Here is a 72,089-nt window from a genome sequence, read left to right as displayed (position 1 = left end):
ATTTTGAACTAACACGAGATTAACAACAGTAATCGTGGTGACGTGGCATCATTAACGTGGGATTACTGTAGCCTAATTATCCGGGCGTCACAGGGGATCATCTAGTAACCTAGCCATGTTGTGTGTCCCAGTGTGATGATTCTGGCCATCATTCTTGAAAGCATCTCGTGATGCCATTTAGTTAGTAGGCATTCTATTTCTGGGTTCTTGAACCCAAGATTCACTCTACTTAATTCGTGTAGCTAGTGTTTGCTCGCTCCTTTAGGATATTAATAACCTTTGTGATAGTCTTCGAGGTCCGTGGTATATTGTTCTTCCAAATACCATGAACCATTCTTGGCAGGAGTTCGTTTGAACCAAAAGATCACGACCAGGGTGCCCTTGAGGAGTACTCCATTCATATTGTGACTCTGCCAGTCCTTCCTCCTCTGCATGGGTTATCCGGAAGAAATATGTTGAATTTGTTCGACATACTAATCCATGCATCCACAACTTAGAAAAACATTTGTTCCTTTGGGTTGTCCCTCTTTAGTTATTTTCTGGCCCTCGTCTATCAATTGATAGTCAGGAGTAATTGTGCATTTGTGTTACCAATGCCTATTATTCTTGTGGTCCGTCAAGCCATTCTATTCCGGAATGACTAGGAGAAACAAACTCCAGTACCTTATCCATTTCTTGGATTGGTCAAAGTAGTTGTATTCCGCAGATCAAAATGCCAATCCAGCTTTTGTTCTGCTCTACCTCGGAGTATTACCCCCTTTATGTCAGAATTGTCATGAGAATTGCACCATCTCTCACGAATTCTTAACGCAGTGATACTTCTCGCCATCATTGCTCATTCCTCGGTTCCGTGTCATCACGACCGGAATGCCGATAGGTGAACTATGATGTGTGAAATCTATACTCCTAGCAACTCCGTTGCTTGGTAGTTAAAGGACAATAATTTCATCCTTAGCGTGTTGGTTACTGAATCACATCCTAAGGTTGATTGTGCTACCCAGTCCTTATTCCCGGTGCACTTTTCGATCAATGAGTTAGGATAGTGTCAGTCCTTGCTTATTCGGTCATATCGTCTTGCTCTGAAAAGCAAGATCGTTCTCGAGCTTAGTAACATATCGGTGGTTCGTGATGTTCCGAATATCTTCTCGGATGTATTACCAGATTATCACCTGACCGCTATGTTGAGTTCGTGATCATGTTGGTTTACCTCCAAACCACCCATTCTCCAAGAATCTGTGTTGGATACCCCTGAGCTAGTTGGTCAAGCTAAACAACAACTTGGAGAGTTGGAAGATAAAAACTTGTCTAACTTAGTTCATTTCCAAAGGGATATCTTGTGTTGTGTGTTGTAGAAAGATGATTTCTTCATCGATTGGTCCTCGTGATCAATTAATGGACCTATCATCTTAACCAAACTTTGATTTGAGTATGGGCTATCATCAAATCAAATCAGAACCAACGATGTTCGTAATGTTGTCTTACTCGTGGTTGATTCCTCGAGCATACACCATTACATCTTTTGGTCTGACCAATGCTATCACCGTGTTCACTTAATTGTGGAATTCCATCTATATGGAAGCCTAGATGGTTTGTTGTTGAGCCCATCGACAACATCCTTATCTCCTCCATGATTTGGTTGAACATCTAAGTTAGCGTTGGAAACTTTTGAAAGCATCTTCCTCGTGTTAGCTCATGAAGTTTATGTTTTGATGGAAGAAGTGGCTTCCTCTAGTTCACGTGCATATGATGCAAGTTGCTGCCGTGAACTTGAGAAAGTTTGTTTCGCTTCCTCTGGAATCATCCCAAGTCAGTCATGCATACGTGCGAAGTATTCTTTGGTCTGGAGACTTGCAACCTTCATTCTATATGAATCCCTAGCACACCAAGCCACTGATTGATTTGTTCAAGGAAAAGAAGTTCTTAAGTGCTATTCCTTAAGGACCCAAAGGTACATGCGCATGACTTCTCTCTCCGCAATGATGGTTCCTAATCAGAACTCGGTAGTGTTTTATTCTAAGACTACTATGTGGTCATGCTTGTCTGGGACAGCGTGTTCACATGTTGTAGCAGAACCAGCTCATGTTTTGGAGCTTGCTATCGTAGTTCATCCCCTGAGAATCTCGCAACGTCATCTCGTCGATTTGTGTTGCAAACCTTCATTTTTCTTCCTAGACTCGATGAGTCTGGAATATCCTGCCACCAACCAGATCTGAATCTCGGGCAGATGTGATGGTTGGAACGTTTCCCAAGAGCTATAATATTGGTCTCTCGGTAACCGGTAGAGTGGATGTCGTGGCCAACACACCCAACCGGAAGACCTATTATTATAGTATCTTGATTGAGGAAGTTGGCCACCTCTCCATAAGGATTTCGTAAGATTCTACTTCCGTAGATATTCCTTATGGATTCTTGTGCTCCCAAAGTCTGACCTTTTACTTGATGTTCTACGTACCAAACCATTTTAATAAATGGGTTGCACTAGCACATCAAGGAGAACATTAGAAGCGGAGTGCCAAATGTCTCTTGGTCGATTGTTCAGATTTCGTCCCCTTGGCCTCGCTAAGGTGAAATCCTAGAAGGTGTTATCTTCCTTTGCATCTGCATCATCCATCACTATTCATCATGGTAGTATGTTGTGTTGCCAGGATCCTCGACACGGATATTGGTAAAACCTTGATGAATATGGAAATGCTCAAGTTCTTGAAGCACGCGCAAGCAAATCATCCCTTGCATTGTCTTCAACAAGGTAGTTCACATCATCCATTCTAGTCCGAGTATGCCATTCCTTCGAACTCCGCCAAACAATTGCTGTGATTTGCCTTAAGCTGGTATAAAGAGTTTCAATGATCTCTATATCAAAAGTAATTCTTTTTGCCACTTAAGGTAATAATTCTACGAGTCACCTTCCCCAAGGTGCCCCGTTATCGAATCATGGCAATTTTCCTCGCTACTTTGAAACCCTCGTCAAATTGTTTCTTCCGTCCCTCCTGATGCATGTTTTGCCTCTCAGCTCTAGAGATGTTTCTATGTCCCATTCCGTGAGTTGATCTTGTGATCATTAAGATGATCCTAAGTTGCTCGAACCTCAGGAAGATTGATTCTTCTAAAAATTCTCCCTTTCTACACGTTGTCATGTTGGATGTAGTTCTCAAAGCAAGACGTTGAGATCAAGGGGATGCAATGAATCAACATCCTCGAGAAAGACATCTGGATCGTGAAGATTGTGTTAGCTTGTGTCCCTCTGTCTTCTTACCTCACGACTTGAATCTCGGGACGAGATTCTTGTTTAGTGGGGGTGAGTTGTCACATCCCTAGCTTCTGACATTGCACTAGGCTAACTTCATGTGTGCATCATGTTTAAACTTTGAAAGAAACTTGAAATGGGGATTGCCTAAACCCTAGCATTAAAGGAATTCACTAGGTTCAACCAAAATATTTCTAGTAAATCCAAATGGCTTTAAAAAATGTTCATCATTCTTGGAAAATGCTGGAAACAGTAACCAGAGGTGATGCACATTTTTCCATGACATATTTGGGCTCTGGATTAAATCATACTCTATTTGCATTTGGGCATTTAAATGCTATTAAATATTTGAAATACTCAAATAATCATAAACTAAAATGTTTACTGTAGGATATATTCCCAACAGTGATCATAAGTAGTTTCATGATTTTTGGAAGTGTCTAAGTATTTTTAATAAAGCCCAAAAGACTACAGAATATTAGAAAACAGAAACAAATAAAAAAAGAGAGAAAGGAAACCTACCCGGCCTCACCTGTCGCAGCCCAGCTGGCCAGCCCACCTGGCCGGCCCAGCCCAGCGCCGCTGCCAGTCGTCTCCCACCTCTCGCCAGTAGGACGAGAGGCGTGTGGCCGCCGTGCGCGCCCACGCGCCCCGGCCACCTCCTACTTGCCGCTTCTCCCTGGACGTCCCCGGAGACGCCACGCGCTCCCCTCGACCCCTCCCGCTCTCCCCCATGCTCATTCCCTCCCCTGGACCTCTCTCTCTCACCCACCCGAACGGGTTCGTCGCCGCCGCTCGCCACCACCGCGGCCATCGCCTCCCCCTCGCCTCTCCGACATGCCCAGGAGCTCCGCCACCGTCGCCTACGTCTCTCTGTCGACTCACGCGACGCCAAACGCCCCGAAGCACCGCCCCCGACCTCGTCTTCGTCGTTCGGCCGCCGAGATCGCCGGCGACCTCCCGTCTTCATCAGCTCCTCCCCGACCTCGCCGACCCGCTCGTCGTGACCGTGGTGAGCAGCTGGCCGTTTCCCCCCTCTCCGTTCTCTTCCTCGCATGCCGTAGCGACCGCACCAAGCTCGACCGCACCCGCCGCCGCTTGCGCTCGCCGCCGATGCGGCCCCGGCAACCAAACAGCCCGGGCGTCGTGTCCAACATGCTCGCCGCCTCGCGTAGTTGCTGTAGGTGCCATGAACGCGCTGCCACGGCCACTGCAGCCCCGTAGCCACAAACACCCGAACGCCAGCGCCGCCCCGAGCTCGTTTCCGGCGAGCTCCGTCCGTCCCCGCTGCTGTCGCATTCCGCTCTGGATGCGGGCGAGCCCCAGCTCCCCGCGCGTGCCCTCCTCTGCTCGATTGGGCGCCGGAGAAGCAATCCCGAGCCCTTCCGCCGTGTCTGCTGCCGCCGGCGGCTAAACGCCGGTGGTTTAGCCCCGGTTCGCCAGGGATTTGACCCCCCTTGGGTCATTGACATGTGGGCCCCGGCCCCACTGACATTTTGGTTAGGTTTAACTTAAGGCTAATTAACTATATTAATTAGCTGAGTCGATGACATATGGGTCCCACTGTCAGGTTTGACTCTGGTTAGGCGCTGTTGACCAGCTGACGTCACAGTGACGCAGTGCTGACGCAATAACTCATTTCTGGATTTATTTTTTATATAGGAAATTCCAGAAAATGTAGCAAACTTCTAAAAATCATAGAAAATAATCTATAACTCAGATTGAAAAGAATTATATATGAAAAATGATCAAAAAATCCAATCTATCCATCTGTACTGGTTTCATGCATGTCTAAACAACTTAACCTTGTTGTTTAGTTCAAAACATGATAAGGCACTATTTAAATTCATAATTTGAGTTTGGGATTGAACCTTTGGTTCAAAATGACCCAAACCCATCTGTTTGTAGTTGCATTAGCCAAAACACATTCATACTGCCATGTCTTAGCATGCATCATAATTGTTGCATTGCATTGATTGTGTTTCCTTCTCTGTTGCCGGTAATTGTCCCCTCTCGATAGCCGTGATTCTGACGATGAGTTCGATGACACCGATGAAGAACTATAATATCTTCAGAAGTGCCAGGCAAGCAAAAACCCCTTGTTCATTCCGATACAATCCCACTCTCTCGCTCCTGCTCTCTTTTACTGCATTAGGACAACAACGATTCATCTGTTACTTGCTGCGGTAGCTGAACCCCTTTATCCTCTGCATGACCTGTCATTGCCACAGTAAATAGATGAAACCCACTAGCATGAGTAGGAGTTGTTTGAGCCCTGATGTGCCTACTCATTTATGATTGTTTGTCATGCCTGCTAAGCTTAGAGTTGTGTCAGGTCTGATTCATCGGGGATGGATTGGAGTTGTGTGAACATGTCCTACTGTGTGTGAGCTAAGTGTGTGAACACGATTTGTAAAGGTAGCGGTGAGAGGCCATGTAGGAGTACATGGTGGGTTGTCTCATTGAAGCCGTCCTCAGGAACTGAGTTCTATGTTTGTGATCCATGATACAGTTACTACCACGCATTGGGCCCGAAACCAATGGACCCTCTCGGCTTCTTAATCACCCTTGTCCTCTGTCCAGGAGTTGCACGTAGTTTCTGGTGTTTGTAGTAAGCTAGAGGCCGTGGACAGCGCTGACCCGAGGGGTGGGCTGTGATGCGGTAGGCTCGTGGCCCGGTGTACCGGGTCGCCCGTTTGGTGTCTCGGGAACCCTGCACACATCGTTCGGGGCCGTATGTGGAAACCTCGGCCGGACTCCCTGCGGATGGAACCTGAATAGGCGATAAATCTGGACTAGAGACTTGAGTGCTTAGGTAGGCTGTGGCCGACACCCTCGCTGGGCTTCCGCTTGAAGGTTGCCGAGTACATGCTGTGTAAACAGCGGTAAGTGGTGAGAGCGTGTGTGACGAAGTACACCCCTGCAGGGTTAATATGATCTATTCGAATAGCCGTGTCCACGGTAAAGGACTTCTGGGTTGCCTATAACAGTTCATAGACAAGTGAAAGTGGATACTCTAAAATGCGCAAGATAAGCGTGAGTGCTATGGATGGCGTTCTCGTAGGGAGACGGGAGTGGATCCATAGTGGAGTATTGATATGGTGAATATGTGGACTCGTGTGCGCCACCTCAAAAGAGTTACTTGCAGTCGTAGTTAGGATAGCCACCGAGTCAAAGCTGGCTTGCTGCAGTTAAACTCCACCACCCCCTTTGTTGATACCGATGCATATGTAGATAGTTCTGATGTAAGTCTTGCTGGGTACATTTGTACTCATGTTTGCTTATTTTATGTTTTGCAGAGAGACTTCAGTCTCGCTAGTAGTTCCACGTGGACTTCGACGTTTAGCTTGTTACCTCAGCTACGATCTTGTGCCCTCGGCAGGATCTAGTAGATAGTCAGGCTTCTCAGCCTTTTTCAGTCTGAATGCTGGGTCGAGAGACCCATGTTTGTAATATCTGGCTCTTCGGAGAGAGTTATGTTGTGATGCCATGTTGTATTTACACATATCGAGCATATTGCGTGTATGATTGAAATGCTTGGTATGTGTGGGATCCGACAACCTAGTTTTTTATCCTTGGTAGCCTCTCTTATGGGGAAATGTAGTCTTGTGCTTCCATGAGCCATAGTAGTCCGCTACAGCCCGGTTCACCGGAGTCCTGCTAGCCCAGCACTACTGCTCCGGACACCTGACTGGCCGGCATGTGATTCACTTCGTTCATGTGTCTGTCCCTTCGGGGAAATGTCACGCGGTGACATCCGGAGTCCTGCCTAGCCTGCTACAGCCCGGGTTCCCGGAGTCCTGTTAGCCCAGTGCTACAGCCCGGATTCACACGTTGTTGACCGACATGCTCGATGTTGATTCATGTATGCCTGTCCCCGTAAGTTAGTGCCGCTTTGGGTTCACGACTAGCCATGTCGGCCCGGGTTCTCTGTCATATGGGTGCTAGCGACACTATCATATACGTGAGCCAAAAGGCGCAAACGGTCCCGGACCATGGTAAGGCGACACCCGTGGGAATACCGTGCGTGAGGCCGCAAAGTGATATGAGGTGTTACAGGCTAGATCGGTGTGACTTAGAATCGGGGTCCTGACATTCCCTATGCCTCGGCCATAGGTTCTATAAAGTATGCCATGCTGTGTACCAGATCTATTGTATACCCTACACTGATTTTGGCAAGGGGGTACAATAGTGATCTAGGAGTAGATCACTGGACAGCGGTCAAAATTATCCTTACTGGAATAAGGATATGTTTCTCGATTATGGAAGTGACAAAAGGTTCGTCGTAAAGGGTTACGTCAATGCAAGTTTTGACACTAATCTAGATGACTCTAAGTCTCGGTCTAGATACATATTGAAAGAGGGAGCAATTAGCTAGAGTAGCTCCGTGCAGAGCATTGTAGACATAGAAATTGGCAAAATACTTACGGATCTGAATGTGACAGGCCCGTTGACTAAAATTATCTCACAAGCAAAACATGATCACACCTTAGTACTCTTTGGGTGTTAATCACATAAGTGATGTGAACTAGATTACTGACTCTAGTAAACCCTTTGGGTGTTGGTCACATGACGATGTGAACTATGGGTCTTAATCACATGGTGATGTGAACTATTGATGTTAAATCACATGGCGATGTGAACTAGATTATTGACTCTAGTGCAAGTGGGAGACTGAAGGAAATATGCCCTAGAGGCAATAATAAAGTTATTATTTATTTCCTTATATCATGATAAATGTTTATTATTCATGCTAGAATTGTATTAACTTGATACATGTGTGAATACATAGACAAACAGAGTGTCACTAGTATGCCTCTACTTGACTAGCTCGTTGATCAAAGATGGTTATGTTTCCTAGCCATAGACATGAGTTGTCATTTGATTAACGGGATCACATCATTAGGAGAATGATGTGATTGACTTGACCCATTCCGTTAGCTTAGCACTCGATCGTTTAGTATGTTGCTATTGCTTTCTTCATGACTTATACATGTTCCTATGACTATGAGATTATGCAACTCCCGTTTACCGGAGGAACACTTTGTGTGCTACCAAACGTCACAACGTAACTGGGTGATTATAAAGGTGCTCTACAGGTGTCTCCGATGGTGTTTGTTGAGTTGGCATAGATCGAGATTAGGATTTGTCACTCCGATTGTCGGAGATGTATCTCTGGGCCCACTCAGTAATACACATCACTATAAGCCTTGCAAGCATTGTAACTAATGAGTTAGTTGTGGAATGATGTATTACGGAATGAGTAAAGAGACTTGCTGGTAACAAGATTGAACTAGGTATCGAGATACCGACGATCGAATCTCGGGCAAGTAACATATCGATGACAAAGGGAACAATTTATTTTGTTATGCGGTTTGACCGATAAAGATCTTCGTAGAATATGTGGGAGCCAATATGAGCATCCAGGTTCCGCTATTGGTTATTGACCGGAGACGTGTCTCGGTCATGTCTACATAGTTCTCGAACCCGTACGGTCCGCACGCTTAAAGTTAGATGACGGTTATATTATGAGTTTATGTGTTTTGATGTACCGAAGGAGTTCGGAGTCCCGGATGAGATCAGGGACTTGACGAGGAGTCTCAAAATGGTCGAGACGTAAAGATCGATATATTTGATGACTATATTCGGACATCGGAAAGGTTCCGAGTGATTCGGGTATTTTTCGGAGTACCGGAGAGTTACGGGGATTCGTATTGGGCCTTAATGGGCCATACGGGAAAGGAGAGAAAGGCCCCAAAGGGTGGCCGCACCCCTCCCCATGGACTAGTCCGAATTGGACTAGGGAGGGGGGGCGCCCCCTTCCTTCTTTCTCCTTCTCCCTTCCCTTTTCCTACTCCAACAAGGAAAGGAGGAGTCCTACTCCCGGTGGGAGTAGGACTCCCGCCTTGGCGCGCCCTCCTCCTAGGCCGGCCGCCTTCCCCCTTGCTCCTTTATATACGGGGGCAGGGGGGCACCCCATAGACACAACAATTGATCATTGATCTCTTAGCCGTGTGCGGTGCCCCCTCCACCATAGTACACCTCGATAATATCGTAGCGGTGCTTAGGCGAAGCCCTGCGTCGGTAGAACATCATCATCGTCACCACGCCGTCGTGTTGACGAAACTCTCCCTCAACACTCGGCTGGATCGGAGTTCGAGGGACGTCATCGAGCTGAACGTGTGCTGAACTCGGAGGTGCCGTGCGTTCGGTACTTGATCGGTCGGATCGTGAAGACGTACGACTACATCAACCGCGTTGTGTTAACGCTTCCGCTTTCGGTCTACGAGGGTACGTGGACAACACTCTCCCCTCTCGTTGCTATGCATCACCATGATCTTGCGTGTGCGTAGGAAATTTTTTGAAATTACTACGTTCCCCAACATGTCACTGCACAAAACACGGAATGTTAGAAAAAAAAGAACGATCGAAATCTAAGAAATCATATGTTACCGGGCGGTGAGGGGATGACTTACTCGGAAAAGTAAGGCACGAGGAAGTTATCCTTATCTGGGTTCGCCAGAATGACGCCTTCGAGGTATGAACTCGCGACTTGCCAGTCCCTAGCGATGCCCAAGATCTTGGCACGCATGTAGAAGGGGTTGACTATCACGATGTCCGGGGTCTTGTCTCTAATGATCCGCATCTCCATACTGAGCCAAAATAGCCGAATGAAGGTGTAGTGCAGCGGATAAAGGTTAAACATAGCGAAGATGTCATCAAACCGCAGGACGATCATACGCCCGATGGTACTATCGACAAAGCCCTTGCCCTCTGACACCTTGGCCACGAAAACCGGGTATGCCACATCATTCTCGGAGAGACACCGCTTCTCCATAGAAAGAACACAGTCATGCAGACTCCGCATAGCACCGGTTGCAGCATTGAGCAGATTAGTCGGTAGCATCCGCCTACCCACCACATGCACCCTCCTCGAGATATCCTTAGGTATTGGTGGCCCGTCCTGAGCACGGATCGTACTCGGTGCCGGCTGGCTCGCACCCTTGTTATTTTTTATTTTCCGTCCCTTCTGCTTCTTCTGCTGTAAAGGGATCAAGTTCTGCTCAGAGACCACCTTCTTGAGTGTGTTGGGGCTAATAATATTTCGCACCTCGGCTATTTGAGTCTCGGTGAAGGCGGCAGCTGGAGGCGTCTCCTGAGAACTGAACGCCAGACGACGCCTGTTGCAATTGGGTTTCTCCGCGGTACCAGCTAGATCGTGATCATCTTTTGCAGGCTTGGATTCTTGAGAAGGAGGCCCCAAGAATTCGTCACCGTACCCATGTTCGTTGATGTACTTATCGATGTTGGAAAATGTACCGTCGCGTCATCCGGATCCTGTGCCATATGCATGTCCGGATCAGGTGACGGAGGTAGCGTTGTGGCGGTCTTGCCATGGCTTGGCGCCGGCACGACTAGCGGTATTGTCTGTGGGGTGGTGTCCCCCGCCCCCAAACGAATATGGCTCTTCGGCCAAAGCATGGACCAGTTTAAGCAGGCGCTGAGGGTCATCACATCATCTTCGTCGGCCCCAGGGGGTCGATACAGAGGTAACAAGTCGTCGCAGCCCCGCAGCACCCGAACCAGTTGAACCCTACACACGGTGGGTGGCATCGGATTACCGTGGAACACGCGGTTGTGCGGTTCAACAACTTTGGCCTTGGCGACATCGATCAACTCGCCGTCCATGAAGTGCAGGAGAGTGCATGGAACATTGGCGGCGCCCTGCGAAGACATGTAGGGCGTCAGGGATGTCCAGTCAAAGGCAAGGACATGAAGTCATCGGCCGAGGCTTAGTTACCGTGATGGCGTCGAGCTCGGCTAATGTCGAGGCACCGCCAACGGCGGGCGTGCAAGTGACAGAGGGGCCGCTTGTTGCCGAGGTGCCGGCCGGTGTATTCTTCCCACACCCAGGTGCATTAAGCTCCAATGCCGGCGCCGACGCCGGAGACACCAATGTTGCCTCCGCCGGAGACACCAATGCGGCGCGTTGTGCGAGTTGCTGCCCGTGAAGCTGGGAATCGGGGGCGCCCCTATTGGCCGCCTGCAATCCACCCCCGCAGCCCCTCAAGGAAGGAAGGCATAATGGTGGTGATCATCGCACCCACTTGGTCTCGCACTTGCTCTTGGACTATCACCGGAATCTATGCCACTTGTGCCTTGAGTTCTTTAACCTCGCGCTCCTGGCTTTCCGAGCTGGTCTTTCTCTCCTTTCGCCCAGCCTTATAGTATTCTGACCATTTCGTGGACAAGCCTTTGCCGGCCACACGACCAGCTGACGGCGGCTTACTGATATTATCCTTGTGTTTCATTACGTTCAACACCCTATTTAAAGTGGTGTCCCAAGGGGCAGACGGGGAGCTCTGAGACCCCGCGCTACTGCTTTCAGTTTCCTGCGGAAGGAACGTGAACCATTTAGAAATTTGGCTTCATTAATTAGAATGCAACCATATGGAGCTAATTACGCGGGGGTGTATTCCTTACCAGAACAAGCTCAAGCGCCTTCACCTTCGGATCCGTGGTAAGCTACTTTGTTATCGGGTCCACCTTGTACGGGCCCTGACATAGTTCCTGGTCTGCTTTTCATGGTAATATTCAAAGAGGGGCGGTAGGCCTTGCTCGGCACGCTCCGCGTCCTCCTTGTCCCATTTAGGTTCCGCCACTCTGTAACCGCCGGGAGCGAGTTTGTGGACCCCTAAGTTCAAGTCTCGCATATCTTTCCCCCACTGACTTGATTCCGCAGATGCATTGCTCTTGCACTTGATCTTGAACTCCAGGTAGTCAGCTTCCCTGATCGAAGGATTTGTCTCCTTGATCTTCTCATAACTATCACCACTTAGAATCCTTCTCTTCACTGTGGCTCTCCAAGTAGCCAGGGTCGTGCTCATCTTCATGAGGGCGGCACTGGTCACTTTATTCCCTGAGAGGCATGTGTTTGCGAAGTCACCGGGGAACTTGTATCGTTCGTGCAGCTTCATGAAGAGGAGGTTGCGCAAATTCCCTCGGTCACGATAACTTAGGTTCTCGGTGTTGATCGAGACGGTGCTCCGGAGAATGCACCCGAGTTTTCCCGCGTACCCACTGACTAATTCTTTGGGTGCCGTTGGATGCCCACTGGAGGACACTTCAGTAAATTCCTCCTTGACGGTGCCGAGCACGTTCGGGCGTCGGTCCTTCCGTTGCCTCTTCGGTTGGCTGCCATTTGTGCGTTCCCTGCCATCATCAGTGGTGGCATCCCTGGCGGCACCATCAGTGGTGTCATCCCCGACGCCACTAGGGGTTGTGTAGTCGGGATCGGTGTCTTCCACAGCGTCCTCATAGCGGTGAGGTTCTTCCTCCATCTCCTGGGACAGCTCCCAAAATGGCTTGCCCGAACCGCCGGCCTCATCATTGTCGGCCATGTTTGCTCTAAATAGGAAAAAAGGCTACTAGAGTTATTGGATGAGATCAGGGTAGTATCTATTCTTCTATCCTATATATTTTCACATTACAGGTTATAAACACCCCTTTACCCAAAAGATTGTTCCAAGTGCACTATTGCTATCCTACTAAGTGCACTATTGTAGGTTATATATTTTCTATCCAACTAAGTGCACTATTGCTCTTGCTGCAGGAAGAAAAATAGTTTGCATTTCAACTTAAGGGAAAACTATAAAATCCACTTAGAAATATTTGCTTTGTAGAAATAACATTGTCTATAAATGTTGATTAATTTTTGTTTCGGTTGAGAATCGGGCACCTTCTAGGTCAAGAAAATTGGGCATGACCTTTGCTAATTTTCTTAACCTAGGAGTGCCCCATTCTCAACCGACACGGAAATTAATCAACATTTCAGGAGAAAGGGTTAACTATTTGTCCCTGCACAAAATATTGAACTGAAGGAGCCTCAGTTCAGTTGTGGCGCCCCTGAAATTTTCGGGAACTTGCAGCAGATAGACATTTTACTTTGCATCAATCATACAGATAGCATACCTAATACAACGAACATTATGCAAACCACAGCATTATGGCATCAATGCCCTATGGCATCTCCGAAGTCTGACATGCGTTGTAGATTTCATGATTCATCACACCATTATGCAAACCACAGAAGCAGCATTGAGAAACCAGATACAGCCGAGATTCTCGCAAACACAGACACCATCATTCACTAATAATTCCCTCAAGTAAATAATATTTATATGTTGACCATGAAGCAAAGCAAAGTAAATCATGGTCATATGTTGATCATGATGGAAAGAAAATCAAAATTAGGAGTACTTACATCCAGTTAATCCAGAGCTTGCTGTAGATGTACTTGTTGTAGCTTGTTATAGGAGTAGTGTGACGCCGCCGATTCAATCGTACACTAATCATACACGCAAACATGCACGATCAAGATCAGGTACTCACAGGAAGATATCACAACACAACTCTAAAAATAAAATAAGTCATACAAGCATCATAATACAGGTCAGGGGCCTCGAGGGCTCGAATACAAGTGCTCGATCATAGACGAGTCAGCGGAAGCAACAATATCTGAGTACAGACATAAGTTAATCAAGTTGCCATAAGATGGCTAGCACAAACTGGATACAGATCGAAAGAGGCGCAGGCCTCCTGCCTGGGATCCTCCCTAAACTACTCCTGGTCATCGGCGGCGGCCTGCACATAGTAGGAGGCACCCTCTACGTAGTAGGGGTCGTCGTAGACGGTGGCGTCTGGCTCCTGGGCTCCAATATCTGGTTGCGATAACCAGAAGTATGGAAAGGGGGAAAAGAAGGAGAAAGCAACCGTGAGTACTCATCCAAAGTACTCGCAAGCAAGGATCTACACTACATATGCATGGGTATCTGTGTAAAGAGGCAATATCGGTGGACTGAACTGCAGAATGCCAGAATAAGAGGGGGATAGCTAGTCCTGTCGAAGACTAAGCTTCTGGCAGCCTCCATCTTGCAGCATGTAGAAGAGAATAGATGGTAAGTTCACCAAGTAGCATCGCATAGCATAATCCTACCCGGCGATCCTCTCCTCGTCGCCCTGTGTGAGAGCGATCACCGGGTTATATCTGGCACTTGGAAGGGTGTGTTTTATTAAGTATCCGGTTCTAGTTGTCATAAGGTCAGGGTACAACTCCGGGTCATCCTTTTACCGAGGGACACGGCTATTCGAATAGATAAACTTCCCTGCAGGGGTGCACCACATTACCCAACACGCTCGATCCCATTTGGCCGGACACACTTTTCTGGGTCATGCCCGGCCGCGGAAGATCAACACGTCGCAGCCCCACCTAGGCACAACAGAGAGGTCAGTACGTCGGTCTAAATTCTATGGCTCAGGGGTCTAGGCCCATCGCAAATTGCACACCTGCACGTTGCGAGGGCGGCCGGAGGCAGACCTAGCCCCCTTAATACAAGCGCAGGCTTATGGTCCAATCTGGCGCGCGCCGCTTAGTCGCTGACGTCACGAAGGCTTCGGCCGATACCACGACGTCGAGTGCCCATAACTATTCCCGCGTAGTTGGTTAGTGCGTATAGGCTAGTGGCCAGACTCAGATCAATACCAAGATCTCGTTTAGTGTGTTAATTGATGTAACCGCGGACGCCGACCAAGGCCAGGCCCACCTCTCTCCTAGGTGGTCTCAACCTGCCCTGTCGCTCTGCCACAAAGTAACAGTCGGGGGCCGTCGGGAACCCAGGCCCACCTCTACCGGGATGGAGCCACCTGCCCTTCAGCCCCCATCTCCGAACAGTATCATAAGTAATGTAACAGTATAAAGTATATAGCATATGCACGTGATCACCTCCCGAAGTGATCACGGCCCAGTAGTATAGCATGGCAGACGGACAAGGGTGTAGGGCCACTGATGGAACACTAGCATCCTACACTAAGCATTAGGATAGCAGGTAAAGGTATCAACAATTGTAGCAACAATGACAGGCTATGCAGCAGAATAGGATTAACCGAAAGCAGTAACATGCTATACTACTCTAATGCAAGCAGTAGAGAGAAGGAATAGGCGATATCTGGTGATCAAGGGGGGGCTTTCCTGGAAGCTCAGCCGAGAAGGAGGGGTCATCAACACCGTAGTCGAACTGGGGGTCGCCAGTTACCGTGGACAGTAGCAAGTCAATGCATAGCTAGACACACGCACGCACTAGAGTGGATGGCGGCTCAGTATGCAGTAGTAGAAAGCAGCGGCAGCAGGCAACAGTAGTGGCAAAGCAGGCACGCGGCCTCGCGTGCACGCGCAAGGCGCGGCCAAGGCCTGGCCGGCGCGCGGGCTGGGCGCGGTCGTGGCCAGCAGCAGCATAAGCGCACAACAAGCAGCACTAGCGGCAGAAGCAGAGCAGTAGTGATGTAGCACCAACAGCACAAGAGCAGTAGCAGTAGTGAGCAGCACAAGCAACAGAGCAGAAAAGTAGCCGCGATGACAAGCAGCAGGCAGTGTGCTAGCGGGCGTCGTGCGGTCGCCGCGAGGGGGCGCTGTAGGGAGCGGGGCGAGGGCACGGACGGGCAGAGCGGCCGCGGTCCGGGCACGAGCGCCGCGTGCGAAGGCATGGCCGGGGCGCACGGGGGCCACGGGGAAGTAGCAGCGGTGACGGGGCAGTAGCAGGTGGACGGCAGTAGCAGCAAATAGCGCAGCGGCAACAGAAGGTAGCAGCAGCAGCGTGAGAGCAGTAGAGAAGCTGCGGACAGAGAGAAGTGGCAGCAAACACGCACGTACGCGTGCGCGGGAGCTCAAACGAGCTCGGGGACGGGGAAGCAGGGGGAATGGGGAAGGAGCTCACAGTGAGTCTGTAGGTGTGCATAGCGGGCTCGGGGAGGCTCGGAGGCGACGAGTTCCGGCAATGGCGTCGGCGGTGCAGAGAAGGGGAACGACTCGATCCGGTTGAAGCAGAGGCACTCGGCTCGCGTTCTTCAGCGTAGAGGAAGTAGCGGAGGCGGGAGGAGCATTTGGCGCAATCCTAGGCGACGGGGACGGCAGTGGCCACGGGATCGACGAGGGCCATGGCGATGACGGCGTTGGGCACATCCAGAACGGGACGAGGGAGCGAGGGGAGGGGCAAATGGAGGCTAGGGTTTGCAGGGGGGTCAGCGACAATGACTTTATAGGCGGGGGCAGGGGCGGATGGCCGCCACGCACGATCATCGCCGGCGGATGGCCGCCACGGCGCCTCTGCCTTCTGTAGCGAGAGGTGGGAGGCAAGTGGGGGGTTAGCCTGGGCCGTTTTGCTAGATGGGCCAAGGGGCCCAGTAGATTAGGTTCCTTTTCTCTTTTACTAGTAACTTTCCATTTACCTTTTTGTTTATTTATTTATCTATTGTTTTGTACTTTCTTTTTGCATCAAAATACTTTTCTTTAAATTTAAAACCTTGCCATATAATTTCTAAGGATTAATTTGCACTACCAGAAAAAGTTTGGGTTCAAAATAATTTATTAAGTTTGAGTTTATATTTAAATGGGATAAAAAGGTGTTGTTGGTCCACTGTTTTAATATTGAGGGGCAATTTTAAATTTTGAAAAATGTTAATTATTTCATGACAAATTGTTAGTGAATATTTGCAACCCACCGCACATTTTTGTTTTACTATTTGAAGAAATAATAATTTTACTTTATTTTAAATTTGAATTTGAATCGGGTTTGAATCAACACGAGATTATCAACACTAATCGTGGTGACGTGGCATCATTAGTCGAGGGTTACTGTACCTTAATTATCCGAGCGTCACAATTCTCCGCCACTACAAGAAATCTCGTCCCGAGATTTAAGAGGCGAAGTAAGGTGGAAGTTCTGGTTACGAAATTCTAACGGATCTTCTCAGTCTTGGTTGCTCTTCTCGAAGAGGTTGATCCATTACGTGAGGTCTTCATTTTGCTTCTTCGGGTCATCATGATGACTTCGTCTTCCTTTCTTCGGGAACTCCATCGTACATACGAAGGTCAAGGGGTAACTTTGGAAGAACGGACCGCTACAATGTTGCTTATCTGGTAGATAACATCAGGAAAGGTGGCGGAAAGTAACTCTCGAATTGATACTTAAGAAATTATCAAGAGCAAAGTAAGAAGGTGCAAAATGGAAGTTTCAAGCGCATAGGCAATTGTTTGTTGCCTGAAACGAAGTGTCAAAGGGGTTTAGAGCAATGGGAATAAGCATTGCGTCTGATACCAGAATAGATCACTAGGCAGGTGGCCCGTCAATTACATACGAAGTCAAGCGCGAGGAATGACTTTGACAAAAGGGTGTACAGGAGAGTCAGGTTTCGATCATGTGGAACTGTGGGTTATGGGCCCACCGTGTGGGTTAAAAGTAGAAAAGTGGTGACATCTTGCAAGGTTATGATAGTAAGGCAGGTCCGAGGATACCTGCCAGTTATGATGGCAACATTGCTGGTACCAAGGGTGAGGGATGAAGAGAACCATTTTCCTACTCGTTGAAACGAGGGGGACTAATAGGCAAAGTTCTCGTCCATCGATGGTTACCACAATGCTGTCAACAATAGTAACAGGGTCTTACTGACAAGGTTGTACACCGAGGTGTTTACATAAGCAGGGAAATATTACTACTTATATCATATAGATCATCAGAAAGGTTAAACAAAACAATGGAAAGGAAAAGGTGATTATCATGTTAATCAGACCAATGGAAAGGAAAGGTGTTTATACTCAAGTATTAGAGTATATCCTTCCAAAGGACAAGTAGAGAATGGTATCCACAACAAGATAACAAGTAGAAACCATTTGGGTAGAGGAGCAACGAAAATCATGATGTTACCCATACAATGGTGTTTGGAAAATTGGTCAAGAAACATTTAGCATTATGCTTCCAATGTTATTGTTGAAGATCGGAGTACCACGGACATGCTCCGAGATAGCATTGACATGGTCTTCAAGCAAAGGTCAGACTTTGATACCCAAAGGATTCATCAAGAACAACTTATAGAATAAGTCTTACAATTTCCTCATGGAAGAATGGTTAACCTTGCTAAAAATAAAGAATTATAACAATAGGTCCTCTGGCTAGGTGTGCTAGGCATGACATCACCTTACCGAGTCATGTAAAGATGTTATAACTCCTCGAAATATGTCCCAACCATCATATCTAACCGAGATTCAGATCTGATTGGTGTCAGGATACCTCAGACTCGTGATGCCTGAGAAGGAAGGGGTGCAACACAAATTGACGAGATGACATTGTGAGATTCTCGGGAAATGAACTATAGAAGCAAGTTCGAAAACAAACGTTCATCATTAACCAAGGAGAAAATGAGGATGTGGCTGATGGAGTCCGCTACAATTTATCGAGATTAAGAAAAGATGGATTTCCATAATTATATGAACAAGGAGGTAACACTTGTCAGATCAGTGATGTATGCTCTAGGAAAACATACACAATTAAACATTGGTTGGAAGGTCCACCCGAAATATGGGCTTATGTAGCATGATCAAAGTTAGAATGGTGATTAGATAACCAATGGTCTAAGAACGAAATGTCGACCATTAACTTCAAAGCAATAGGGTTGCTAGAAGTACATAATCCAAGCAGCACGGTTCATGTGTTGGTACCCCGGTTAGAATCAACACGGGGACCAAGAAAAAATGGGGAGGGTGAGAAGTATCACAATACCACAAATTCCTTAAGAGGTGGAGGAGTCCTCACAACATCCTTGACATAAAAGACAATAATACTTCAAGGTAGAACATAATACAAACTTGATAGCAAGTTTCATCCATAGCATGAAAGTTTGTGATGACAGGAATGTAAGGATGTTGTCGATGGTAAGTCAAACTACGAAGGGACGAGGATGGTACTTATCATCATGAATTCGATTGATATCCTAGGAGGAGTCAAAATATTGACGATGATCACGACAAATTTTGTTGAGAGGCTCCACGAAGAAGCAATCGGACAACAACTGCATCAAGCAAAAGGACTGATGCAGAGAAAGATGACTGGAACCACGAATACGACACCAACTCAGAATCAAGCTTGATGTTCGAGGTGAAACGATAAGACGAGGAATTCGATGTAAGCTTAGGTAATCGTCGAAAGTTGTGCTCCGGGAATAAGGACCAGGTAGCACAGTTAAAATCAGCACGATAATGATATAGCCGATCAGGCTAGGAATGACATGATCGAGTACAAACTCGGAAGTAAGAAGATTACTAAGAGTTGTTTAATAGCGATGCGGACTCGATTTATTTATCGGTGTCCTTGACTGTTTAATAACTCAGAGTCTGTGAAAGAACTGGAATCAGTGAGAATGTAGTTCTTGATGGAGAACTCATAAGAAGTTATGCAGTTCCATGATAATCTCGAGATACCAGGGGGTAATACTCGATGACAGATCAAAGTAGAGGTTGGACTGGGGTATTGCTCTGCAGAAGACAAGTGCTTAAACTTGCACGAGAAATGGTATTTAAGGGAGAACATGGTCGGAACCACGATTGAGAAAGGCCAGATCCCAGATAGAAGATGAACTTATACCAAAGGAATAATCAATTTAAGAGAAGCTTTAATGATAAGATCTATATCGTGTCCATGGGCATGAACACAAGGTTCAAGGTCGACTGCCACTTCTCCAATGCATGACCATTCATTCACTACTCTATTGAAACTGATTTGAGTGTGAAAACCTACCTAGTGAATTACCAGAGGAGTATGACTCGTGAAAACTTTCGGGTTCACACGGTTTAGAGAAGGCATAGGTTCAACCCATCGGGGTATCTTAGAAACATATATCATAAGCTTCTAGAGTAAAACTCACCAGCTCGAAAGCAGAGCATGGTTGGCCAAACTGGAGAATAGGATTTACTAATGGCATTATGTATCAGTGAAAGAACTTCCAAAGTGATTCAATATGAAGGATGCTGTCGGATAAAATCCAACAAAGGATCCGGTGGTCCTCAAGGGATCTGATGTGAGCATCGGTACTCAACCAGAGGAAGAAAGAATGCAAGGAGATCAGATTATAGAAACAACTAACTAATTCAAAGCTCAAATGCAAAGGAAATATGATTTTCATATCAAGGGATCAGAAGCAAACACTCTGATCAAGGATGGATAAGTTGAGTAGGATTGGGGGTACAATCGATGGCAATTTGATTGGTCGAGATCCAGCTCATGTTTAAAATGACGTCTGAGCCGGAAGGATGAATTCTAGGATCTGATTGAGGATTCTGAGCATTCACAACTTATTGAATCAATGGACTCAAAATGATCATGACAAAGGATGCCAATAAGATTACTATACTTATGGGATTAACCATAATGCAAGCGAGCAAGAATTTCAAGAACAATAGGCTGTTGAGGATTTTCTAAAGATCGAATAGGATTTCAAAGACTTCTATGAAACACATGAGCAACTAGGGAGAAACAAATCCTGGATAAGTGTGAGGATTAATTTGTAGGTGTATTCAGGCGACAAGGAACTGCAAGGCAATAGGCACAAGGGATTCTCGGAACAATGACAAGTAATTCGGGGTATCTTGTAATAACAAGACCAACTGGGGATGAGTTTAAGAATGGCATGTGCATGTAGTTATCCATAAGGGTTGACAGTGGAAGGGGAATTGCAGACGCGATGAACACAAGTTCTCGTGATAACATCGGAAAGTATCTTTGGAATCTCCTGGTGCACGGAGCAATCATCTGGAGTGAGGGGTTCTCCGGGAGGAAGCAGTAACAAGAACCTAGAGTTATAATTAGTAAAATCATTTAACCCGAATAGAAGAGAGATCAGAACCCCAGAGTATAGGTCGAGGAATAAAAAGATCCTAATGCAACCCAATGGCGACGTGGGCCCGTAAGCCACACAGCCATGTTAGTAAAAGTTTTCAATGACTAGACTCGACTTCGGCCAAGGAGTGTGGAAGGGGGATTCCTACAGGCCGTCTTTGTGTTATATAACTTCGTTAGTCCTTAGCCGTTTTTCGTGTGGGCATCCTTTCTGCCTTTGGCTCTTGCCAGTCGGACAGTCGGTTCTTCGAGCTGCGACTTTCAACAAGAGAGGGCTCGGGTGCCGGCACACTACTTGTCTGACTTCAGGTAGAACTTTTAATATAACTTAAGGCGGCCAGTCCCCGGGCCAACTGGTCGAACCCGGTGCCAGACAGAAAATCAAATGTAATAATACATTCATGAGTATGACGCTCGTCATTCATAGATAAAGGAGGGCAGTCCCCGAGTGCTCCTTGGGGGGCCCGTTGCTTCGTACTTAATACAAAAAGGTAGCATGATAGATACTGCTTTGAACTGTAAAATCTTCTCAGGAGGTTCGCGTTCCATGGTCGCTCCGACTCCTTGCCGGAATCATCCCTCTTGCGTGCTCTTGGTTTTTGTGCGTCGATCAGGTAGTAGGAGTCGTTGCCTAGTGCCTTGCTGATGACGAAAGGGCCTTCCCAAGGGGCCGAGAGCTTGTGTTGGCCGGCTGTTCGCTGGATCAGCCGAAGCACAAGGTCGCCCTCTTGGAAAGATCCTGGCTTGACCTTTCGGTTGTGGTAACGGCGCAAACCCTGCTGGTAGATGGCGGACCGGCTGAGTGCTAACAGCTGGCCTTCTTCCAGCAGGTCGACGCCGTCTTCTCGCGCTTCCTTGGCCTCCGCCTCCGTGTACATGGTGACCCGAGGTGAGTCGAACTCGATGTCAGTTGGGATGATAGCCTCGGCACCATATACAAGGAAGAACGGAGTGAAGCCGGTTGACTTGTTTGGGGTAGCACGCAGACTCCAGAGGACAGCCGGCAGCTCATCGAGCCAGCAGCCGGCCGATCACTCCAGTGGTACGACCAGTCGAGGCTTGATGCCGGAGAGGATGAGTCCATTTGCTCGCTCGACCTGGCCGTTTAACTGCGGGTGGGCAACGGACGCTAAGTCCAGTCGGATACCCTGCGTCGCGCAGAAACGTGCCAGTGCTCCTTTGGCGAAATTTGTGCCGTTGTCGGTGATGATGCTGTGCGGCATGCCGTACCGAGTAGTGATGTCGGCAATGAATGTCACGGCAGTCGGCCCGTTCAGCTTCTTGATCAGCTTCACTTTGATCCACTTGGTAAATTTGTCCACGGCGACAAGCAGATGTGTCAAGCCGCCGTGGGCTGTCTTGAATGGGCCGACCATGTCCAGCCCCCAGACGGCAAAGGGCCAGGTTAGGGGGATGGTCTTGAGTGCAGAAGCCGGCAGGTGTTGCTTGGAACTGAAGACTTGGCATCCTTTGCAGCTTTTGACTATCTCTTTGGCATCTTCCAAAGCAGTCGGCCAAAAGAAACCATGGCGGAAGGCTTTGGCCACAAGTTATCTTGAGGCTGTGTGGTGGCCGCATTCGCCTTGGTGGATATCCTTGAGGATTGCCACACCTTTCTCTGCCTCGACGCAGCGCTGGAAGACTCCAGTGACGCTGCGCTTGACAAGTTCTCTGTTTATTATTGCATATGCTCCGGCTCGGCGTTGCACTAGTCTTGCCGAGATCTCATCAGTCGGCAGCTCTCTGTTGACTAGGAAGTTGAGGATGGGCTGGGCCCATGATGGAGCTGTGACTTCTTCTACTGTTAGTACGGCCACTGTGACTCGGGTGGGTGGGTTGGGTGGTGGGGAGTTGGAGTCGGCCACCGCTTCTTGTGTCGCTGCAGTCCCCGGGCCGACTGCTGCAGTCCCCGGACCGGGTTCTGAAGTTCCCGAGCCGGGTGCGACTACGGCAGTCCCCGGGTCGCTTGTCGAAGTCCTCGAGCCGCCTGCTGGGTTCCTCCAGTCGGATCCGGCTGCATCAGGGACGAACGGTACAAAGATAGAGTCCGACTCTGGAGACGGCTTGATAGATGGTTTGAGGAGGCGCTGGAGAGAGACACCGGTTGGTATAGCCTGTCGGGTGGAGCCGATCCATGCCAGGGCGTCTGCTTGATCATTGTCGGCCCGTGGTACGTGAATGAACTCGCACCCTTCAAAGTACCCACTGATCTGCTGGACGAGGAATCGATAGCTCGCCATGTTTGCATCCTTGGCGTCCCAATCGCCAGATGACTGCTGGACCAACAAGTCTGAGTCGCCATAACATAGGATCCGGCGTATGCCGAGCTCTTTGGCTAGCCGGAGCCCGTGTATGAGCGCCTCGTATTCAGCCACGTTGTTGGAGGCGGCAAAGTGGATTTGCAGCGTCTATCTGAGCTTGTTGCCTTTGGGAGAGGTGAGGACGATGCCGGCTCCCAAGCCGGTGCGCATCTTGGACCCGTCGAAGTGCATCCGCCAATGAGTAGAGTCGGGAGCCGGCGGTAGGTACTGGGTCTCGGCCCAGTCGATGAGGAAGTCGGCCAATGCTTGGGACTTGATGGCGGTGCAGGGCTGGTAGAAGTTGTGTAAGGTGTGAGCGCAATGGCCCATTTAGCCACCCGGCCGGATGCATCCCGGCTGCCTATGATCTCGGCAAGCGGGGCGGTGCACACGACCGTGATGGGATGCTCTTGAAAGTAGGGCTTCAGCTTCTTGGCGGCGAAGTACACTCCATAGCACATCTTCTGGTAGTGCGGGTAGTTTTTCTTTGAGCTGGATAGTACTTCGCTTGGATAATATACCGGCCTCTGGACTAGCTGGGCTCGGCCTTCTTCTGGGCGCTGAACCTCGATGACTGTACTGACCACTCGGCTAGTTGCGGCAATGTAGAGGAGCATGGGCTCCTTCTCAGTCGGCGCCGCCAGGATAGGTGGAGTGGTCAGCATCTTCTTCAACTCATGGAAGGCTTGGTCTGCTTGGTCATTCCACTCGAAATGAGTGGATTTCTTCATGAGTCGGTACAGGGGGAGAGCCTTCTCTCCTAGCCGGCTGATAAAGCGGTTTAGGGAGGCCAGGCACCCGGTGAACTTCTGAACGTCTCGCAACTTGGTGGGAGTCTCCATTCTCTCAATGGCCTTGATCTTCACAGGGTTGCACTCAATGCCGCGTTCGAAGACCAGAAAACCTAGAAGCTGGCCGGCGGGTACTCCAAACACGCATTTCTCAGGGTTGAGCTTGATCTGGAATCGGCGCAAGTTGGCAAATGTTTCTTTGAGGTCCTCCAGCAGGGTGCCACGCTTTTCTGTCTTCACCACAATATCGTCTACGTAGACGTGGGCATTTCTGCTGAGTTGCTTGAGGAGGCATTTCTGCATGCAACGCTGAAAAGTGGCACCGGCATTCCTCAAGCCGAATGTCATAGTCAGGTAACAGAAAGCTCCGAATGGTGTGATGAAGGCGGTCTTCAGGCGGTCTGCTGGGTCCAACTTAATCTGGTGGTATCCTGAGTAGGCATCCAAGAAACACAACAGCTCGCATCCGGCTGTGGAGTCTATCACTTGATCAATCCGTGGCAAAGCAAACGGATCTTTGGGGCAGGCCTTGTTGAGGCTAGTGTAGTCTATACACATACGCCATTTGTTGTTCTTCTTCAACACCAAGACTGGGTTGGCAAGCCACTCTGGGAAAAACACTTCCATAATAAAGCCGGCGGCAAGGAGCCGGGATATCTCTTCTCCTACGATTCTTCTCTCCTCTTCTGACAGTCGGCGGAGAGGCTGCTTGACCGGCTTCGCGTCGGCTCGGACGTATAACTTGTGCTCGGCGAAATCCTTCGGAACACCCGGCATGTCCTTTGGGGACCATGCAAAGATGTCTCGATTCTCATGGAGGAAGTCGACGAGCTCGCCTTCCTATTTATTGTCCAGGTTTGCACCAATGACTGCAAACCTCTCCGGGTTCTCCGGGTCCAGAGGTATCTTCTTCGTCTCGTTGGCTGGCTGGAAGGAGCCCTACGCATCATAATCCTTGGGGTTGGGGGACAAAGCCGGCTGCTTGCTGGCCATGGCCACAACTCGCTCCAGCATCTTCTTCTCTTCTGCCACTATGAGGGACTCGGCCAGCCGGCTGCTGGCTGTAGCGCACTCGATGGACTTCTTGTAGTCGCCGGCTACAGTGATGATCCCCTTCGAGCTCGGCATCTTCATCTTCAGGTAGGCGTAGTGGGGCACAGCCATGAACTTGGCCAGAGCAGGTCGGCCAAGCAAGGCGTGGTAAGGGCTTTCCAGGTCCACTACCTCGAACCAGATTGCTTCTCGGCGAAAGTGATCCTTGTCTTCGAAGAGAACATCCATCTTGATCTTGCCGATCGGGGAACAGGACAGGCTGGGTATGATGCCATGGAACACGGTCCGGCTTGGCATGAGCTGCTTCGCCTTGAGGTTTAACTTCTCCATTGTATTGCGGTACAGTATGTTGATACTGCTTCCGCCATCAATCAGAATGCGGGAGAATCGGGCAGCTCGCCTCTCCGTTGCGAGGGTGACATCCAACACCAATGCGTAGGAGCCAGGGGACGGCATCACCTCTGGGTGATCGGCCCGGCTCCAGTTGATAGGCCTTTCGGACCAATGCGTGAACTCGGGGTTGCTGGAGGCGACTGCGTTGACCTCTTGGTGCTGTCGGCGCCGGCTGCGCTTGTCTTCAAGCTGGCTCGTGAAGACGACGTAGGCGGTGTGCTCATCAGGGAACTCATCTTGAATGGCTTCGACTGCTGGTAACAGCCGGCTGCTGGGGGGCTGGAGGCGGCGGGCCGGGAGGTGGAGGCGGCACCAGCCCCTCGCCCTTGGAGATCCGTGTGAGCCAGTGGCACTTCCGAGTCATATGGTTGGACGGCTTCGCGCCACTGTGGAACTTGCAGGGGGCATCGAGAGTCTACTCGTAGGAGAAGGCCGACTGCCAAGCCGTCCTGCCACCCTTCTTCTTGGGAGCGGGCCGTTCTTCGGGCTGCTCATCTTCGACTGTGGCCACCTGCCGACTAGTGGAAGGTGGCATAGGGGCCTTGCGCTTGTGGTCGTTCAGGTAGGGGCGCCGATTGGAGTCGCCAGCCGGCGTCTTGGGAGCCGGAGCGAGCACCTTCCCAGAGGCGTCCACTCGGAGCTCGGTCTTCATCGAGGAGTCGGCCATGGCGTACTTGTCCGCAATGATCAGCAGCTCATCGAGGGTAGCCGGCTCGTCGCAGAGGAGTCGGTGCTTGAGGAGGGTGCCCTCTCGGCACCCGGCGGTGAAGTATTCAATGGCTTGAACCTCGTGCACCCCCTCGCAGGAGTTGCGGAGCTCGGCCCACCGCGTGAGGTAGTCGCGGGTTGACTCGTTGGGCCCTTGGACGCATAGGGAGAGCTGGCGGGGCTTGGGAGGCCACTTGTACGTGCTGGTGAAGTTGCGGACGAAGACTTCCGCGAAGTCCAGCCAGCTGTTGACGCTGTAGGGCTTGAGGCTGTTGAGCCAGGTGCGTGTCGTGCCTTGCAGCATGAGAGGGACGTACTTCACGGCTACGCGCCTGTTGCCGTTCGCTATGCTGACAGCGGTAGAGTAGTCGATGAGCCAATCTTCCGGCTTCACAGAGCCGTTGTACTTGGGCGTGTCTCTGGGGAGCGAGAACCCTTTGGGGAAGGGCTCGTCGTGGATGCGGGGGCCGAAGCATGGCGGGCCGACATCGTCTTCTTCTTCTAGCGCCAGGGATCGAGCTAGGCGGTCGATCCGGTGGCGGGCGTGACAGGCGGCCGGGTGGGATATCTCTCCCCTCGAGGCGGGGGAGGAGGCGGATTTCCTTGGCGCTCCACTGCTCGAGGGCGGCCTTCCGCGTCGCGCTCGATGGTGATCCGAGTCCGGCTGCAGCTAGCAGCCGGCTCCTTGTCTTTCCTTGCGCGGGCGCCGCTCGCAGTCGGCGACCGGGATGTCGTGGCATGCTCTCGGCGTGGGGGAGGACTCTCAGCGCGGGCGCCGGCTTCATGCCGTTCTGCGGCCGCGTCGATCAGCTGCTGGATGCGCCTTGTCATGTAGGGGAGCTCATCAGCCCCCAGCCCATTTAGCTCTTCAGCGGCCGCCTGAGCGGCTCACAGATTCTCGAGCGGTGTGGCGTAGACGGGGCGGTCTGCCCCCAGCATGCTGGCGATGGCCGCGCCGTGCTTCTTGACAAGGCCGGCTCGGCTCGGCCCGCCATGAGGCGGCGTACCGAAGGCGGCGCGGTCGACTTCGCGCTGGTGAGCCTCGGTGAGGCGTCTCATGGAGGCTATCTTCTGACCCTCCGCGATGAGGGCAAGGCGGCATGCCTCCAGGGTCTCGGCGTCGGCGTCGGCCGGGATGGGGACGGTCAAGTCATGCATCGCCGCTTGTAGGGCATCGTGGGCGTCCTCGCCCAAGTCGGTGACGTGGCTGATGACCAGCACCTTAGTGACAGCGCTGCTGCCGCTGTCAGCTCGAGGGAGAGGGTCGTTGAAGACTACCACGTCGGAGGGGTAGGCGTCGAGCGACGCCGTGTCGGAGTCGACAAGCATCGGGTCGGTGGAGCGGACCGACTCCAAGTCTACAGCAAGCTCGCTGGAGACGTGAAGTTGGTCGAGGAGGCTGACGAGGCGACTCTCCAGGTAGCCCGTGCCCGCGTCGGACGCGGGCTCGTCGGAGATGCGAGTCTCGCCAAGATGATCGGCGAGGCAGCTCGCTGCGCAGGCGTCGTCAACGCCTTGCAGCGCGTCGGGGCAAGCGCCATCGGGTGCGGCAGGCTGGCTGCGCTCGCGGGGGAGGAAAAGGGTTCCCATCCAGAACAGGTCTCCGGACGACGGTGCACCTGGCCCCACGGTGGGCGCCAAATGTTGGGTGGTAGGTGCGACATATGCCAACGGATGGCTTATCATTGTGGGAGCCAGTAAGACATCGCCGGTGGCTGGAAACGGGATGAGGCGAAGACATGCACGCCGGCGAATCTTACCCAGGTTCGGGGCTCTCCGTGGAGATAACACCCCTAGTCCTGCTCTGCGGGGTCTCTGCATGATCACTAGATCAATACAGGTGGCTACAAGTGCTCCTCGAGCTGTCTGGCTAGAGGAAGAAGGGCAAGGCTAGCTATCCCTTTCTCTCTAGGTGGTGTGTGTAACTCTATGAGATCAACCCTTTGCATGGGTGTCCCGGGGGGTTTATATAGGCCTACCCCCAGGGGTACAATGGTAACCTGGCTGGGCGCGGGTCCCAGCCGTCAGTGTCTATGCTCGCCGGCTTCTCCGCCGGTCATTGGGGCCCGCCGACTGGTGGGTCCCGCCGGATGCCGGCTTCTTGGCCGGCACGCCGGCCCCACCGCTTGGGGGCTTTGTCGGCGCCTGGTTACTGTTGCCTCGCCTCTGATGACGAGGGCTTTGTCGAGGTAAGCGTGGCTACAGTGTCACCGCCTTGCGAGCTCTCACTATAGCCTTACCTCGTCTTGTCTCCTTAATGGGGCGCATCCTTCAAGGGAGGTAGGTAGCCAGCTATTGGGAGCCGGCCACATCCCTGGCCGACTAGAGGAGGCCGTGCCGTCTTCAGATGTCTCTCTGGCAAAAGGGGCCCACCGCCCACGGGCCGTACTGGCACCTGTCGTGGGCGACATCGAGGCCAACATGGCTACAGTGCCACGCAGGTCGGGGGATGGCTGGCCCGTACGGCGCCCTGTGGCCATACCTGTCCCGGGATTCGGGGGTAGTGAGCTGTACTGCGGCCACGCCCCATCCTATCACCGTTATGTGGGTACAGTCTTTATGGGTGCAGCCTTGGCCGGCTTCTGGGAGCCGACTTTCTTCATGGTCGGCTTCCGGGAGTCGGCTTTCTTCGTGGCCGGCTTCTGGGAGTCGGTCCTCTTGGGACCGGCTGGGGGAAGGCGGCCCTATACTTTGCATGCTTGAAGGATTGAGGGGCCTGGTAATTTTCCGAAGAGCCAGGGGGAGTCGGTTAGGCTACCCGTGGCCATTTACTCCAACAAGAAGACTCGGCGAAGGATCCTTCAAACCAAACCGCGCTGGCAAGCTTGTTTATTACAACGCTGCCGCACTCTGCCTGCTCCCCCTCTATCGCCCGCGGTCTCACATCAAAAGTCTTGAGCCACAAAGCAAAGTGCGGAGGGGTCCGGAGGAAGGCTTCACACGTGACGATGAATGCCGAGATGAGAAGAATAGAGTCCGGGGCCAGATCATGAAAATCTAGCCCATAGTAGAACATAAGCCCCGGACGAAGGGGTTAAGCGCGAACCCTAACCCATGGAGGAAATGGGATACAAATACTACCCTCTCACCGGATTTGGGTGTGGGGATAATCTGCCCCTCGGCAGGAAGCCGATGAAGGATTTCTGGGGTCATGTACCTTGCTACACGGAGCTTCGCAATATCCTCCTCCGTGACGGAAGAAGCCACCCACCGGCCTGAACGGCTGGACCCGGACATGATTGGGGTTGGTGGTGATTAGGACTCGAGGGCTAGAACTCGAGGGCTAGAACTCGAGGTGGCTGGGGTTGAGGAAGAAGCAAGCACGGAAGAAAAAGACAAGTCTGGGTCCCTATATAAAGGCCCAGAATATCGAGCGTCCCCTCCTGGGTCTCGAAACTTACCTATCCTCAAAGAGTTGTACCCAGGGGACGGTTGGGTTACCCATACCAACATTACTGAAAATCACGTGAATAAGGGGACACGATCTCTGCTTTGACAAGACGTGCCAATAAAACCACTTCCCGAGACGTGGGGCGACAGGCTAGCCAACGGTTGAAAATAATAACCGGGCAGGCGTGATGCAGTGTCATAAACAGTTATCGATAGATTGGACTCGTGAAGTATTGTATTTTCTGCAATTATATACACAGGTCCGGATACGATCATCACATCCGAAGACTATATTGGAGTTCGGAAGAAGGGGAACCCGCCTTGTAATGCCGAGGACGAACTGCGCACCGGACTCCTCGTCATTGAAGCCAGGTTCAGGGGCTACTGAGGGAGTCCTGGACTAAGGGGTCCTCGGGCGTCCGGCCTGTTACTCATTGGGCCAGACTGATGGGCTGTAAAGACACGAAGACTGAAGACTATACCCATGTCCGGATTGGACTCTCCTTGGCGTGGAAGGCAAGCTTGGCGACCAATTATGAAGATTCCTTCTTATGTAACCGACTCCATGTAACCCTAGATCTCTCCGGTGTCTATATAAACCGGAGAGCATAGTCCGGATAGGACAGATTCATTACCATATACTCATAGGCTAGACTTCTAGGGTTTAGCCATTACGATCTCGTGGTAGATCAACTCTTGTAACACTCATATTCATCAAGATCAATCAAGCAGGAAGTAGGGTATTACCTCCATAGAGACGGCCCGAACCTGGGTAAACATCGTGTCCCCCGTCTCCTGTTACCATCGATCCTAGACGCACAGTTCGGGACCCCCTACCCGAGATCCGCCGGTTTTGACACCGACAGCGGCAGCGGGCAACAGTAGTGGCAAAGCAGGCACGCGGCCTCGCGTGCATGCGCAAGGCACGGCCAAGGCCCGGCCGGCGCGCGGGCTAGGCGCGGTCGTGGCCAGCAGCAGCATAAGCGCACAACAAGCAGCACTAGCGGCAGAAGCAGAGCAGTAGTGATGTAGCAGCAACAGCACAAGAGCGGTAGCAGTAGTGAGCAGCACAAGCAACAGAGCAGAAAAGTAGTTGCGACGACAAGCAGCAGGCAGTGTGCAAGCGGGCGTCGTGCGGTCGCCGCGAGGGCGCGCTGTAGGGAGCGGGGCGAGGGCGCGGCCGGGCAGAGCGACCGCGGTCCGGGCACGAGCCCCGCGCGCGAAGGCATGGCCGGGGCGCACGAGGGCTGCGGGGCAGTAGCAGCGGTGGCGGGGCAGTAGCAGGCGTACGACAGTAGCAGCAAACAGCGCAGCAGCAACAGAAGGTAGCAGCAGCAGCGAGCAGCAGAGAAGCTGCGGACAGAGAGAAGTGGCAGCAAACACGCACGTACGCGTGCGCGGGAGCTCGGACGAGCTCGGGGACGGCGGCTACGGCAACAAATCAAGGGGGGAAGCAGGGGGAATGGGGAAGGAGCTCACAGTGAGTCTATAGGTGTGCATAGCGGGCTCGGGGGAGGCTCGGAGGCGACGAGTTCCGGCAATGGCGTCGGCGGTGCAGAGAAGGGGAACGACTCGATCCGGTCGAAGCAGAGGCACTCGGCTCGCGTTCTTCAGCGTAGAGGAAGCAGCGGAGGCGGGAGGAGCTTCTGGCGCAGTCCTAGGCAACGGGGAGGGCAGTGGCCACGGGATCGACGAGGGCCATGGCGATGACGGCGTTGGGCACGTCCAGAACGGGACGAGGGAGCACGAGGGAGCGAGGGGAGGGGCGAATGGAGGCTAGGGTTTGTAGGGGGGTCAACGACAACGACTTTATAGGCGGGGGCAAGGGGCGGATGGCCGCCACGCACGGTCATCGTCGGCGGATGGCCGCCACGGTACCTCTGCCTCCTGTAGCGAGAGGTGGGAGGCAAGTGGGGGGTTAGCCTGGGCCGTTTTGCTAGATGGGCCAAGGGGCCCAGTAGATTAGGTTCCTTTTCTCTTTTACTAGTAACTTTCCATTTACCTTTTTGTTTATTTATTTAGCTATTGTTTTGTACTTTCTTTTTGCATCAAAATACTTTTCTTTAAATTTAAAACCTTGCCATATAATTTCTATGGATTATTTTGCACTACCTGAAAAAGTTTGGATTCAAAATAATTTATTAAGTTTGAGTTTATATTTAAATGGGATAAAAAGGTGTTGTTGGTCCACTGTTTTAATATTGAGGGGCAATTTTATATTTTGAAAAATGTTAATTATTTCATGACAAATTGTTAGTGAATATTTGCAACCCACCGCACATTTTTGTTTTACTATTTGAAGAAATAATAATTTTACTTTATTTTAAATTTGAATTTGAATCGGGTTTGAATCAACACGAGATTATCAACACTAATCGTGGTGACGTGGCATCATTAGTCGAGGGTTACTGTAGCTTAATTATCCGGGCATCACAAGTAGCCTGGTGTAGGACGAGGAGTTGCAAATTGACTTGCTGTACATGCAAATATCCAATCAAAAATTCAGTTAACAGTACAAGGACAAGGAGTAACTTACAGTACTCATGACTACTCCATTTTGTTACAAGATGTACTCCATTTAACAGAGTAGGAGTAATATTCAGTTACTTTACAAGATGTACTCCATTTAACAAAAAACAGTAAAATTTACAAATCCTACAGCTGATAATGGTTTGTTAAATTGAATTTCTGTCAATGTTACTAATTTTTCTGTATTTCTGAATATCGAGCATGCAAGCACATAACAAGCAAAATTTACTGAAATTACAACTACTGAAACTCCAGTGAGAAGAGTACTCATGGCATTAACTGAAATTAACCTTCTCATTGTAATACTCCTTCTCATTGTACTCCTGGAGTAATTTAACTAAAATACTCCAGTGAGAAGAGTACCAACTCCATGTACTCCTAGCAGTTCAGAACTGCAACTACTCCTACCACAAACAAAATTCAGTAAATTTCAGTGCATCTACTACAAACAAAATTCAGTGAATTAAGCATGCAGAGATACCTGTCACAGCTTGATTCACATTGATGGATTCAGTTGCTTGATTCACTCCCTATTTCTTGGCCTACTGAAGAAAGAAAGCAAGCAACCAAATTCAGAGTTTACCATGGCTCGCAGGCCAAGGAGAGCAAAGGAGGGGCATCATCACGAACGTTGCGCATGATGGTAATAGACCTGGAGATCTAGAGGGGCGAGGGGGGAGCTTACACTTGCGGCCGTAGCGGATCCGGCATGGAGGAGGCACGCGAGGCTGGTGTGGTGGTAGCGCGCGACGTGGGCGAGCGCGGCGGAGGCGACCGCGGGCGTGAGGAGCGGGAGCGGTCGGAGCTGGAAGAGCGGGGCGGGGCGGGAGCGGAGGGAGCAGCGCCAGAAGGTGTCGGAGGAGCCCTGCTTGGCGAGGAAGTTGTTGGTGGCGGCGGCGAGCTCCTGGAAGGAGTAGAGGACGGGCTGGTCCGGGAGGGAGGCGCGCGCCGCGGCGAGGCTGGAGCGGCTGGACCTCGAGGATGTGGAGGAGGCCAAGGCGGTGTTTGTCGTTGTTGTTGTTGTTGAAGTGGTGGTGTGGCGGGGTCCCGAGGAGGTGGAGGTCGTGGCCGCGGAGGAGGAGGAGGCGGAGGTGGATGTCGTGCCGGTGCCGGTGCCGGTGGTGGTGGAAGGGGATCGGCGGCGGTGGCGAGAGGCGAGGGGCGAGATGCAGATTGGGGAGAAGGACGACCGGCTGGGTCATCTTGGATATTTTAGTGGGGGAGGGTTAGCAATAGCGCACCTTTTAGGGGTGCGCCATAAAAATTGGTATATCAATGACGCACCATTTAGGGGTGCGCCGTAAACACCGTGATAGCAATGGCGCACCTTCTCCTGGTGCGCCATTACTAACTTTTTTTATTTATTTGGATTTTTAGTTGCATGTAATAATTTAAGGATTGAGATAAAAGAAAAGGAAAATGCAAATGGAGTGATAAAACCATTGTGCAAAGATTTAGAATTAGATGACATGGTTGAAATCAAGTGATACAGGTAATAATTTAGTTGCATGTAATAATTGAGCTTGCCACTGACACACACACGCGGCCGACACGTCGTGATTCGATCTTAGCTATATTTTCACAATCTTCTTGCCCTTCTTTCTTGCGGTTGAATAATTTAGCCCCGGAACCCCTTGAGTTCTTCTCTTGAACGGACGTCTTTAGGTAGGGTGGTCCTGCTTCTTCTTGTGGTGTATGGTACTTCATCGTCATCGTCATCTTCCATCTTCGGGTCGCCGTACTTGTCGAAGTCTTGTTCATTGGCGACTCCATCCATTCCGATGATGTTCCTTTTGCCTCTCCTCATGACAACACGACTGGGCTTTGACTGGTCGGTAATGAAGAAGCATTGGTCCACTTGGGAAGCCAGTACCCATGGCTCATTTTCCGCGGTGACGTTTGCGCCTGCGGTCTTGTATTTGGCTTCGGGTATAACCATGGTGGTGAAATACCGGTCTTCTTTTAGGACGCTCTTGGCCCATCTGACACGGAACATCGGGACCTTCTCTCCAGCGTAGCTCAGCTCCCAGATCTCCTCGATCCTTCCATAGTATCTGTCCTTGTCGTTACCGGTGTAGGATTCCATCGTTACCCCGAAGTTCTGATAATCGCTCTTCATGTCCTTTTCCTCGGTGTAGGATGTGTAGCCGTTGATATCGTACGCCTTATAGGTCATCAGGTTGTGCTCGGCGCCCTGTGACAAGGCGAATATGAGTTTTTCTTCCACGGAAGAATCCTCATGTAAAGGGTATGACAGAAGCTTCTCCTTGAACCAAAGCGTGAAACATGAGTTGTGCTCTTTGATTATATCTCCGTCCGTCCTCTGCTGGCCTTGGTCATTGTACGTCTTCTCAATAAAGGTTTTGTGCTCTACCACCCAAGGATCGACCACGTCTATGTGTTGTAGCGCGACTAGGTTTGCTCTTTCAAAGTCGGCGAGTCGACCCTTGAAGTCGACATGCATTTCGCGGCGACTCTCGCGGTGACCCCATCCAGCGAGCCTGCCGAGGTGCCTGTTGACGGGCAGACCAACGGGGTTCTCGATGCCTAGATAATTCGTGCAGAACGAGATGGACTCTTCGGTCATAAAGCCCTTGGCTATGCTTCCATCTGGACGTGCCCTGTTGCGAACGTATCCTTTGGTGACACCATTCATCCTTTCGAACGGCATCATGCTGTGCAGGAACGTCGGCCCGAGTTGGATGATATCCTCCACGATATGGACCAGCAGATGCACCATAACGTCGAAGAATGCGGGCGGGAAGTACATCTCAAGCTCGCATATTATCACCACGATCTCTTCCTGTAGCCTTCTGAGTTGCCTCACGCCAACCGACTTCCGACAGATGACGTCGAAAAAGTTGCATAGGCCAAATAGCGTTTCACAGACGTGCGCGTCCATGATCCCACGGATTGCAACTGGAAGTATCTGCGTCATTAGCACGTGAGTCGTGAGACTTCATCCCGCTGAACTTTTGCTTCGCTGAGTCTAGGTATCTGCTTATCTTCCCCGCGTAACCGCCAGGAAATTTTACTCCTACGAGGCAGGTGAAAAACTGCTCGATCTCCTTCTGACTTTGAGTGAAGCATGCGGGAGGGCAGTCATATTCGATCTTCTTGGCCTTTTTGCCTTTGCGACGACTTTCCGTGTCCTTCACCTCATCATCATCATCATTAGGGTGTTTTGCGTGAAGCTCCTCCCAGATGCCCATTGATTGCAAGTCTGCCCTTGCTTTCGGCCCATATTTGGTCCTCTCTGGCATGTTGAGCAAGGTACCAAGCAGACTCTCGCACACGTTCTTCGTGATATGCATGACATCAAGGCTGTGAGGCACACGGAGGATCTTCCAGTACGGCAAGTCCCAGAAAACAGACCTCGTTTTCCATACCTTCAGCAGCGGCTGTGGCGCCTTTCGCTTCTTTCCCGGCGGTGGGCACTCTTTCCAATTTTTCAACAGCTCGTCTATTTCCTCGCCGCTCCTCGTACGTGGGGGTCTTCGGGGTTCGGTTTCACCATCGAACAGATCCTTGCGTTTTCTCCATGCGTCATCGTCGCGAAGCCACCTTCGATGTCCCATGAACACGGTTTTCGAAGACCCGGGATCTCTATCTAGCTGGCGATACGTTGTGTCATCCATGCACCTGACGCATGCACAAAATCCGTGGACCACCTACCCCGCGACATATCCGTAACCGATATAGTCGTGCACCGTCGTGAGCAGTGCGGCTCTCATAGGGAAATATTGTTTCGCTGCGGCGTCCCACGTATTGGCTGGCATTTTCCACAGCGTGTCTAGCTCCTCTTTCAGTAGCCCCAGATACAGATTGATGTCGTTCCTTGGTTGTTTCGGCCCTTCAATTAGCATACTCATGTGAATGTACTTCCTCTTCATGCACATCTAGGGGGGAAGGTTGTACATCCACACAAAGACAGGTCAGGTGCTATGTGTACTTCTCTGGCTGCCAAACGGATTGACTCCATCGGTGCTCGCGCCCAGCATGATGTTCCTTGGATCGTCCCCAAATTCTGGGTGTTTGAAGTTCAACGCTTGCCACTGGCTCGCATCCTTACGGTGACTCAACATCTTGTCTTTTTTATTTATCTCCGGATCATTTCCGTCATCTTCTCGCTTCTTCTCCTCCCTATCCGCGTGCCAATGCAGGAGCTTTGCTAGCTTAGGGTCCGCGAAATACCGCTGCAGACTAGGAGTGATCGGAAAGTACCACACCACTTTTCGAGGAGCTTTCTTCCTCTTCTTGTATCGAGTGACGCCGCACACCGGACATATGGTAGACTCCGCGTGCTCGTCCCGATAAATGATGCAATCGTTCATGCACACATGGTATTTCACGTGCGGTAAATCCAGAGGACACACGATTTTCTTCGCCCCCTCGAAACTGGTCAGGCACTTGTTCCCCTTGGAAAGACGTTCGTGCCAGAATGACATGTTCTCGTCGAAGCATGCGTCGGTCATTTTGTGTTTTACCTTCATCTCCAGAGCCATGAGCGTTACTTTCAGGCGGGTATCCTCGGGCCTGCATCCTTCATACAGTGGAGTAACCGCGTCTATCTCCAGTTGATCCAGCTTGGCTTTCTCTCGGGCGGCAGCTCTTGCGTTACCTGTCTGCTTGAGAAGCAGCTCTTGAATATGAGGGTCCTGCACCCAGCCCATCGATGGTCCATCGTCGTCTGCTCCGGCATCTTCATCTTCATGATCATGCCCTTCGTCTTGATCTTCCTCATCATCATGTCCGGCATCTTCTACATGATGACTGTGTCCTGCATCTACTTCGTGATCATGTCCTGGAGATTCTTCATCTTCTCGCCCGCCCTCGCCGCTATTGTCTTGCTGCCCTTCCTTATTTCTTGCCCGGCCCCCATGGACGACTTCATAATCATCTTCATCACCTTGCCACCGATAGCCATCCATGAAACCACGCACGAGCAGGTGGTCCCGCACCTGTCTGGAATCCGGGTCCATAAGGCTCTTCAGCTTGCATCTTCGACACGGACATCTTATCTCCGTCTCGTTCTTTTGAAGCATCTCGGCCTTCACGGAGCTCAAAAACCTATTCACGATGCCTTCGGTCATCGTGCGGACCATGGTCGCCTGCGGGGTAGAGCAAAACGATATTTTAGAACCAAAAAAAATTTGGCATGACTATGCCTAAAAATAGGACCAAAAAGAATGCATAGTGCCAAATTCTCGCCGAAACGGAAACAAATCAACATTCCGGCAAAATATTGGCAACTATCGCATTTCAAATACCGGTACCTGCAAACACAAACATATGCAACACCACAAACATACGTAGATCTAGGCCATAAAATGTGTGTACGTTGGAGGGAGAAAAAAGTAGATCTAGAACATAAAGAAAGCTTTCCCCTTACTTACCTATCAAAAAAAGGAAATTTAACCACTTAATTTGGGTGAATCTATAGTGCAAATGAGGTGAGGAGGAGGAGGCAGGCGAGACCAAGCTTGGTAGAGGTGGAGAGAATGAAGTGGGGAAAGTGAGTGTGGTAGGTGGCTGTCAAAAATATCTAGCTGCTCTCAGGTTACCAATGGTGCAACTCCTAGGAATGCGCCATTGGTAACCAGGGTTACTAATGGTGCACCTGGTGTGTGGTGCGCCATTACTAGTTTTGAAAAAAAATTGAAAAAAAAAATTGTTAGTAGTGGCGCACCGTGGGTGTGGTGCGCCATTACTAGTTAAAACTAGTAATGGCGCACTTTCCCTTGGTGCGCCACTGCTAAGTCTGGGAAGGGTGTGGGGCCAGGACAAAACTAGTAATGGCGCACCACACACCAGGTGCGCCATTAGTAATATGGCCATTAATGGCGCACCACATACATGGTGCGCCATTAATGTCCATATTAGCTATAGCCGTTTTTCTAGTAGTGCCCGGTGCCTCTGGAACCCCTTCCGGTATTCCGATAACTTTCCTGTGCATTCTGAAGCCATTCCGGAGACCAAATAGCATCGTCCTATATATCAATCTTTACCTCCAGACCATTCCGGAGCTCCTCTCATGTCCATGATCTCATCCAGGACTCCGAACAACATTCAGTCACCAAACCGCATAACTCATATAATACCAAATCGACATCCAACGTTAAGCGTGCGGACCCTACCGGTTCGAGAACTATGTAGACATGACCGAGACACCTCTCTGGTCAATAACCAATAGCGGAACCTGGATGCCCATATTGGCTCCTACATATTCTACGAAGATCTTTATCGATCGAACTGTTATGACAACATACGTAATTCCCTTTGTCCATCGGCATGTTACTTGCCCGAGATTCAATCGTCGGTATCTCTATACCTAGTTCAATCTCGTTACCGGCAAGTCTCTTTACTCGTTCCGTAATACATCACCTTGTAACTAACTCCTTAGTCATTTGCTTGCAAGCTTATGATGTGTATTACCGAGAGAGCCCAGAGGTACCTCTCCGATACTCGGAGTGACAAATCCTAATCTCGATCTATGCCAACTCAACAAACACCTTCGGAGATACCTGTAGAGCATATTTATGATCACCCAGTTACGTTGTGAAGTTTGATAGCACACAAGGTATTCCTCCGGTATCTGGGAGTTGCATAATCTCATAGTCGAAGGAATATGCATTTGACATGAAGAAAGCAATAGCAATAAAACTGAACGATCAATATGTGAAGCTAACAAATGGGTCTTGTCCATCACATCATTCTCCTAATGATGAGATCCCATTATCAAATGACAACTCATGTCTATGGTTAGGAAACCTTAACCATCTTTGATCAACGAGCTAGTCTAGTAGAGGCTTACTAGGGACACGGTATTTGTTTATGTATTCACACATGTATTTAAGTTTCCGATCAATACAATTATAGCATGAATAATAAACCTTTATCATGAATAAGGAAATATAAAATAACAACTTTATTATTGTCTCTAGGGCATATTTCCTTCACTATGGTTGAACCCGCAAGGGAAGTCCGGCCGAAGTTTCCATTACGACCCCAAACGATGTGTGCAAGGTTCTCAAGCCCACCTCGACGGATGGAACTATGCTTTGTACACCAGGCCACGGTGCCTAGTCTGTCCCAAGCCCACCTGTACCGAGTACCACCTGGTAGACCACTAACACAACCTACAAACACCAGTAACTAGTTGCAACTCCTGGACAGAGATCAAGGCGATTAATAAGTCCAGAGAGCTTGATTACCGGAGCCCAATGTGTGGTAGTAGCTAGTCTTGGATAACATACACAGAACTCGATTCTTAAGGACGATCTCAATGAGACGACCCACCATGTACTCCTACATGGCCTCTCATCACTACCTTTACCAAATCGTGTTCACACACTTAGCTCTCAACATCAGAACATGATCACAACATTCCAATTCATTCCCAGATGAATCAGGCCTGACACAACACTAAGCATAGCAAGCATGGCATGGATGAAGTCACAACATGGCTCAAGAAGCTCCTAATAATGCTAGGAAGGTTTAGCTATTTACTGTGAAAATGACAGGTCTTGCAGAGGAATGGGTTCAACTACCGCAACAAGTAACAGTTGAATCGTTGTTGTCCTAATGCAATAAAAGAGACAGGAGCGAAAGAGTGGGTTTGTAACGAGATGAACAAGGGTCGGCAGGAGAACGTCTACGTGCTCGGGCACGACTATTGCTCCCTGTAGCGACGGCGGTGGCGAGCGAGGCGGCGCGGAGCTCATGGCCACAATGGAAAATGGGGCTAGCGGATGGAAACGAGGATGGGGATAAGGGGAAAACACACAGAATCTCACGAGGATTCTTCCGGCATGGTTGGCGAGCTCGGGGACGGCTTGAAGGCGAGAATCAAACATGGCAGTTGGTGATGCAGGAGGTTGAAGACGATGGCGATGGCGATGTTGTGAAGCGTCCGGGCTTGCGTGGCTCGATGGAGAGGACGAAGACGATGCGGCGAAGCTTGTGGGCATGTCCAGGGGTCGAGGAGGGAGGCGCTGGCTACGCGTGCGCCGATGGCAAGCTCGCATGACTCTCGACCATGGCGAGGAGAGAGCGAGGGACAGGGTGAGGGGCGAATGGAGGATCAGTGGGATCAGGACGGCTTCGCGGAGCCTATCCACGGTGTCGTGCTGGCGGGGAGAGGGCGGTCAGGCTGCTGCGTGGGGCGCTAGGCGTGCCCACGCGTCGGGCACGCGCCTGGCGTCCTACTGGCGGGAGGTTGAAGACAGGGGAGCCCCTGGTGGGCTGGGCGGCCAGCTGGGTCGCGCAAGGTAAGTTTCTATTCCCTTTTTATTTTTATTTTTATTTTGTTTTTCTTATTTCTTTGCCACTTTTTAAAATTCAGAGAAATTCAAACCAGTGCCAAACTTCTCTAAAATATTTGTGTTGTCATAAATGATGCACATAAATTATTTCAGGGCATTTTGAATTTATATTCTAAATATTATGAATATAAATCCAAACTCAAATAGAATATTGATTTAAATTCAAAGCCCAAATAATTTCTTAAAAATGTTCACTATTTTTGGTTTGGATCAAAACCCATGCCAAAATTATCACATATCAATGAAGGAATTTATGGAATCATTGAATGCAATTTTTAGGGTTCTTTTCCCTTTATTAAAAATTTTGAAGCTTGCAAATATTCCTCAATTCAAATTTCTTGAATTTAACAAGATGCATGATGCTCACTGATGCAACTAATTACAAGCATTATTCTAGGGTTGTGACAGCTTGCCCAAATCGGAAGGGTGATCGATTGACCAAGTTCGCCCACTTCGTTCCGCTCTGCCACCCCTTCAACACCACAAGGTGCCGCGCATGTCCTGTGACAACGTTGTTAAGCTACATGGAGTCCCCACTCCATCGTCCCAGATCGCAATCGTGTGTTCACCAAAGCGCTCTAGTGCGAACCGTTCGTGGCCGTGGGCACCAAGCTGTTGTATTCGATGGCTTACCACCTCCCGGCGGATGACCGGAGTGAGAGGGTGAATCGGTGCATGGAAATGCACTCCAATGCGTGTTCCATGACGCTCCGCGATGCCAGCGCTAGTGGCCACCGATGGCGGAGTTTTGGTACAATTTTCTTTCCACTCGTGATTAATTTCACTCCCTTCAAAAGCTTTTTATGGTGTTGAGACCAACCTCAGGGGCATGCCGCTCTGGGATGACAAGGTGGCTCTAGTCCTCAACACTGAGCACTAGGACTGGGGCATGGACACTACGGTCCTTCGGGAGCAACTCCTCCGTGCCCAGCGTTGTTTCAAGAAGAAAGTTGGTCCCCATCGGACTGAGTGCAATTTCAAAGTGGGGCGACCCTGTGCTGCTGAAGCCCCAACCATACACACGATCCTCTGTCGCCGTTGCCCATGCGCCAAGCTCGCGTTATGGGCCCTTCAAGATCAAAAGACAAGATTGGCTCCCTCTACAAATTGACCCTACCGCCGGACAGCCACGTCCATGATGTCTTTCATGTTTTGCAGCTCAAGCTATTCACCCCCAACTACACTCTGGTCTTCGTCGAGCTGCCACAGCCACCGGACCTAATGACAAGCGACAACGAGCAAGTAGAGCGCTGCATGGTTAAGCACGGCGACAAGGCCCTTGTCGAGCTCCATGTACGCTGGTCATCTTCTCCAACCATAACCGCTACTTGGGAGGACTACGACACACTGCGGCAGCGCTTCCCTACTGCAACAATCTAGCCAGATGAGAACACAGCGTCATGTGAAGCTCATTCTGAAGAAGAGCGGAGTGTCACACCCGCATCCTCTGATGATGTGGTGGACTACAGTTGACCAGGGGACCCTTTTTTTTGCGGGTGAGTTGACCAGGGGACCCAGTGTGCCAAGTCAGCATGGTCCCACGGGCCAAGCTTGCATGTGTATTTAAGTGTGCTCCTGCATGAAGCTGGTCATAGTAGGAGGTAACTTAGACAGTAGACTACTAACATGCATATGTTACTACATACTATATATTACCGCTCCATCCATATTACTTGTATTAGATTTGTCTAGACCCAGGTCTAGACAAATCTAAGACAAGTAATACAGATCGAAGGAAGTACCTTCATAGTGGGTAGTAACATGTGTGGTACCATACAGGCCTTCATTTATTTAGATGTAGACTCATTTTTTGGGGTGCGTTATGTTACCACAAACATCTATCTTCAATTCACGTCTTTTACTATTTTCCACATAAGCATTATGTTACTAAGTTACTCCCACTATGATCGGCCTGAGTGAGAGGCACCTCAACTGTCATGTACCTCACCTTCTTTATCTACAAGCAAATCTCACATGCTCCCCCTTTTCCCCTTCGTTCGATCCTTTCTCTATAGATCGGATCATTACAAAGTGGTGACAACGTCGCATCTCCCGTGTTCCTCCCCCCATGATGAAAGAATCTTCCCGATAAATCTCTTGTTCCTCCTGCCTCCCCTCGTCTCCTCCTCATGCAAACTCTGAAGTTCTCGGATTCTGGCCTGGCGATGGCGGTGACTTGCAACAGCGATGATGACATTGAGGCATAGTTTTCTCTCTGTAGTGAGCCCCTACTTGTGCGCTTTATTCTGCCCCTCCCATGACACGATTGTCTAGGTCTAGGGTTCATGCAATAGGAGGAGGTCAGCCATGAGCAAGTTTTTCTAACCTTCCATGTGCAAGGAGAAGGTTTGCCGGCTGGAAGACATGTGCTTGAGGTAGATAGTCAGCTGGATCTTGATCCATGTTGTTCTTGAGTAACCTATAGTTGATTTTGGTCTCTTTCTTCTTTTTCGGCAAAGCGTACCAGACCTTGCGCGTCCGTTTGATTTTGGTCTGTCATCTTGTATGTAGGTTAATTTCTTTTCTTTTTGTTACATGTACAACCAAAAAAGACACAGATACGTCCCAGACCCCGCGTGTCCGTTTCAAATACCATATTCGATACGGAGACGCTGGACCAATAGCCCTAGATATCTATATCTATACCTAATAATAATGTCATTAGTGCTTCTGGCGGTACGTCGCATAAATTGCCCCCAAAGTTGTAAAATATTACCCACGAGTGCCAGCTATAAGTGACAAAAATACATTTCACACATGGGAATCCCCGCCTAGGCCGGCCCATGGAGTAGAGACCTCCTATACTGCGCTCTGCACGCTGGGAGAAGACGCAACACGCCCGTTTGGGCCGGCCCATGCGTGAGCGGCGTGTTTTTAAATTTCTTTTTTATTTTTATTTTCTATTTTCATCTTTTCTCCTTTAAATATTTGGTACTTAAAAAATTCCAAAAATTTTAAAAAAATTTAAATAAAATGTTCAATAAATCATAAAATGTTTGTGGATTCAAAAAAATGTTCGCAATTTTGAAAACAATTGTTTGGGACATCAAATAATGTTCATGCATTTTTTTAAAAGTTCATGTATTAAAAAATGTTAATGAAATTGAAAAAAAATGTTCGCCAAAATGTTATCGATGATGCAGCAAAATGTTGTCAAGGCCTTTGGAGATTATGATTTTTTTTCTCCTGTTGCAACGCACGGGCCCTTTTGCTAGTCATATTTGATACGGAGACACGTGGACCAGTAATCCTAGACGCATGAACCTACTATTGGGCTTTTACGGATTTTCCTCTAACAATCCCCCACCCCCACACCCCAAATTTCAGTCAGGGTGGGGGCCATCATCCCTCCTTCTCCAATCCCAATCGCACGCGTTTGTTAGTCCGTTAATCCCGTAATAGATCCCTTCATGCATTGCTCCACGCACACCTAAGGCGCCCGTTTCAAGCCACAGCCTAAAGCGCCCCTGTGCGGTGCCAACTAGTCAGACGCCGATTTGTCCTTTTCTTTCCATATACATGTCTATACCCATTTGGCTAGGTTGTTTGATCCATGGTGTCATATATGTTAGGAAGTGAAACTTCTATTTTCGTTTAATGTCAAAGCAGAACTCCTGCTGTTCACGTCAAAAAAAATGTTAGGAAGCAAAGGGACCAACACGTTGATCAACAGAGCATTGTGTTATAATACACGGATACAAACAAAATAAATAAATGTGATAGCAGTATAGCATGGTTTTTCATAATGTGAAATCTCAAAGTTTCAGCTTACAAGAGAATGCTCCATGTTTCAGAGATTTGAGTATTATTACACAATTTAAGTAAAGAATTCTAAAAGTTAGCTAGCTCAACTATAAGTTTCTGGTCAAGTAGCACTGCCTTCTTGAACCCAAAGTATCTGTGGACATGGGAACAAATAAACAGTTGAAAGAAAATGGGACAAAAGTTTTTCCGGAAACAGGAATGTGACATCTCAAAGTTTCATATTACAACAGAATACTCCGTGTTTCAAAAATTTGAGTACTATCACACAGTTTAAGAATTCTAAAAGTTGGGATTTGAGAAAATCCTGCTACTCCTATAAAAAAAATAGTTGAGATCATGCAGCATGGCATGGGGCAGGTTAATATATAGGTGTTATTTTTCTTTCTCTCTCCCTTTCTTTCTATTTTGCGAGGAGGTAATAAATGTTTCTTAATACTTATTCCAAGGGACAAACTTCTATATCTAGTGAAAAGTATCATGATACAATTCAACATAACAAGGGGAATACTGGAACTTGGCAAAAGGTACCTACGATGGCCTTCAGCAACTTTTGCCATGTTACAACTTACAACCAGGAGCATTCTCAAATGTCTTAGTTCATCACTCTCCAAGGACAACATATAATCCAATGCTGCCAAAAGGAGGGGGCAAAGCCAGAACAGAACGCCCGCGTCGCCTAGCCTGGGCGACTCGGGCGGAACGCGGTTGCTAGCGCCGCCGCCGCTCCTTTCTACACGCCTCGCCGCGCCGCTGCCGGAGAACGCCGCTGGCAAAGCTCACGGGGCCGACGGCGGCGGTGGGGCGCCTTCTCGCGACGGCCTCCGGTCTGTAGGGCGGCAGCTTCGGGCGGCACGTCGGCGCGCGTCGGGACTCGGCTGGGTCGCGGCGACCGGCGACTGTTCTCGACGTCCTCCTATGGGGCGTGGTGACGGCTACCGGCGGCATGGCGGCGAGGCTGTGCCGGAGGCGCGGGGCCGGTGCAGCGCGACGGCCAGATCCATTCGCTTTGTGGCGGCAGTGCCCCTGCTAAGCATTAGATTTTGGCCATAGGGGCGCCTCGGTGGATTTTGGCTGTGGTGTTGTGGCCAGGTTGGCTGCGGTGCCGTGGTTCTTACCTGGTGGACAGATCTGTCTTTCGTGCTTCAAATCCGGTCATGTCTGCTTTTGGTCTATAGACCTGGATAGGGCTCTCTTTGGCCAGATGGCACTCACCGATGATGTGCTCCGCCGACGGTGTTGGTCCATGTGATAATCACTCCGGTCAGCGGCGGCCTCGTTGCGGATTGCGATGGCCACCAAAAGATCTTTGCGGGGATTACTCTCTTCAGATCCGGTGGTTTCATTCGGCAACGAGATACAAACGATGGACAACGACTTGACGCAGAGGATATGGTTGTACAACGGCGAGCAGCTGCTAGGATCGTGGAAAAGCGGTGGCAACAACATATGATTGATTTCGATGGCGGTGTTTTCGAGTACCCGGTCTCGAGCTCCGAGGTGAAAACCTATGTCTGACACGAGTGGTCATACATGGCAATGGTGATGTTTTTGCATCATTCCCTTGTTGAAGGCATTGCTCGTATATTCTTAGACTGATTCTTCAGGGTGAAAACTTAGAGTCCGACCTTTGGTGGTTGGATCCGGTGACGGCGACGCTCGAGCATCGCTCCCTTCATGAAGGCGTTGCTGTTGAATAACCTCGTTGTCCTTATGGTGTCATGAGATGGCTGGTGTGGATATGGTCATTGTTGTAGTTTGTCGATCGTGGATTTGTTCGCTTCGGGTTTTTCTCTCGCTTAGGCGTAGCTTTGGTCTTATATGAATTTGCTATTTGCTAGCGGGTTTTTGTGTGTGTTGGTGTTGGCTGTGTGCATCTTAGTTATGCAAAGACCGGGTGTGTTCTCATCGTGTTTGTATCAACTTGATGCTTCATTTTGAGTCAATAAAATCCACCCTTTGTCGAAAAAAGTAATGTCGCTTTTCTTACATGATCAACACCAATAACAGATAAATATAAATAAAAGACCTGACAATCATACAGTACTGTGTTGAAGATGCTGAACTAATGACCTTGGGATTAGCTGAGGTCAGTGCAACCATTTTTCTTTGTCCACCATACATTTCACCATCAATGTCGAGTGCCTTCAATACCAATGCAATCTCCTCTAGTGTTAATGGACAGAGCCCGCCTTTCATCTTCACATTGGAGTCGACCACTTTCTCTTTCCACCATGGCTAAGCGTATCTTCCAAGTTCAAGGCACAATTCATCTGTTAACTGAAGGTCTGAAACATCTTGAGAAATTTTGGATGCGATGCCATACCTCATCCTTGTGAACTCCTCGGCCTCCTCGTTGCTGCAACCATGTGTAAACCCAGAGAAGGCAAGCATGTCCATCTCATGCCCCAAAAAGGAGACCACAAAGGGTCCATTCTGACAAAGAATTTGAACCACACACCTTCCCAGCTCTTCTAAGTCAGGGCTAAATCTCAATGTATCAAAATTGACACGGCACCTCAGTTTCTGAATCTACATGGGTAGGCCATTATTTGCACGCCCGGCATCTGTTTTATTCAGATAAAGGACCTTGTACTTCTTCATGCGGTTTTCCCAAAACTTACTACCTACGGAGTGAGGGCTTTTGGTTGCCGGGCTACAGGCAGGCCGCAATCTGGTCCATCAGTATGGGCTTTGGGATTGTTGATCTGTCATTTCATTGCAGCAGTGTGGCAGGGCTAGTGGATGAAATACGGCCCTTGATACACCTACGCGCGCATAGGCGTATTGGTGTTCGGCCCACCAACACAGATGTTCCTCCGGCCCGCGGGATGACTGCTTTGGCTGGACCGGCTGTTTCGAATTAGCACATGTAAAGTGGGCCTGGTGACCTCCGTGGAGCAGATAGAGCCACGCGACCAGGTTGGCTCGTCATTCGCCTCTCTTTGCACACAAGCTCGGCGCGGCGGCTGCTATGTTATTTCAGAGAGGCGCACCGCGGTGGCGATTCCCCGCCGGCGAGATGTCGACCAACGGCCTCGACCTCGACGGGTATGTTCATGCTGCTTCAATGGTCTCCTACCCCAATCTTTGCCCCATCCGATTCGACGGCGTTTTGTGTTTTGGGAATGCCTTTACTGATCCTGCTAGATCTGATTGTAGGACGAGGGGAGCACACATCGCCGGATGGAATTGTACTGTGTTCCAAGTGAAATCCCAGGATTCCATGAGTGCGCCGGCTCTAGAGACGGAGAAGGCCGGCGAAGCTCAGGAAGCTGGAGATGGGCAGAGATACGAGGTGTGCTGTGTGCTCTGAAGCTACTAGCGGCTGGACAACGAGGTAAGATTTTCTGTTTCCTCTCATGCTTGATTCGCAGCTGATAAACTTAGAACTGCTTCTCCCATGATGCGTGTACATCAAAGTGATAGGTGTGTGTGAAGATCAATAGGGGTAGTTCAGGTTAGGATTTGTGCTGCTCTGGCTACGTATTTTTTGAGGTGCTGAAGATTAAGCATAATATTAGTTGATTGATGTTAGGTAATCTTTCATTATCTGCGCTAGGTGGATTACGATACAAGTGCATATGATTGGAGTGGCTTGTCGATTTTCTGTCTAACTTCTCGTTCACTGAAGTGGGCCGTTAGGGGTGCTGGTAAACAAGGAAAACATGTTCAGATTACTCGTTTCAGATTTGTGTGTTGCAAAAATATGGGTTACCTCCAGTTACCTCTAGTGGTAAATTCGGTTAGCTAGCAAGAAACTATGCAGCACCTTATGGACAGTGTGGAATGGCTGTTTTATTGTATCAGTTGTCTGAGGTTTTGGTCTGATGGTGGGTGTGATTTGTCTTGTGGCCACAAGAACTGTTATTTTTTGGAATTAGCACGATGCTATAAACGTGGAGTAATTTATATATGTTCTGTTTTTTCGGAGCCGGATGATGTTATTTTGTAGATGGTATTGTTGGGAGACGGAAGATTTAATTATATATGGTACTGAAAACTGTATAGTTGATAGCTCAATGCTTGCCTTGGATTTATAGGCGAAAAGAAAACAAAAACTCTTTTTGCCTTTTTTTATATAGTTGTGTAATTAAGCGTGTTGGCCAGAGGAATGTTTGTTCATTTAGATCTATATTTGCATCGCTCGTGTCCTCGGAAAAAAATCTAATCATTTGGTGTTGTCTGTTGCGAGACACTGCTATAGGGTGAGGCTTGGCAAAGCACCTGACGAAATGTCGACAGACGACCTCGAGCTCGACGGGTATGTTCATTTTGCTTCAATGGTCTCCTTCCCCCATCTTTGCCCTATTGATTCGACGGCGTTCTTTTTGGGAATTCCTTTACTGATGGTGCTAGATTTGATTGTAGGAGGGGGGGAATGGGCAGAGATACGAGGTGTGCTCTGAAGCTACTCGCGGCTGGACAAGGAGGTAAGATTTTTTGTTTCCTCTCATGCTTGATTCGCAGCTGTTAAGCTTAAACTGCTTCTCCCATGATTGGTGTACATCCAAGTGATAGGTTGTGGGAAGATCAATAGGGATAGTTCATGTTCGGATGTGTGCTGGTTTGGCTACATTTTTGGAGTTGGAAAGTGTTGAAGTTTAAGCAGAACATTAGTTGATTGATGTTGGGTAATCTTTCATTCTCTGCGCTAGGTGGATTATGATACAAAAGTGGATATGATTGGAGTGGCTTGCCGATTTCTGTCTAACTTCTCGTTCAATGTCTTACTTTTCTGTTTTTTTTTTATCTGCCGGCTCCGAGTTGTGGATGCAGAACATATCGCCTTGGCCCGTCCGGTGGAGTTGCAGGCTTCTCTTCGCATCGCCGGTGGGGAAGCCGTGCCAAGGAACCAGGCATTTGAAAAAATTGCAGATTTGTTCTACGGGCCAAGAAAAAATTGTGTGTAGATTTTGCCTGCAAGTATTGATTCTCATGTCAGTTATGTGAATGCATCTTGGACTGTTTCAATTCATGTATGTGCTGCCATGACTGAATGTGTATGTTCTTTTTTTTTTTCTGTTGTTTCCAGCTGTTAATGGGCTTGACCGAATGGATTTGCAGTTGTCATTTGTTTTGATCAGTAGTGTGTCATTGTTTGTTCCTAGTTTTGGGAATTCTGCTTCATAAGTAACTCTACTGACATTTTTCTGAAGAACACCGCATGAAGTGTGTTCATGCCTTTTTTATGATTAAATGATAAGCTAACTTTAGCCAGTTTTCTGGTGATTAATATGTTAATTTCGGTAGATAACTAAGCTGTGTGGAGAAATAAATATCCTCCTTTGCCAACTTCTTGTAAATTAAATTAGTTGTAAAACTCATGTGACCCAATGTATTCATGATACGCTTGCGTGATCATTGAACCATGTCATGTTATTTGGCATAGTGGGACTTCGAATTTTGATGAAACTCATTGTTTCCATGACTTGTTGATTGACTGGTCTATTCCAGTTCAGTACTCTGTTTGTCAAGGAGGATAAATGAATAAAATTTTGTTCCTGATCAGAACCATGTTGATATGGACTGTGTCCTGAACCCTGATGTAGAAGGTGTTTAATCCGATGCAATTTCCTATTGTTGCGATCCTATAGTATTGCCTTCTGGCCAATTCAGCAATTTCCCTGGTTGAAGCTGCTCAAGCTCTGTTTCGTTGGTTGTTGTTCCCTGTCAGCGATCCATTTGACTCACTAGAGCGTATGTTTGTAATTATTATAAAGGATTTGTACCGTTTGTGAACCATATCAAATTACTAAGTTGGGTGATGGGTATTCCAATTATGGTTGCTAGTTCTGTATGTAGAACATGATCTGTGTATTAGTCAAAACCAGCACATGCTGTGTGTTAGCTTAAGTTATTTTGTCAAAATGTGTCGATTTTTAAGGCAGTTATAGTAATAATGGTTTGTGTTGTCTCATCAGGGTGAGAGTGCGAAAAGTATATCTGGAGAATTTGGAGAGGGAGCCCTAACTGAAAAGGTGCTCTCGAACTGTCCATGAGGGTATTCGTTGGCAAGACGACCTAACTGCAAGCTGGTTGGTAAAGAGGGCTTGAGTGGGTAATTAAAAATATGACTTGGCTGTCAATGTAAGTCAGTCGATATCTCAATCATTTTTCGAGTTTGATTCAGTTGTGTTCTGCACGCTAATCTCTATGCAAAATCAAATACATGTGTATCCTGCATATGGTGATGGTACATTGAAATTAGGAGGTTATTAAGTGTCCAAATTTTTTCATGGCACAAATGTGTGACTATATATGCTTTCGATTGAAAAATGTTGTGTCAGCGATTGCTAATCACAAACAGGTTGTGGAAATGGATAAGCAATATGCATAGTCATATGTGAAAGTTAATATTGCCGATTGCGTAAAGGATCATTCGTTGGACTTTGTGGCTATCACTGAGTCGGGTAAACGTGATTTTCCAACGCGTGATCTGGACCACTTTTCATGCGGTTTTGATTACGAATGGCACGTCTTACTGCCGACCGGGAGGTCCGGGGGAATTTTGCTAGGTATTAACTCTACATACTTACAACTTTTGTCCACGTCAAAGGGGGAATATCATATTAAATTCCACCTTCGAAATAAGTCCGACAACTTCACCTGGAGTTTGGTGGCTGTATATGGCGCCGCTCAAGAGGAGTATAAGTCTGCATTTCTAAAAAAATTAGTCAACACCGGTCGAGACAATCCCCATCCCATGTTAATCGGGGGGGATTTTAATATCCTTCGATATCAACTGGAAAAAAACAATGATCGGTTTGACACTATGTGGCCTTTCCTCTTTAATGCTGTTATTGACAGCCTGGACCTGAGGGAGATCACGATGTCTGGTCGTCAGTATACCTGGGCCAATAACCGATCGGTGCCAACCTTTAAAAAACTGGACCGGGTGCTAGTTACCATTGATTGGGAATATAAATATCCCCTAGCCTCGGTTCGGGCACTAGAAAGAATTGAGGCCTTGTCGGAACACGCCCCGTTGCTAGCCGATTTTGGTCAACCAATCCCATGTTCTAACCGTCACCAGTTTTAATTTGAACTGGGATGGCTCACTAGAGAGGGATTTCATGAGCTGGTTAAGAAGGTGTGGGCGCGCCAGCCTCGCGGTAACACACCCATTCAACGATGGAATAATCGAATCCACGCCTTGCGTCGATTCCTCCGAGGATGGTCCAAACATACCGCTGGCATTTACAAAAAAGAAAAATTGCGATTGTCTACCTTAATTGATGCCCTTGATAAAATAGTGGAGGTGAGGCCTCTTTCTGCTGTTAGATTGAACAAAAAAAAGTAATCTTAACGAGCAAATTGCTCGCTTACTACGCGAGGAAGAGATTAAATGGTACCAACGTAGCAAGGAGGACTCGCTGGTGCAAGGTGATGATAATACGAAATACTTTCAAATGCTAGCCAATGGCAGACATAGAAAGAAGCGTATATTCTCCCTTGACCAGGAGGAAGGTCGAATTGAGGGGGACGTACCACTTAGAAATTTTATCACTAAGTATTACAAAGACCTTTTTGGGCCTTCAGCTGAAACTAATTTTCAGTTGGACGAATCTGTTACTCATGACATTACTCAAGTTACAGACGCGGAAAATGAATTCCTAACCTCTCTGTTTTCAGAGGAGGAAATTCGAACTGCTGTGTTCCAGATGGAACACAACAAGGCGCCGGGACTGGATGGCTTCTCCGCAGAGTTCTATCAATGCTTTTGGGACGTGATTAAGGCAGACTTGGTTCAGTTGTTTAACCAACTGCATTCCGAGGACCTTGATATTGCTCGTTTAAACTTTGGGGAAATTATCCTATTGCCTAAGATTAAGGAGGCTAGTCGTATTCAACAATATCGACCGATTTGTCTCCTAAATGTTAGTTTTAAAAATTTTACGAAGGTAGCGACTAATCGGTTGAATGGTGTAGCTGATCATGTCGTAAAACCCACTCAAACAACATTTATGCAAGGACGAAACATATTAGATGGAGTGGTCGTCCTGCATGAAATTGTTCATGAGCTGCACCGGAAAAAGTTGAACGGTGTCATTCTTAAAATTGATTTTGAAAAAGCATACGACAAAGTTAAGTGACCCTTCCTGTTGCAAACTTTGCGCATGAAGGGGTTTTCACAAAAATGGTGTCGCTGGGTAGAGAGCTTTGTCTCTGGAGGTAGTGTGGCCATAAAAGTTAACAATGACGTTGGCAACTATTTTCAGACACGGAAGGGGCTTCGTCAAGGCGACCCCGCATCTCCCATCCTATTTAACATAGTCGCTGACATGCTAGCTACCCTTGTTGAGCGGGCTAAGCTGGATGGTCAAATAAGTGGTCATCCCACTCTTGGTAGAAGATGGACTATCTATTCTACAATATGCGGATGACACGATACTATTCATGGATCATGATCTAGATAAGGCTAGAAATCTCAAGCTGCTCTTATGTGCTTTCGAGGAACTTTCTGGTCTCAAAATTAATTTTCATAAAAGCGAACTTTTTTACTTTGGTGATGCTGCAGAATCAGCACCCGAATATGCTGAGATTTTCGGATGCCAGCTTGGGCAGTTTCCGATTCGGTATCTGGGTATTCCCATACACTATCGCCGTTTAACTATCGCTGACTGGAGGCATGTGGAAGAGAGACTGGAGAAACGATTAGCCAGTTGGAAGGCCAAACTCTTGTCTTATGGGGGCCGACTGATCTTGATCAATTCCGTCCTAAGCAACATGGTTTTATATATGTTGTCATTCTTCCACCTGTCGAAAGGGGTTCTACAGCGGCTAGATTACTTTAGATCCAGCTTTTTTTGGCAGTCTGGTAACGAAACCAAAAAATATCGACTTGCTAGGTCAAGCGTATTATGCAGACCTAAAAGTCAGGGGGGTCTGGGTATCCAAGACCTTGAGATTAAAAACATCGCTCTTCTTAGCAAGTGGGTTTATAAACTACTCACTGAGAATGGAGTATGGCAGGAAATCATTCGCAACAAGTATGTGGGATCCAATGCCATTTCTCAAATTCATTGGAAACCTGGGGATTCACATTTTTGGAGTGGTGTCATGAAGGCCAAGGAATTCTTCTTTCAATTTGGGACCTTCTCGGTTAGGGATGGTTCTCAGGTTCGTTTCTGGGAGGATACCTGGTTAGGGAACAACTCACTAATGGTGCAATATCCGAGCTTATACCGGATCGTTAGACATAAATTCGTCACGATCAAACAAGTCTTCGGACAAGAAAATCCCGATATTTCTTTTCATAGGGATCTTTTGGGCACTCGTCTGGCAGCATGGAATGAATTACTCACTCGCCTGGAGGACATTCAACTGTCATATGAGCCGGACACTTTTCGATGGAACTTGCATCAGAATGGCAAATTTTCGGTCAAATCCATGTATGATGCAATGGTTCATTGTGATGTTCCAGTTGATAATAGGAAATTGTGGAAGCTAAAAATTCCTCTAAGAGTGAAGATTTTCCTCTGGTTTCTAAACAAAGGAGTCATCCTAACCAGAGATAACCTGGCACGACGAAACTGGCATGGGTCCAAGACATGTGTCTTTTGCCAACATGACGAGACTATTAAACACTTATTTTTCGAGTGTAAGTTTGCTCGGACAGTTTGGGCCATGGTCCAAGTAGCTTCGAATTTATACCCACCATGTAGTGTACGGAATATGTTCGGCAACTGGTTGCGGGGTACTGATAAACAATTTTCTGCACATATTCTTGTGGGAGCGGCGGCCTTATGCTGGGCAATGTGGCTTATCAGGAATGACGTGGTTTTTAACAATAAATGTGTCAAATCTCCTATGCAGAAACCGGAGGACAAGGACCTTTTTATGATGGCGTCTACACGGCTGGAGCGTACGGCCAGGGAGGTTTTCTACCCACATGGATGGCGGTGTGATTTACGGATAGGGTCTACCGCTTCTTAGGCTGGACAAGATTTATTGCTTGCCTTTGTATCGAATAATTTTTTTAGACTGCTTTGTACTTTTTGGCTGTGTGCATCTAGCTATGCAAAGGTCGGACTTTCTTTCAATACGATTGTATCATCTCGATATATCTATTCAATGAAAAGTCCTTTATAAAAAAAACTATTAGGTATTTGTCAGTAAATACCCGTTAACTATCTTGCTATCATTACGTACACACTGATGCGAAAGTCTTCGTCCTGTTTACTCTCTAATCCAATATTGTAATCGGGAGAGCGGTTAACTTTATTTGCCAGATTAAACATAGAAGTTTTCACACTAACGGGCAGAACTTGGGGAGTGCAGCCGCAAAAAACAAATTAATCTGGATGCGCTTAATCAATAGGGGCTAATGAAGAACAATCTTAACAGTCAGCTGGCCAGCATTGCTCCACGATTCCTCTCGTCGAACTTGTGGCCAGCCATGGAAACTACTGTGCATGGCCATGCACTCAGCTCGACGCGGTGTGCATACATGTCAGACCAAGTGGTCGAAGTCTAGATTCGTTTGCATGTGGTGGGACCTACCTGGCTGCCACCAAAGTGAAGCGCTAATGCAAATCGGCCATTATACATGAACATGGCGTGATTAGTCAAGACTAAAACTGGTAGATCTATTGCATTCACCATTAGCACGCACATGTGGCAAGCTGTTCGGAATTTCTAGCGAGTACAACAGATTAAAAAGCGGTAATGTTTTTTAAACACAAACGGCAGCGTAACCGTTTAGTGGAATGTGTATTCGCTGGTCGCCGGTGCTCCACGTCCGCAATTGACCAGCTAGTGGTCTTCGCTGGCCAACGATCCTCCACGGCATGCATGCACACGAGCGTACAGAGTCGCCACGCACAAGGACGCACAGGTCTACAGCTCCTACAGCAGTGCGTACATGTCAGGGGCACGTCTGAGCCTAGATGCCTTTGCATGTGCGTGGGGCCTCTCTGGTTCAATACGGGGCAAAAATAAATCCAATACATGCCATATACTCTGACAGCGCGGATCCCTGTGGTGGTCCGACGGGTGAGATTCCGGCCTGCCTGCAGCGCGGCCACCATTGGCATTTTTCGACTACCTACGATCTTTATCTGGGTATGCATATGATCTAGATACATCATGAGAAATGAAGAGGTGCAAAGAAACATGATTATGGTAATAGGATATATCAGACCAACTGACGGGCGGCATGGAGCGAAGATATCCCCATTCAACTCTCCTTAATTTCAGCCTTGGAGGCAGCTCTTTCAGTATCAGGACCTCATCTCCCAATGATGCTATGAAGTAGTCCACATCAAATATATCTCAGAACTCACTGTAGGCAGAGCAACAGAAAAGGATAAGACAGAGGCTATCCTTAACTGAATTGTTAAGAATTGCAGTGACTACAGAAAGAAGTTCCGAGGCTATCCTTAACTGAATTGAAGAATACGGATCTCAAAGCAATGTTGAAGGGCTGAAGATAAGAGGTTCCATGTAGCTCGACCTAAAGAGGAACTTTACCCAGAAAGAGTTGCTGACCTAGAATCAGCCCAAAATAAAGTTTTGTCCCACTTCGGCATGATGAGTGACATTTAAGTATCTCGCATCTGATTTAACAGTGGAATATTGATGGTTCAGCATTAGTATTTGAACAGCAGCGATGGCTCAGAAATATAGACAGCGCAGTAGATGCATTGTGATCGTCACAAGCTGTACTTACAGCAGCGGCGCGCATCTGATTGAGACCGCCATTGCAGGACACCAACAGATAGCCATTGTTCTTGTAGATTCCTGAAAATAGAACCGATAAGAAAGATCAAATGGCGGTAGAGACTGCAACAGGTTACTACGGAATCCTTGACCAAATCGACCCGGCATGAACTGATCGATCCAAAAAATAGGTGCTAAACCAACCAAAAGCTCGCAGGGAAGGCGACGAATGGAAAGGGGGAAGCATTAATGGAATCCCAAATATTCCTGAGCAAAGAAGGAAGGGAAGCCGCCTGATTCGCAGGTATTCCTAACCAAAGGAAGGGAAGAAGAGGGGATCAAAAGAAGCAGGAATTGACCGTCTATTTTCCCTCAAGTGAGCCTTCTCCCTCCCGAGCGAACGGCCAGAGTCCTTCCCGAGCGCGACAGGTAGGGTTCCTAGCCGCCGCCGTCGGTACTTTCTTCTCTAGCAGTGTGGCTCATTGCCTGGTAGATTAAGAACTGTAGTGCTGGTGTGGCACTGGTTTCGGCCGGTCACCTCGCCAACCGTCTGATCGGGACACAGTGACAGAGCAGCCGTTCGATCGAACCCCATCGTCGTCCTCCTTTGTCAATCTCTCCTCGAAAAAAGCTGCTTCCACTCGGCCGTTCCTCGCGGCAGCACGCGGCGACGAAGGAAGAGAGGGGCGCTCGGCGAACTCCGGTGAGAGACCTCGCCGGCGATAACCAGCAGCCGCCCTCGATGCAGCCCTCGCGTCCTGCTCTTTTAGTTCTTCAGAGTATGCTAGGGTCTTTGTTCTTTGAAAAATTATGGAAGCATAGTACTATATATTTTTTATTTGTAGATGATGAAAATATACAAGGTTGATTAGGAACTTGCTTTGCAAGACCATATGCTAGTGTTTTCCTAGTATCCATGTCTTTAATTAAATGATGTTTATTTTTAAAATTTATTCTGAACTTGGACCCGTGTATCAGGCACTTGTTCTATGCAAAATATTGTTAAATATTTTCTTGTTTGAGGTTTCGTAGTTATGTTGATGCAGTGTATTGTTTGTGAACAAAACGTCAAGCATCTAAGTTTATTGTTTGTTTCTTTTTCTTTTAGCTATACTAAATTTTTATGTAAAAATTATTCTGTTGAACTTTGGATGTCAACTCACTAGTAGAAAAAGGGTCAAATGTGAAGCACATTAGTGCCGGTTTGATTTTGAGCCGGCACTAATGTGTCCATTAGTGCCGGTTCCAACGGCTAGGCGGGCGGAGATCATTAGTACCGGTTCGTGAGCAACCTTTTGTACCGGTTCGTGTCACGAACCGGTACTAATGATGCTGCGTCAGGCTGTGGTCAGGCTGTGGCCCCACGGGCACCTTTAGTACCAGTTCGTGCCATGAACCGGTACTATAGTTTCTTAGTAAGCTGTTTTTTAGTCCCACCTCGCGAAGAGAGAGGCACTAGGAGCGGTTTATAAGCCCGGAGTGCAGAGACGATGAAGGAGAGGCGCAATGCTCATCTGCACGTTGCTTAGCTTTAAGCCTTTAGAAATAGTGTAGACTGCACGGAGCTATGTGCAGTGCAGTTTGCACTATTCCAAAAGGCTTGAAGCTAATTAATGAGCATTGTGCCTCTTTTATCTTTAATAACTTATTACAACTCCGGACTTCTTGTGTTACGGCAAAAACTGGACGCACTTCGTGTACAAACTGGACAATCTCTTTCGAAGTATCAGGGTTTCTGACGAGAACTCATCTGTTAAATGGGCACTTCATTTTTTTAAACTTATTACAACTCCAGACTTTATTGCGTTCCGTACACACCATTCAAAGCGACATCATCAATTTCCAACACGTTCCGACATCATTTGCTGTTTTTCAGTCATTTGAACTCCAGCCTATTTTTGCATTCAATATGCATCATTCAAAGCGACGTCATCAATTTCCAACACGTTCTGACATCATTTGCTGTTTTCAGTCATTTACCGATTTGTTTAGGGAGCTAAATGATGGTGAAATTGAAAATCACTACAAAATGAACTCTGAAAATGTTGGAACTTGGCATGGTATCATCATTTCGCCCGCATAGCATATGCAAAAGAGTAGAGAGGGTCACGGCGAAAACTGGACGCACCTCGTGTACAAACTGGACAATCTCTTTCGGAGTATCAGGGTTTCGAACGAGAACTCATTTGTTACACGGGCACTTCAATGTTTTTTAAACTTATTTGAACTCCAGCCTATTTTTGCGTTCAGTATGCATCATTCAAAGCGACGTCATCAATTTCCAACACGTTCTGACATCATTTGCTGTTTTTCAGTCATTTACCGATTTGTTTAGAGAGCTAAATGACGGTGAAATTGAAAATCACTACAAAATGAACTCTGAAAATGTTGGAACTTGGCATGGTATCATCATTTCGCCCGCATAGCATGTGCAAAAGAGTAGAGAGGGTCACGGCGAAAACTGGACGCACCTCGTGTACAAACTTGACAATCTCTTTCGGAGTATCAGGGTTTCGGACGAGAACTCATCTGTTACACAGGCACTTCAATGTTTTTTAAACTTATTTGAACTCCAGCCTATTTTTGCGTTCAGTATGCATTATTCAAAGCGACGTCATCAATTTCCAACACATTCTGACACCATTTGCTGTTTTTCAGTCATTTACCGATTTGTTTAGGGAGCTAAATGACGGTGAAATTGAAAATCACTACAAAATGAACTCTGAAAATGTTGGAACTTGGCATGGTATCATCATTTCCCCCGCATAGCATGTGCAAAAGAGTAGAGAGGGTCACGGCGAAAACTGGACGCACCTCGTGTACAAACTTGACAATCTCTTTCGGAGTATCAGGGTTTCGGACGAGAACTCATCTGTTACACGGGCACTTCAATGTTTTTTAAACTTATTTGAACTCCAGCCTATTTTTACGTTCAATATGCATCATTCAAAGCGACGTCATCAATTTCCAACACGTTCTGACATCATTTGCTGTTTTTCAGTCATTTACCGCTTTGTTTAGAGAGCTAAATGACGGTGAAATTGAAAATCACTACAAAATGAACTCTGAAAACGTTGGAACTTGGCATGGTATCATCATTTCGCCCGCATAGCATGTGCAAAAGAGTAGAGAGGGTCACGGCGAAAACTGGACGCACCTCATGTACAAACTGGACAATCTCTTTCGGAGCATCAGGGTTTCGGACGAGAACTCATCTGTTACACGGGTACTTTAATGTTTTTTAAACTTATTTGAACTCCAGCCTATTTTTGCGTTCAGTATGCATTATTCAAAGCGACGTCATCAATTTCCAACACGTTCTGACATCATTTGCTGTTTTTCAGTCATTTACCGATTTGTTTAGAGAGCTAAATGACGGTGAAATTGAAAATCACTACAAAATGAATAGCGAAAAGTAAATAATGCAGAAAAGAAAAAACTATATATTTTTTTTATATTCACAAAGAAACTAAATACAGCAAAAAAAATTACTCGGAAATAAATAGAAGAAAATTATATAAAAAATTGTTGGGGCGCTGCCCGCTGGGCCTGCCAACCCTAGGGTTTGCAAATACAGGCCCGGAAGGGCTAGAAGGCTCAACGGGCAGCGCGCCAAAGTTAGGCCCAGAAGCCTGCTATAGAGAGGAGTTCGAGACAGCAGCCGCGCCGGGGCTTTTAAACTGGTGCGGGCGCCCCTCGGCTAGCGAGGTGGGACTAAACTTGCCCGCACCGCTCCTGCGCTAGCGCACACCTTTAGTACCGGGTCGTGGCTCCAACCGGTACTAAAGGGGGGCCTTTAGTACCGGTTGGAGCCACAAACCGGTACTAAAGGGGGCAGTTTCCCGCCCCTTCGCCTAACGAAAATTGGCCTTTAGTATCGGTTGGTGGCTCCAACCGGTACTAAAGGCCCCTCCTATATATATGGCACTTACGAAAAATTCAGTTTCATCGACCACCACTTCTTCTCCAACTACTTCGCGCGACATCGCCGCCCCCGCCGCGCGCCGTCGCCCCCGCCGCCCGTCGTCGCCTTCACCGCCGTCGCCCTCACCGCCCGTCGTCGCCATCACCGCCGTCGCCGTCACCGCCGTCGCCCCCGCCACCAGTCGCCGCCGCCCCGTACCACGTCGCCGTCTCGATCGCACCGTTGCCCCCGGCCTGCCGCTCGTAGTCGCGCCGTCCCCGTCGCATCGCCGTCTCGCGCCGCCGCCCATATGCCGCCGCCCCCTGCTCGTACACACACACACATACACACACATATTGTTTTTACTTATTTTCTGTTTTCTGTTATTTAGATTAATGTTAGATAAATTACGTAGATAAGAATGTTAGAATGTTAATGTTAGATGAATTATATGGAAAAGATGTTAAATATTAATGTCAATTTTAGATGAATTAGCTAGATATTAATTAGGTATATATATGAGATTTGAACTAGTTGAATTAATATAACTAGTTTATTTTTAGTATGAAAATTAATAGAACAAGTTTATTTTTAGTAAGAAAATTTAGGTATATGAGATTATTTAAACTAGTTGAATTAATATAACTAGTTTATTTTTAGTAAATGCTTAGTTGAACTAGTTGAATTAGTAGAACTAGTTTATTTTTAGTAACAAAATTTAGGTATATGAGATTTGATGATCTAATTAAAATATTACTATATATATAGCTACTTTATATATTTTAGTAAGAAAATTAATAGAACTAGTTTATTTTTAGTAAATTCTTAGTGAATTAATAAAACTAGTTTATTTTTAGTAAGAAAATTTAGATATCTGAGATTTGATGATCTAATTAAAATATTACTATATGGAACTAGCTACTTTATTTTAGTAAAAAAATTAATAGAACACGTTTATTTTTATTAAATGCTTAGTTGAATTAGTTGAATTAATAGAACTAGTTGAACTAATAGAAGTAGTTGAATTAGTTGAATTAATAGAACTAGTAAGTGTTTAATGTTTCACCTATATGAACATAGGAAATGTCGTCTGACGACGAAAAATATTTCATTAAGTGTGAATTTTGTGAAGACCAGCGCGGTCCGTGCGACAGAAATTTCCTTGTTGATGATAGGCACTTCAGCATCAAGCTGGATGAGACCTTCGAAGTGGATATAGTAAGTCACAACGACAAGTCTTTTTTTCGTAATTAAGCATGACTTATATATGCTTCATTTGCTTCAACTTATAATTTTAAATTTTCACTATTCTACTAGCGCATCCCCTGCCATGCAAGCATTTTTGTCTTGGATAAGATAGGTTTCAATGCTATGGAAACTATGGAGGTAAAGAGAGTTTACCTGAAGACCGAGCATGCTGGTTATGAAGGAAATATGCCCTAGAGGCAATAATAAAGTTATTATTTATTTCCTCATATCATGATAAATGTTTATTATTCATGCTAGAATTGTATTAACCGGAAACATAATACTTGTGTGAATACATAGACAAACAGAGTGTCACTAGTATGCCTCTACTTGACTAGCTCGTTGATCAAAGATGGTTATGTTTCCTAGCCATAGAAATGAGTTGTCATATGATTAACGGGATCACATCATTAGGAGAATGATGTGATTGACTTGACCCATTCCGTTAGCTTAGCACTCGATCGTTTAGTATATTGCTATTGCTTTCTTCATGACTTATACATGTTCCTATGACTATGAGATTATGCAACCCCCGTTTACCGGAGGAACACTTTGTGTGCTACCAAACGTCACAACGTAACTGGGTGATTATAAAGGTGCTCTACAGGTGTCTCCAAAGGTACTTGTTGGGTTGGCGTATTTCGAGATTAGGATTTGTCACTCCGATTGTCGGAGAGGTATCTTTGGGCCCACTCAGTAATACACATCACTATAAGCCTTGCAAGAATTGTAACTAATGAGTTAGTTGTGGGATGATGTATTACGGAACGAGTAAAGAGACTTGCCGGTAACGAGATTGAACTAGGTATCGAGATACCGACGATCGAATCTCGGGCAAGTAACATACCGATGACAAAGGGAACAACGTACGTTGTTATGCGGTCTCACCGATAAAGATCTTCGTAGAATATGTGGGAACCAATATGAGCATCCAGGTTCCGCTATTGGTTATTGACCAGAGAGGTGTCTCGGTCATGTCTACATAGTTCTCGAACCCGTAGGGTCCGCACGCTTAACGTTACGATGATAGTTATATTATGAGTTTATATGTTTTGATGTACCGAAGGTTGTTCGGAGTCCCGGATGTGATCACGGACATGACGAGGAGTCTCGAAATGGTCGAGACATAAAGATTGATATATTGGAAGCTTATGTTTGGATATCGGAAGTGTTCCGGGTGAAATCGGGATTTTTCCGGAGTACCGGGAGGTTACCGGAACCCCCCGGTAACTTAATGGCCTTAGTGGGCCTAGGTGGAAGAGAGGAGAGGAGGCTAGGGCAGGGCCGCACGCCCCTCCCCCCCAGTCCGAATAGGACAAGGAGAGGGGGGCGGCGCCCCCCCCCCTTTCCTTCCTCCCCTCCACCTCTTCCCCCTTTCTCTCCTAGTCCAACATAGAAAAGGGGGGAGTCCTACTCCCGGTAGGAGTAGGACTCCTCCTGGCGCGCCTCTCCCCTTGGCCGGCCGAACCCCCCTTGCTCCTTTATATACGGGGGCAGGGGGGCACCTCCAGACACACAATTGATCATTGATCTCTTAGCCGTGTGCGGTGCCCCCCTCCACCATATTAAACCTCGATAATATCGTAGCTGTGCTTAGGCGAAGCCCTGCGTCGGTAGAACATCATCATTGTCACCACGCCGTCGTGCTGACGAAACTCTCCCTCAACACTCGGCTGGATCGGAGTTCGAGGGACGTCATCGAGCTGAACGTGTGCTGAACTCGGAGGTGCCGTGCGTTCGGTACTTGATCGGTCGGATCGTGAAGACGTACGACTACATCAACCGCGTTGTGTTAACGCTTCCGCTTTCCGTCTACGAGGGTACGTGGACAACACTCTCCCCTCTCGTTGCTATGCATCACCATGATCTTGCGTGTGCATAGGAATTTTTTTGAAATTACTACGTTCCCCAACAGTGGCATCCGAGCCTGGTTTTATGCATTGATGTTATATGCACGAGTAGAACACAAGTGAGTTGTGGGCGATATAAGTCATACTGCTTACCAGCATGTCATATTTTGGTTCAGCGGTATTGTGAGATGAAGCGGCCCGGACCGACATTACGCGTACGCTTACGCGAGACTGGTTTCACCGTTGCGAGCACTCGTTGCTTAAAGGTGACTGGCGGGTGTCTGTCTCTCTCACTTTAGTTGAACCGAGTGTGGCTACGCCCGGTCCTTGCGAAGGTTAAAACAGCACCAACTTGACAAACTATCGTTGTGGTTTTGATGCGTAGGTAAGAACGGTTCTTGCTAAGCCCGTAGCAGCCACGTAAAACTTGCAACAACAAAGTAGAGGACGTCTAACTTGTTTTTGCAGGGCATGTTGTGATGTGATATGGTCAAGACATGATGCTATATTTTATTGTATGAGATGATCATGTTTTATAACCGAGTTATCGGCAACTGGCAGGAGCCATATGGTTGTCGCTTTATTGTATGCAATGCAATCGCCATGTAATTGTTTTACTTTATCACTAAGCGGTAGCGATAGTCGTAAAAGCAATAGTTGGCGAGACGACAACGATGCTACGATGGAGATCAAGGTGTCGCGCCAGTGACGATGGTAATCATGACAGTGCTTCGGAGATGGTGATCACAAACGCAAGGTGATGATGGCCATATCATATCACTTATATTGATTGCATGTGATGTTTATCTTTTATGCATCTTATCTTGATTTGATTGACGGTAGCATTATAAGATGATCTCTCACTAAAATTTCAAGATAAAAGTGTTCTCCCTGAGTATGCACCGTTGCCAAAGTTCGTCGTGCCCAGACACCACGTGATGATCGGGTGTGATAAGCTCTATGTCCATCTACAACGGGTGCAAGCCAGTTTTGCACACGCAGAATACTCAGGTTAAACTTGACGAGCCTAGCATATTGTCAGGACCGGTTTTCGGGATATTAATTTCCCAGAAAATGGCCCTTGTGCTCACCAGCCCCAGGATTACTGTTAGCTGATGAGGCACCAACTTGATACGGAAATCCCAAGCAAAGTACAAAATATGTAGTACAAGACCATTGTGGCCTAAGAGTACAACAAATGGTTTCTAGTGGTTGATGGCGGAGGCGGTTTGTGGTTCATCTGCGTCTATGGGACTCCATTTCCCACAGAAACAGCTGACCAGGTTAACTCCTATCTTCGCGAGGCTGCTATCACCGTTGCTTAGGTTCCGGGGCTGTCATCGCAACGCTCCTCTCCAAGCAGGTAATCTGGCCAAGACAATAGCCAGGGAGAAGCCAGTGAGTACTTTTGAATGTACTCGCAAACATTATGAACATGGGTATAATATAACAAATGATAATCATGCTCTGAAATATTCTATGATCGCAATGTCAGTCACGAAATAAACAAAATCCATGATGCACGCATGCAGGTTGTTCGTATAAAACATGAATATGCAATCCGAGAATAGAAATTAAAAAATGCACCGATCGGGTGACTGAAGCGACGCCTCGAAAGGACGACAACAGAAAGCGTGCCTCAGTCGGGCGTCTGAGCGACACCACATAAAGGGCTTATAAAGTAAACAAATAACAAGCATGCCACAGTCGGGCGTCTGAGCGACACCACATAAAGGGCTTATAAAGTAAACAAATAACAGGCATGCCACAGTCGGGCATCTGAGCGACACCACATAAAGGGCTTATAAAGTAAACAAATAACAAGCATGCCACAGTCGGGCGTCTGAGCGACACCACATAAAGGGCTTATAAGAAAATAATCACAATGAATATCCAGGAGGTAGAACCGTCCCAGGGATACTCAATAATTCAAGTAATAAAAAGGGTTAGTCCAATATAATAATAATCACAATCATCATAAGTCACAAGTCATGATCCATGTTCCGGTTTAGTAGTTTCTCCTCCGAAGACCGACACTTGACCCATCTCAGACTGTAGTCCTTACCCATGGACACGGCTATTCGAATAGATTTAACCTCTGCAGAGGGTGTACTCTTTACCCACGAGTAACAGATTTCTTTAGTCCATCGGGACTAGTTCCGTCTACGGTCTTTTAATTGAAAACACACCTGACCGCACACACCAGCCTAACTTACCGGTGTCTGGAATCACCGACGACACCTGTTAAGCAAAACTCTAAGTGGGGAGGCTACAACCTCGCGTAGCATGGGATCAAATTTATATCGCGCGCTCTAAGGGGTGCCCCCTCTCGGTCCCAACCGGAAACACCCATGCCCCCGGACCAGGTGGCATGCCTACCGGATGCATCCGGTATCTTCCACCATGGCCTCTCTGTACGGTGTGTGCTAGGAAGGGGTTGACAACTTACTGAACCGTACCCTACCTGTGGCAGGGACAAGTGGTAGTACAAAACAAGTATGGGGGTTATTGGAACAAGACTCGATCTACGGCCGACTCAGGAGGTCCAAGTATTCCCTGTATGATTAGCATAACAAATATATTTCAATTAACAGATAGAATCACCACTCATCCTACCTCATCATGCCATACTGGACACACTCGTCTCGACGAGGAACTAGGGACAAGATCGTGTCTACCCAAGACAGAGACCTTCCCGGCTTCCTTCCGGTAGGCATGAAAGGCATACGAAGATGATTACTATCACAAGCATATCCATTTCTAACAGCAAAGAATCTTCATTATGCACTCATGCGTATGATTGTATCGTCACATAAAATAACGAATACTCCATGTCAAGGTGGTGTTGTAACCGTATCAAACAACACACAAAAATATTATGCCAGGGTTCAGAATGCTTGCCTTCAAGAGTATGCAAGGGGGTGCACTTTTTGAAAGTTGCTTCCTTCTTCAAAAATCCTATTTTTGAAAATATTCAAATTAACACATACTTTAAAAACAGCGCAAAATGTTGTCCTAGATATTTTTGAAATAAATCTTAAAATAAACTAGGTGGAATTTGAGAGAGGTAGGAAAAAGAATTAATTCATTTGGAGTTTTATTTAAAAAGATATAGCCAGTCAAAGTTTAGTCAAAATCCTGTTTTTAAAATAAAACAGAAAAGAAAATGTTTCGGACGAAATACGCTTTCGAGAGGAGGACACGTACTTCAGGATTTACGCCTCCACTTAACCCGCGCGGGCCGACCCGTGGGTCACTGACAGTGGGCCCCTTGGGTCCACTGGTCAGGTTTGACCAGCCGTCCCCGCCTTCCTTTCTTCTGGCCGAACGGAGGCGGAGCTCCGGCGATTGCCGTCGGCGAATGGAGGCTCCTCGCGGGGTTCTGATGGCGGGGATGGATCCGCCAGTCCAGGGCGGTCCTCCCGGTGGTCGACAGGCTGGCGGGGGCGAAGGGAGTCGCCGGCGGCGAGCTCCGCGGCGCAGGTGGCTTCGGGAGGATTTGGGGGTTTGGGCTACGGTGGCTCCCGAGCAAATTTGAGGTGTTGGGTGGCTCCGCGAGATCGAGGGGAAGGGGATGGTGGCACTGGTTGGACGGGGGAGGCTCTGGTTGCGACGAGCGGAGCCGGGGAGTGGCGGCGGCCGAACCTGTCGGAGATGGGGAAGACGGCCTTCCTCCGTCGATTGCGGGCTAGGGGAGCTCCAAAGGGTTGGCTTGAGGTTGCCTGAGGGCCTAGGCGAGCTCGGGGGTCCTATTTATAGCGCGAGTAGGTCGGTTCCGCGGCGGCCGGGGATAAGCTCGACGGCGAACCGCCGTTCTGTAGCCTGCAGGACGACGTGGCGGCGACAGGCGCTAGCAGACGCGCTCTTGGATAAGCTCGGGCTGCCCAGGGGCTAGCTGGCGCGCGGCTGTGGCTCGGGCGGCACCGTCCATGGCAGAGACTGCTGCGGCCGCCCGCTCGCTGCCACGGGCGACCTGACGGCGGCGCTATAGGGCGCCAGGGGGGGGGGGCTTGGAGGGTTCTGGCGAGCGGATGAGGACGGGCGCGGCTCTGCGGGCGAGCAACGGCCAGGGGCGCGGGGCGAGTGAACGCGGCAGCTCGGTTGCGTGCGCGCGTGCAAAACGTGCGCTCTGGGCGCGCCCAGCGCACGCACGCGAGCTGTTCGGCAAAATGCCATGGCATGCCAGAGGGCTCCACATCATGTGAGGTTTGGCAGGTCTAGGTTATTGTTTGCAAGGAGGTTAGTGGACATGGTGGTTAGGCAAAGCAAGCAGGTCCAGTGTGCAAACTAAAAGCTATGTCAAATCTGACCATGCACATAAGGTGTTTGACAAAATGCCAAGGGCACCTAGGCATTTCTTGGGGTGGCCAAACTCTCCAGACTAGTGTCTCTCTAGATGCAAAAGGGGGTGGTAAGGTCAGTTGGTCAAGACTAGAAACTTGATAGTGCAAGTTTTTGGGAAAACCAATTCTGGACAGAAAGTAAAAGGCATAGTTTCATGGACCAAAAATACTCCAATAGGTCGATTCTCCTGGACTCAAGGGTTTTGCAGGGTGGTTGATAAGCAGGAGGAAGATTATGGGCATTAGAGCAACAAAAATCAGAGTTGCTGTAGAAAAAGCCAAACTGGACCAGCGAGCAAAAGAGGATGTTTTGCTCAAATTTTCCATAGAACACCAGTGGGTTTTTGCATAAAGTTGAATAATATACTCCTACTAACATCCCCTAATTTTGGTGGAAGCTTTAAAGAAATATTTAAATAAGTTGTAGTGCAAAAGTGCAAACTGGACCAGATTTGAAAACTTGGGGAAAAGCTCAAAATCTCCAAATGACTAAAGGGTATTTTTGCACAAAAGTGATCTAGGAACATCACATGTCATCCCCAAATTTTGGTGGGATTTTTAAATGAATTTATCAAAGGGTTGTAGTGCAAATGGGACCCGAAAACTTATGAAAACCCATTTTAGAGAAATACAGCCCAGGGAAAAATAATTATAAATAATCCCACTGATAAAAGAATTGTTTTATTAGAGAGGGTAAACAAGTCCAATAATAATTGGAAAGTTTTCACTTGGGGTGAAAACTCCACAACTTAGGAGAAAAGAGAGGTTCTGAGATCAAAAATAAATCCAGAAAAAAGAAAATTTAATTTCTTAGCAAAATTTTAATAAACAAAACATGGTTAAATTTTTGGGGTGTTACAACACTACCCCCCTTAAGAAAAATCTCGTCCTCGAGATTTGCTAAGGACATATTTTGCAAAAGGATTGCTCGTACCATGCGATAATCGTAACATGGAAAGCGGTTACTCCACACACATGATAGGACGGGGTCACAGTAGAATCGCTAACTAAGGTGCAGTTGTGGTGTACTAGCAAGGTAATCGATTAGGTGATAGAAGAACGCGTGGTCGTGTATTTAGTGTATGCGTCTCGCGAGTCGTATAACGCGAGCATGCAAATTAATTATTTTTATTGAGAAAAACATTTTTCATCGCAGTGGTCTTTTAAGAAAAACCTTACTATGAAGTTTGCTATAATTAAAAACAATCGATTTTATTTTATCACGAGAAACAACTTCAACCAATGCAATATACGAATACAGAAAATATTAAAGCACAACATAGTTATCACAACAAGCAGTCAAACGATACACAAACAGATATAACCGCGGTGCTGACGGTTCAGGAAATAAGCTATATGTTACGAGGAAAAATATTCCTTGCAATGGGATATATCTCTCGTCTACTTGGAGCGGATGGGGGACTCACAAAAGGCGTCTCTCTTAGTCTGGCCCTCAGGGGTCTGCTAATGGCGACTAGGGTCTTACACAGCAAGGGTCTGGAGAAAAATCCATCACTTGTTGGGTCAAGTGCTCTCGAGCGATGACATAGTGCACCAGCTCAATTAGCGTCGGACTTTTCTTTACTCAGGTGTAGGGAAAGGATGTGGTTTCTCTGGCTGCTGCACTATTCGGAAAACAAAATAGCCACATTCACTGGCATAGGGTACCATGAATTGAAGATGGGTAACCGTTCCATAAGCAGCAATCTTAATTGCCATTGTTGGAGTGGGTATGGATTTTCCCGATGAAGGGAACTTCCGTAGGGTCTTGGTTTGGGTCTACCTACGGGGTGTGCCTGGCTGTACAATATTTCGAGGGGGTGAGAGTGACCCTCGATTTGAACAGATTGTACCAGGATGGCTGGGGAAAACCCATGGTACTGTTGTCAAAATCCCACAATTATTTTGATAAAATCCCCCCCGGGGTGGCATCTGGGGTCTTTATATGAATCCCAAGGTGCGACCTGAAAAACAAATGGCTGTGAAGGCAGTGCACAAGGTGAGGGATGTTTGGTAAGATCACGGAGTGGCCTCATGTATAGCATCTGGGTTGGATGACATATCGTGTTGTGGGGGCAATATCAATTGTCGGTTGGGCCAAACGTTCCCTTTATATAAAGAAAACGGAGTCTTCCTTCGCACGCTTGCGAATGGGGCAACTCAGGTGTCGATCATGGGCGTGTAGCTTACTGGGCTAGTCTGATAGGTTGGGTACCGACTGCCAAAAGCTGTCGGGGTCACTGTGGGGGCTATCGGGTAGGATAAGCTTGGTTGTGGTGAGGTTAAGGTCTGGTGGGTGGGTTAACCTAGGTTTTTTGACCTGGCTAAGATAGGATTAGCCAATGGTCAGCCTGGCTCTGATACCAAGTTTGTCAGGACCGATTTTCGGGATATTAATTTCCCAGAAAATGGCCCTTGTGCTCACCAGCCCCAGGATTACTGTTAGCTGATGAGGCACCAACTTGATACAGAAATCCCAAGCAAAGTACAAAACATGTAGTACAAGACCATTGTGGCCTAAGAGTACAACAAATGGTTTCTAGTGGTTGATGGCGGAAGCGGTTTGTGGTTCATCTGCGTCTATGGGACTCCATTTCCCACAGGAACAGCTGACCAGGTTAACTCCTATCTTCGCAAGGCTGCTATCACCGTTGCTTAGGTTCCGGGGCTGTCATCGCAACGCTCCTCTCCAAGCAGGTAATCTGGCCAAGACAATAGCCAGGGACAAGCCAGTGAGTACTTTTGAATGTACTCGCAAACATTATGAACACGGGAATAATATAACAAATGATAACCACGCTCTGAAACATTCTATGATCGCAATGTCAGTCACGAAATAAACAAAATCCATGATGCACGCATGCAGGTTGTTCGTATAAAACATGAATATGCAATCCGAGAATAGAAAAAAATGCACCGATCGGGGTCTGAAGCGACGCCTCGAAAGGACGACAACAGAAAGCGTGCCTCAGTCGGGCGTCTGAGCGACACCACATAAAGGGCTTATAAAGTAAACAAATAACAAGCATGCCACAGTCGGGCGTCTCAGCGACACCACATAAAGGGCTTATAAAGTAAACAAATAACAGGCATGCCACAGTCGGGCGTCTGAGCGACACCACATAAAGGGCTTATAAAGTAAACAAATAACAAGCATGCCACAGCCGGGCGTCTGAGCAACACCACATAAAGGGCTTATAAGAAAATAATCACAATGAATATCCAGGAGGTAGAACCGTCAGGGATACTCAATAATTCAAGTAATAAAAAGGGTTAGTCCAATATAATAATAATCACAATCATCATAAGTCACAAGTCATGATCCATGTTCCGGTTTAGTAGTTTCTCCTCCGAAGACCGACACTAAGACCGACACTTGACCCATCTCAGACTGTAGTCCTTACCCATGGACACGGCTATTCGAATAGATTTAACCTCTGCAGAGGGTGTACTCTTTACCCACGAGTAACGGATTTCTTTAGTCCATCGGGACTAATTCCGTCTACAGTCTTTTAATTGAAAACACACCTGACCGCACACACCAGCCTAACTTACCGGTGTCTAGAATCACCCACGACACTTGTTAAGCAAAACTCTAAGTGGGGAGGCTACAACTGAAGGAAATATGCCCTAGAGGCAATAATAAAGTATTATATATTTCCTTATATCATGATAAATGTTTATTATTCATGCTAGAATTGCATTAACTGGAAACGTAATACATGTGTGAATACATAGACAAACAGAGTGTCACTAGTATGCCTCTACTTGACTAGCTCGTTAATCAAAGATGGTTATGTTTCCTAACCATAGACATGAGTTGTCATTTGATTAACAGGATCACCTCATTAGGAGAATGACGTGATTGACTTGACCCATTTCGTTAGCTTAGCACCCGATCGTTTAGTATGTTGCTATTGCTTTCTTCATGACTTATACATGTTCCTATGACTATGAGATTATGCAACTCCCGTTTACCGGAGGAACACTTTGTGTGCTACCAAACGTCACAACGTAACTGGGTGATTATAAAGGTGCTCTACAGGTGTCTCCAAAGGTACTTGTTGGGTTGGCGTATTTCGAGATTAGGATTTGTCACTCCGATTGTCGGAGAGGTATCTCTGGGCCCACTCGGTAATGCACATAACTATAAGCCTTGCAAGCATTGTTACTAATGAGTTAGTTGCGAGATGATGTATTACGGAACGAGTAAAGAGACTTGCCGGTAACGAGATTGAACTAGGTATCGAGATACCGACGATCGAATCTCGGGCAAGTAACATACCGATGACAAAGGGAACAACGTATGTTGTTATGCGGTCCGACCGATAAAGATCTTCGTAGAATATGTGGGAGCCAATATGGGCATCCAGGTCCCGCTATTGGTTATTGACCGGAGAGGTGTCTCGGTCATGTCTACATAGTTCTCGAACCCAAAGGGTCCGCACGCTTAAAGTTACGATGACAGTTATATTATGAGTTTATATGATTTGATGTACCGAAGGTTACTCGGAGTCCCGAATGTGATCACGGACATGACGAGGAGTCTCGAAATGGTCGAGACGTAAAGATTGATATATTGGACGACTATATTCGGACACCGGAAGTGTTCCGGAGAAGTTTCGGATTAAACCGGAGTGCCGGAGGGTTACCGGAACCCCCCGGGGAAGTATTGGGCCTTGGTGGGCCTTGAGGGGAGAGAGAGGGCAGCAGCCAGGAGGTGGCGTGCCCCCTCCCAAGGGGAGTCCTAGTTGGACTAGGAGAGGGGGGCGCAGCCCCCTTTCCCTCTCCCTCTCTTTCCTTCCCCCCTTCTTTCCTAGTAGGACTAGGAAAGGGGAGTCCTACTCCTACTAGGAGGAGGACTCC

At 48.0% G+C, this 72,089-nt stretch overlaps 1 protein-coding gene and 1 pseudogene across 8 annotated transcripts; one reads left to right on the top strand and one right to left on the bottom strand.

Moving 5' to 3' along the window:
• Positions 1-32,658: 32,658 nt before the first annotated feature.
• On the bottom strand, positions 32,659-56,473 carry LOC109786714 (rhamnogalacturonan I rhamnosyltransferase 1-like; annotated as a pseudogene).
• Positions 47,130-54,260, top strand: LOC109786715 (uncharacterized). Of its 8 annotated transcripts, none has more exons than XR_006667415.2 (7): positions 47,130-47,265; positions 47,377-47,554; positions 48,422-48,478; positions 48,586-48,647; positions 48,994-49,119; positions 50,139-50,304; positions 54,034-54,260. XR_006667415.2 is itself a non-coding variant. In XM_045232072.2 (6 exons), exons 2-6 carry the CDS (start codon positions 47,496-47,498, stop codon positions 50,141-50,143), a joined length of 309 nt encoding a protein of 102 aa, XP_045088007.1. In that variant the 5' UTR covers positions 47,130-47,265; positions 47,377-47,495; the 3' UTR covers positions 50,144-50,493. The 8 variants fall into 8 exon arrangements, 2 of the variants coding, with proteins under 2 accessions (XP_045088007.1, XP_020200872.1); XR_012204319.1 differs by having other exon boundaries at positions 48,994-49,154; XR_006667414.2 differs by lacking the exon at positions 54,034-54,260 and adding an exon at positions 51,850-51,990.
• Positions 56,474-72,089: the final 15,616 nt, after the last annotated feature.

Source organism: Aegilops tauschii, chromosome 3, assembly GCF_002575655.3.
Source record: "Aegilops tauschii subsp. strangulata cultivar AL8/78 chromosome 3, Aet v6.0, whole genome shotgun sequence".
Lineage (NCBI taxonomy): Eukaryota > Viridiplantae > Streptophyta > Magnoliopsida > Poales > Poaceae > Aegilops > Aegilops tauschii.
The sequence above is the reverse complement of the archived record's forward strand: the minus strand, read 5'-3'. Positions and strand labels throughout refer to the sequence as shown.

What these genes read in the sequence shown, in the direction of transcription:
- LOC109786715 (XM_020345283.4), top strand. Translation starts at nt 47,496, where the DNA reads ATGGGCAGAGATACGAGGTGTGCTGTGTGCTCTGAAGCTACTAGCGGC. An exon ending in ACTAGCGGCTGGACAACGAG is followed by an intron (nt 47,555 to 48,421) that starts GTAAGATTTTCT and finishes ACACTGCTATAG; the next exon opens with GGTGAGGCTTGGCAAAGCAC. An exon ending in GACGACCTCGAGCTCGACGG is followed by an intron (nt 48,479 to 48,585) that starts GTATGTTCATTT and finishes ATTTGATTGTAG; the next exon opens with GAGGGGGGGAATGGGCAGAG.